The sequence below is a fragment of the Eschscholzia californica genome, unplaced genomic scaffold (genome assembly GCF_041429995.1).
Source record: "Eschscholzia californica isolate CP2 unplaced genomic scaffold, dmEscCali1.0.p SCAF_4, whole genome shotgun sequence".
Classification (NCBI taxonomy): Eukaryota; Viridiplantae; Streptophyta; class Magnoliopsida; order Ranunculales; family Papaveraceae; genus Eschscholzia; species Eschscholzia californica.
Genome location: NW_028238461.1, coordinates 20,547,001 through 20,619,089, shown reverse-complemented (window position 1 = coordinate 20,619,089; position 72,089 = coordinate 20,547,001). Strand labels below are relative to the sequence as shown.

Here is a 72,089-nt window from a genome sequence, read left to right as displayed (position 1 = left end):
TTGGCGGGCATGGATGAACTTTTGAGCACGAGAGATTTGCAAAACTTCTGTTTGATTACGCTTGAATACCATAGTAGGCAAAGACAAAAATGTACAACCCAACCTGATTGTGTCACTACGGATCGGTCCTATATCTGTCAGGCCCACCCGTATACATCCTCCATAAAATCAAACTATAGGGAACCGGTAGCAGTTCTGCTGACTGTCTGACACCTACAGAATTTTCGAGTTTATGTAACTGGATTTAGTTAATGTCCATTTAGATCTCAAGTATCTACACTTTTATTTGGTTAAGAGGTCTATTCCTCTATTCGACCGGTGATGCAGGCGCATAACACGTGGGCCACGTCCACACGTGCCCATGTCCCGGTTGGCCACAATAGTGGTCCTAGTTAGTATAGGATTAGGAAGTTACCTTAAATTGGTATTTCTTTTATTTAGGAGTTTCTATGTTTTAGTTTCTTTAATATTTAGGAATCCTAGTTTGAGTCTATCTAAGAAAGTCTATTATCCTATAAAAGGAGGTCTAGTCTATTTTGTTATTCACATTGAAGAGAAAAACCATTGAAGTTATTAAGAGTTTTAGTTTATTTTATCGTTTCTTATCGTTTTCTTTATCATTCTTAGTTTAGTTTATTGTTCTTCTTTAATTCCGCTGCGACTATATCAAGTGGTATCTAGAGCCATCAAAAATCTGGAATTTTTTTAACGTGAAGGTTAGTGTTTATATCAATGGATTCTTCGTCCTATAGTGATGAAAGTTTTTTTGAAGATCGATCGAATTACGAGGAAGATGATTTATCTTACCAAGATATTTATTTCAATGATCAACAAGAAAATAACTTCTCCGATCCCACTATGGGGCAGAAAATTTCGATGAGTCAAGTATGGATGATTTTGGATACGAATTAGACTATTCAAAACACAACTCCGTAGACAAAATAAATACAGAAGAAAATCATCATAATCCAAAAAAGCATTCGACATGTTCATATGTTTGGAAACCCGGAGACAAACCTAGTACGTCTTATTTATCATCCTTCTTCATCTTCTCATATTTCTAAGGAACAACCACCACCCACCGCCATTACTTCTATGTTTTCACAAAACACGGATATTTTTTTCACTCCATCCATGGCTTTATCTTCACCATACTCTAACTTTAGTGAAGCTCCACCATATACACCACCACCACCGTATTACCATTCTTATTTGCCACCAAGCCATTCACCACCGTATTCACCACCGCTGATGGAACGACAACAACAACAATGGGCTATGTTGCAACCTTACCAAAATCAAGCTACACCTCCTGTTTGGAACCAACAACAACCACCACAGCAAGCTCAACCTTACATGATGCCTCAACAACAACAACAACATTCGTATCAAACCTCTCCACCAACTAGTGTCGATGAGGTTCGAACTCTTTGGATCGGTAATCTGCAACCTTGGATGGAAGAGAGTTATATTCATGGTCATTTTGCTCATACTAGAGAGGTTGTTAATGTGAAAGTAATTCGTAATAAGCATACGGGTCAATCTGATTGTTATGGTTTTGTTGAGTTTAAAAGTCATGATGCAGCAGAAAGGATTTTACATACTTATAATGGGGCATTGATGCCTAATGTTGAGCAAAATTTTAGAATGAATTGGGCTTCTTTCGGTTCAGGAGAGAAGCGTCAAGATAGCAGTGCTGATTTCCTATATTTTTTAGGGGATTTGGCTTCTGATGTTACTGATCATACTTCACAAGAGACTTTTAAGAGTCATTATACTTCTGTCAAGGGTGCAAAAGTTATTACTGATAGGACACTTAGACGATCGATAGGATATGATATTGTCGTACAAGAGGAGGATTCCGACGAAGAAGAAGAAGAAGAGAAAGCCGAAGATACGTTCACTGAAGCAAATTCAGATGATATTAAAGAGGAACGCGATGAAAATCGCAGCCCTAATTCTAATCATTCTTCTACTTCGACATCCAACCCTACTACTTCAATCGAACCTATTGTTGATCAGAGGGAAGCTCAATCACAATGGGAAAAACCTATTTTTGATGAGCATAGAGTCGAACCTCATGTAATGGGAGAGAATATTGAAAGTGAACCTGAAGAAGAAAAAGAAGATTACGAAGAAGTTAAAGAAATCGATCACGAAGAAGTTGAATACGAAGAGGTTACTCACAACCGAGCAGCTCCTTCTCAAGCCGATTTGCTCTTGCAAAACTACACAGTTATTAAGGAGAAGTTTCAGTCCAAAACGAAGGCCAACAGCATGGATCCTCACAACCCTCATCTTTTTGCAAGCCGTGCTCAAGCTAACATCATCATTAATTTCGCTAAAGTTGTCGCTGATTCAAATAGAGCAATTGCGTTGGATCCTTCAATGGCTAAGGCATACTCACGTAAAGGGGCATCATGTTTTAAGCTAGAGGAGTACTACCAGAAGCCAGAGGACGTTGCAGTGACAATATTTGCTAAGGGAATACCAACCATCAATGTTGGTGTTGGATTAGGTGAACATATATTAGGTGTTAGCAGTGAGATCCTTGCTCCTCTTCAAACTCATCCACCTAATCAGTCTTCTCTTGTCTTGGTTAATGATAACATGGACCATTCCTTCCAATACCAAGCCTTAACATATTGGAATTTGATGAACTCATCTCATAACGGTGGAGGCAGCAAGAGAGAGGAGATAAAAGCTATCGATTCGAACGTTTGCGATGGAAATTTAAGAGGTTTTCAAGGGTTTTATCCAAACCAACCCACAATGCTTCATGGACTAATGCGTGTGGGAACTTCTTCTTCTACAATGGGAAGCAAGTGGAGCTCTGGCGATGGTTACGACGAATCATACTTTGGTAGTAGAATCTCCATGGCTATGAATTCGCCGAGTAGTGATAATGTCGGATTTCATAAGTTGACAAAATATGATAGAATTATGTTCTATAAACTTCATGAAGATGAACGTGGGAAGGAAGATTTTGGGCGTCATATCAACACTACACGTTTCCACCTCGGTAACTTAATTGAAGTTGGTTACATTTATACTTTGGCTGTTGACGACGAATTTTATGAAGATGTCGAGATGAAGGTTCTTCATTCACTCAAGATAATTTTGATTCAATCACTGGCATATGAGATTGAATATGAGGTTGGCGTTTTCTTACATATTAGTATCCATCACTTCCAAGACAACCTTCGTTCGAAGTGGGAGTTGCGAATCGCCTTGGTGAAATTCAATCTTATGCGGATACATCCAGCTTTTCTTAATCAATCGATTCAGGACAAACCTTCTAGGGAAAGGGGAGCTGATGCAGGCGCATAACACGTGGGCCACGTCCACACGTGCCCACGTCCCGGTTGGCCACAATAGTGGTCCTAGTTAGTATAGGATTAGGAAGTTACCTTAAATTGGTATTTCTTTTATTTAGGAGTTTCTATGTTTTAGTTTCTTTAATATTTAGGAATCCTAGTTTGAGTCTATCTAAGAAAGTCTATTATCCTATAAAAGGAGGTCTAGTCTATTTTGTTATTCACATTGAAGAGAAAAACCATTGAAGTTATTAAGAGTTTTAGTTTATTTTATCGTTTCTTATCGTTTTCTTTATCATTCTTAGTTTAGTTTATTGTGCTTCTTTAATTCCGCTGCGACTACATCAACCGGCCAGAGTTCGATTTTTTTTGATTTTCCAAAAAGAAAAATGAGCTGGAAATGCTATAGGCAGGTCTGGCAGAAGCAAATTAGGCATATTTCTCATTCAATTAGTAGAACATGAATATCAAACTTCAACAAAAAAATAACATGAATATCAAAACCTAAGAACGAATTAATTATTAGATGAGAAACATTTTTATTCTTCTAGCTCGGTATCAAAGAGAGGGATTATCAACCAAATGATCCATATTAGACTGCTCGAAAACTGACTTAAAAACCAGAAATTGTTACTTTATTTTTTTTTCTTGTCACTATTGACTACTCATGAAACTACATAGGATTACATTACTCTAGGAGAATAAACTCAATAAGAATCTCAAATTGAAGATGCATAAGATGAATCATCCCATGCATATGCAATTGGGCTTCTAACAATATGAGCTCCATCAGTCCACTCTAATGACCCAAATTTGGGGTTCCCATCCGTTTCAGCACCCACACTTGTAAACTTGATCTGATATGAAAGGCTTTGGTTTTGTGCACTAAACACTAGCTTCTTAGGAAACACCTCCACTTCAACGGCGGGCGAACTCGACACCTTTACCTCGTAAACTGCATCCGTCGAGCTTCCGACGTTTGTAACAACTCTTGTGTATTGGACAACATCGTCGTTGGACATAAAAACAACCGAGAAAGACGGGTAGTTAAATTCACCAGGCCCGTTTTCGAATCTCATAGTAGAACAATCAACACTTCGTCTCACTATAATTGCTACACGATCTTCTTCGTAGTCAATGGAACATAGAAATTTGATGTAATCATCAGTACCAAGATCATAGACCAACCCAGGATCAACAGCACGGTTAGGGTCAACGTGGCCCGAGCCATGTTCCAGTGGTGTAGAATCTTTGCCAGTGTAAAAATCTTTAATATTTCCACCATTGTGATCAATATTATAAGCGGTAGTCATGATAGCTGATTTTATAGCGGCCGGACTCCATTTTGGGTGGGCTTTACGTAACAAAGCAGCAAGCCCACTAACATGTGGAGTGGCCATTGATGTACCTGACTGGAAATTGAACTCAACTCGTCTTGGATCGTCTTCTAACTGTGACGGACCAACTACACCGGTCCAACTCGCTAGGATATTCACACCAGGGGCGATGACATCGGGTTTAATAATTTGAGGAGTGATTGTATTTGGCCCACGACCTGAGAATGGAGCGACCTGTGGGGCTGGTGGAAATGGGCCCACAACTGTTCCACGCGAAACAATAGTTGCCGTTGGTGAACTTTCAGATTTAACATAACTTTTTATCTTATCTCCCGCGGTTGGATCAACCATAGTTGTAGGCAAAACATGAGCGTCGGCAGAATTCGTTGGTCCAGTACTGTCAGTGCTGGCAAGTATCATCCCAACACCACCGGCTAACTTAACGGCGTTACCTTTCTCAACATTACTATTAACTCCGCGATCACAAATGACAATTTTACCCTTAATCGCTGTAACATTAAAAGTTCCTGGTACACAAAGCCGATGACCAACACCACGAACACCAGCAAATATTAGTGGAATCTTAGCCGTTGGATCAAGTGGAGATCCCGAGAAAAGAGAAATCCCACTATAAACGCTACCGTCACCTAAAATTGCATCGGACGGGAAACTACGGTCAATGGAAGAAGCACCAACCGTTAATAACCACGGCGAGATATTTCCGACCGTTGATTTCTTCGGACCTGAATTTCCACCTGCAACTGATACTAAAACCCCTTTTTCGACGGCTCCGAACGCTCCAATCCCAAATGGATCATCATCATAATCATTCTGACCGTCATAACTAACAGAAATTGAAATCACATCAACCCCATCAGCAACAGATTGATCTAATGCTGCTAAAATATCAGCATCATGACAACCCTTATTCCAACAAATCTTGTAAGATGAAATTCTTGCTTTTGTTGCCATTCCTCTTGCTTCCCCATTAGCAAATTCATAAAAACTAGCATTATGAACTGAAGAACCAGCAGCTGTTGATGCAGTATGAGTCCCGTGTCCTTCCGTATCCCTAGGAGATCTCGACTCTTTCTTTACATCAATGGGTCCATACTTAGCTTCATATCCAGCTAAGAAATATCTAGCCCCAATTAACTTCTTATTACATGAAGAAGCAGGAAAATCTTGTCCAACCTCACAGATTCCTTTCCATCTAGCCGGAATATCTGAAAGTCCGGCATCGGAAAAGCTACGACGTTCCGGCCAAATCCCAGTATCAAGAACTCCGATTACTACATCGTCAGCGTAGTTAGAGTTGGGCCAGAGACCGGATACGCTGTTCAAACCGAGGAAGTCAGGGGAACGTGTCGTACGGACGTGTCGGATACGTTCTGGTTGGACCGATCTGATTCCTGGGGTTTTCTTTAGTTGTTCAGATTGGGTCGGAGTTAGTCTGGCGGCGAAACCATGAAGAGTGTGGTCGTAGGTGTAGAGAATTCGAGTTTGATGAATGGAAGGAGGAAGAGATTCTAGGGTTGAGGTGTACCAATGATGGTGAGTACTAAATGCTTCTGGCTTGTGGATTTTTGACACGTGAACAATATAAGTTTCTTGATCTTCGTGTGAGAAAGTGAAGGTAGGAGTTGCTAGAAATAGTAGTAATGCGATGCATGGGATCACTGTAGATTTCTTCTTCATCTTCATTTACTTACTGGTTTGGGTTTACTTATTGGAGAAAGAAAGAAATGAAGATGAGTTATTACTAATTCAACTTCGTTTTTATAGTACTAGCAAGGAAGACACTGTGTGAGATCTAATTTGAAGATCATTTTGACTTTTGTGCATCTCGATGATGCAAAATTAATTGATTTATTTAATTTTTAAATGGATTAGGTGATTAAAATACTAATAACAAATTAATTGAAATTTAAGAATTCCGCAAGCGGCTTGGCACATCTCAATATCACATATTTTTTTTCTTCCGAATTATTTTTTCGGGAGTGCTACAATCTTTGACATTATGAAGACAAATTTTTTTTCAAAATTTGACTTTGATCTAGGTCGTTCTTTTACCCGTGTGACTTATCGTGTCAAGAATCTTGTCAAAGATTCTTTGTACACTTAACATTTTCCTTATTTCTTTTTTTTTTTCTATTTTTTTTTTTTTTTTTTCAGCAGGCAAAAGTCAAAACTCTCAAGTTTGGATAGGTACACATGGAAAACGTTAGAATTAAATCTTCTTTCCACTTGACATAGGATGACACATTGACACTTAATCAAAATCATTTCATGAAATCGATAATTCCATTCAATTTGTTTTAGGCGGCCAAAAAGTTCTAAATATTTAGTTTTTATCACGGAGGCTTACTTTTTGTTGTCTTAAACTCCAATTTACTTTTTAATACAAACGTAAATCTTTACATACGACAAGATCATTAGCTAGAAAAAATATTAGACCAAACATATAGCAATGCCAGAATTTGTATGTGGGTTTATTTAATATCGGTTTAGAGTTATATATTTCAAACTTTGGTTTGTTACTTTGTTATAGAAATTTCTTTTAACTCACATTTTCCATACAAAGGAATTGATTGAAGTTTATGATCAGGTGATATTTACTTCGAGAAGTATTTTGTAATAATAAATAAGAAATAAAGAATATTCTCTTATTGGCTCTCTTTAAGTGTTCATATAATAAATGCATCCGCCTCATAATAGAGTGTCTAATAAAGTGTCCATTTGGAAAAAGTTTTTTTTAACAAAAACTTTAAAAAGTCATATGTGACAATTTAAGTGTTAGAATTTGAGTGTCCCATTGGAGATGCTCTTAAAGCATTTTCAATGCAAGACTCAATTAAAACTCTACTGAAATGTCTATATGGCTCCATTTTCCCGTTCTCATGCATTTACTCAAAAATTAAAATAAAACCAAAATTGCCCTTTATCTTTTCTTCCGTTATTCCTGTTTCATTTTCTTATGTTCTCTCTCAGTACCTTCCCTCCTTCGTCTTCAACATTTTCAGTCTTCATTAACTCCATTAAAGACCTTCAAAAAGAACAATTATATTTTATTTTCTCGAGAGGGAAAAAAACACTTTTCTATATTCCTGCTCACCTATATCTTCATCACTTCTCTTTAAAAAAATGTAGATAATTAAAAAACTAAATTGAATCATGAAAAGAAATTTTTGTTCGTGAAGGAAGATTTGTTCGTCAGTACAGAAGTTTAACAAACATGTTTATGACGCAGCGGAAAAACTGATAAAAGCCTTAGAACTCCGTCTAAAGACTATAGAACCAAAACTAATAAGATTAACTACTAAAATACTTGAATTTTATTGATTGAACTGAATGAATAAAACAACTCCTAGATTCCCTTTATATAGACTTAGGCCATGTTTGGCGCGCGGGAATGGAATGAGATTCCTGGGAATCACATTCCCGTGATGTGATTCCTGGGAATCACATTCCCGTAATTTGATGTTTGGTTTGACCAGGAATGGGAATTTGATTCATGACATATTCCTAATTAGGTGTTTGGTTCGTATAGGAATAGGAAAGCAAATATTTGTAAAAGTACACTTTTACCCTTACTTAAACTACATAAAATACACACTAACTTTGTTATACATTAAAAACAACATTATTTATTCAAATTCGTAAATATGAAATAATAACACAATACACCAAAGGGTTAGAATTTAAAGATAATAAATAAATGACTTAATAAAATTTATCTATAATAAAATTTTGTTCGTAAACCTAAATAGAAATTTATCTAAGATTACATTTCGTTTATAAACATAAATCGTACTTGTTAATACCAAATCCAACAATTTTTTTTTTGGTAATTCAATATTTTGTTAAGGATATATTCGTCAATATATATTAATATATGTGATTCCGGTGGAATGGGAATCACAAACCCACCTCCCCCGGTGGGTTTGCTATTACCCCTTTTTGAGGGAATCACATTCCCGGGCCCACATCATTCCCACGAGCCAAACAATGATCTAGAATGTGATTCCCGGGAATCACATTCCATTCCTACACCATTCCCGCACGCCAAACATGGCCTTAGGGTTTCCGTAACCTAATCAAACTCAAATAACAATTTCTAATAAATAAAATACTAGTTTCCTAAACCTAATCAAATTCTAATTGATACCAACTGACGCAGCGGAAAAACTGATAAAAGCCTTAGAACTCCGTCTAAAGACTATAGAACCAAAACTAATAAGATTATCTACTAAAATACTTGAATTTTATTGATTGAACTGAATGAATAAACACAACTCCTAGATTCCCTTTATATAGACTTAGGGTTTCCGTAACCTAATCAAACTCAAATAACAATTTCTAATAAATAAAATACTAGTTTCCTAAACCTAATCAAATTCTAATAACAACTTCTAAATAAATAAAATACTATAATCTAAAAGCTAAAAGGTTTCCTAAAAATATAAAACTGCTAAAAATAATAATTCTCTACGAACAAAAATATTATACTATTAAAATAACTAGATTTTAAGATATCCAAGATACTTGGAATATCTCATGAAAATCTCCCTACATCAGTTTACCAATGATAAAAAAATACTTTTTTCTTAAAACAAAAATTAGTGGGAGTGTTCATATAGAGATAAAGAGAACAAATAGTACTATGATAAGAAAAAAATAAATTGGGACCTCCATTTGTGGAGGACCTTAGAAAAAGAGATACAAGATAGGATATAGATCCAGAAAAATAGATATTTATTGAAGAGGAGAAGATGAAGCGAAAAGAGAAATCACAAATTCTTTTGAAAATCTTTAATGGAGGTAATAAAGAATGAAATGATGAAGACAAAGACGAAAGATTGGAATTTGGACACATAGTATACTTAAACAGAGAAAAAAGAAAGAAAAAAATAGCAATTCTCGGAAATTTTATTTTGATTTTTAAATATATGGAAAATCCGAATTGGGGTCATCTTGTTATTGTAGTCATCAAATTTCAAAGAGCCAGTCGAATGACAACCCTAAATAAATATAACTATTTCATAGGTTAGTGGGAGTGATGGTATTGAATAATAGTATATTTATTTGGAAAAAACAAAATAAAAGATAAAATAATGACTTGACAAGTACCTCTTGATCTCATCTAGAGCAATTAACAAGTTTTTTTTTTTTTGTTGAAGGAGCAATTAACAAGTTGATATTATAAGTAATGGTTTGGTAAAGTAATCCAACATAAAGTTTTAAATATTGAAGACCTAATAAGTTCTAATTATTTGGATAAATCAAAAATACATAAACGTTTTAAAGAAGTCCATGTGATGTATAGGAGATGGGACCCCTTGAATAATAAGTTAATATTGATTATAAGTAATAGTTTTATACATCCAACTAATACTTTACTTTATAAAGACCTAATAATCTAATTATTTGAATATAATCCTACAAGATTATTCATCAATTAGACTATCTTAATATGTACTAAAAATTAGAAATATGACATGAAAAATCCACTCTGGCAAGATACAAACACCAACTAAAGATATCACCTTTCTTAGAACTTATTTTTGTTTTTCTCGAGCAAATATTGTTGTTTATTAATTAGCCGACGAAATTCAGCGTGAAGGTGATTATCGGTATTTTATATTCTAAAATCTGAAGGTTAAACGGTACATAATGTTACTTTTAAAGTTTGTATGAATCTAGATAATGAATATAATCAGACTTTAGTAGGTATAATATTCTTTTTCAATAAAACAATATTACAATAATATTGTCAAAACTTCTGGTTGGATTGACTATCAAAGTTAGATTTCAGTTTCATCTTCTAAGTCTAGGATTAGAGATACAAATCCGTAAAGGTTGCTGATAGTCGTATTTTTCTTTTAAAAGAGTCATTTTCTTTCTTTCTTTTTTTTTGGATTGAATCTTTTTCTTTTGGTCGCATGAACAGTCATTTAATCTGTCACATAAAACTGTTGATTTAAATACTCCAGGGATCCGGTCATATTTGACTATGGGCATCACATGTGTTTTAGTTTTCAAAAAAGTTTCTTTCACGTGTTTCATTAGTTATAATGGCAGGGTAGGTGGGTAAGTTGTAGGGTCCACTCCTCATCGGTTTTTGACACCGGGTGATAGTACTGTAGTAGAGTAGGTACAATGAGCCCTCCCTGGAAATCAAAATAGTTTTTGGAGTGTGAAGATTTTGTCAAAAATGTTGATCAGTTTTTGACAAAGTCTTCACACCTCCTAAACTATTTTGATTTCTCCAAAATGCGGGTCTTTCAAAAAGGGTTCTTTCTCAAGCGCCCCCTACTTTATGACTAGCTTTCCGCGTAGCTCCTTATTTTATCGAAAATATTCATATAATCCTCTTTGACTATTACCGTCTATGTGAATGTTAGCTTCTTTTTAGAGTTCCCAGAAATACCCTCTCTCTTCTTCATCTTTTCCAAATTATTTTTCTTTTTAAATCCTTGCTCGCAAGAACAAGTTTGAAAGTATCATCTTCGGGCATACGGCAAGACAGAACAATAGTCAGGCGGGCATCTTAGCTAAATGGGGCAGGCAAAACCAGTGTCGACGTTCTTGGCACTCTTTCCAAGGTTTCGCTAATTATTTCAATTCTGGTGGTCCCTTATTGTACTTTTCTTTCAAAAAAAAAACTGACCCGCTCTTTAATTCTTATTTCATTTACAATTTTCATTATATGGGTATCTATAATTGTTTTTGGGTTCTAATTCATAATTTGTATTAGTAGAATTTAGGGTTTTGTTAGAAATTTCTACACGAAGTAATTAATGATGGATAACAGAATAGATGAATGTATACATTTGCATCCTGGTTTTAGACTTTACCCTACTGATGAAAAAATAATATTTCACTATCTTTGCAAAAAAGTATTCAGTCCAAGTTTCACAACTTCAGCAATTGAAGAAGTAAATTTGAATAAGCATGAGCCTTGGCAGGGGCGAAGCTAGGATTTCTTTTTAGGTAGGGTTGGCTTAAATAAAGTTTTGCGTATGAAATTTTAAGGCACTACTACTTGTGAGAGATGATAGAATTTTTTGTGCAATATAATTGCTTATTTTATTATTTTACAATAAATTTTTTTACTCTCTATCGTTATACATACCCCCACTTTTAACAAAATAAAAATTATACATACTCAAAGTTTGAGAAGCGAAAAAGAAAACTGAAGTTAAGTTTGTGACAAAAACACAAAAATCAAAGAAGTTAATTGTCTTACCAAGTAGTTGAAATGAAATATGGTAGACATACCACGATAATTTCGCTAAGTATGAGAGAGGCTTATGATTGAGGTTGAAGTGAAAATAGAAAAAAAAAGATGCAAAAAAAGGTAAAGAGAAGAGAGGAAGGACAAAAATAGTGGGGGCCGAAAAGAAAGTCTAGACATAATTGAGTGCCAAAATGACAGTTGGTTAACTGTTGAGGGTAAAATAAGAATTTAGTTTTAAGTTGGGGACCAAACAAGGATTATTCTTTGTCAAAAACGTAAGTATAAAAGGCAAAAGAAATCATGTTGGAGGGTGGTTTTGAACTCCTAGCCTTAAATGTGTGAGGCATTAGCTCAACCAGCCGGGCTAACTCCTATAGGTATTAGTATCTTGGTGCGGAGCTTACCAGACTTAACCCAGGCTATAGTCTGGGTTAGTCACAAAACTCCGCCTCTGAGCCTTAGGATCTACCAAGTATATCTCTCTCTCTTTAAATTTACTTTATCTCTAACTTTGAGAAAGTCTTGAATTTGATTAATTGGAGGATGGGGTTTTGCAGGTAAGGCAAAGATGTGAGAAAACACCTAAAATTGATTTCACCATAATCTTCCTGAATTTCAAACAAAACACCTAAAAAGAAAATTTCGTAACCAATAAATCGATTTCGCAAGCAATAAATCGATTTCACCATAATCACAAATAAATTGATTTTACCATAATCACCTATAAACTGATTCATGATGTTAGTAAATAACAAAGCATAATTTGTTAAAACGAGAGAGATAGAATTACTGAAGAAGATCACTATAAACCTCGATGAAATATGGCTTCGACAGGAAGAGGATCGTGATAGAAAAAGAAGCTGGTGGTGTTTTGGATTTGAGTTTGGAATTTGGAAAAGAAGAACTAAGTGGTGGATGAATTTAGAAGAAAAATTTGACTTTCATTAATGGAGGTACATAAAAGAAAGAAGATGATGAAAAAAATTAAATGGCTGTAGTTTGGGAAGAAGAAAAAAACTGACTAACTTAAAATTCTGGAAAGAGAGTTGTTTGATTGATTTTAGAGAGAAAAACAATTTTGGAGGAGATGAAGAAGAGGAGGAAACAATTTGGTTGATGTTACGTAATTAAAACAAGGATATTTCTGTGAAATCTAAAAAGAGGTTCACAGTCAAATGAACGGTAACGGTCAAGTGGGACATCTGAGTATTTTCGATAAAGTAGAGGGCCATTTGGAAAATAACCCTTTCAAAAAATACTTTTTCCAATATCTCCAAATGTTATGGAGGAAACTCCCGTGAACAAATCACTTTAATGTGGAAGTTTGAAATCATTCTATTATCAGAGATTAAAATCGGATCCTTCTCTTTTCATGGAAACCTTTATGATATTAATTGGTTAGGTGAGGCGGAGCTTGGTCACTGAGACTTTATGGTGATAAGAAACTGGCTTGATGATAGCCATGTGACATATCTATTAGAGGATAATCATTAACCATGATTGTATCTTCTAACAATAACAGTTTATGTTTAGATGTGTAAGAGGCAGTTTTCAATTGGTGGTTTTGATTTGGAAATCTAATTGAGGCGGTTTGGAAATCCAAAGTGAGACGCGGTTTGGAAATCCAATTGAGGCGGTTTTGAAAATCCAGATTTAGTGGCGGTTTCAATTTGGATGGTTTCCAAATTTCTTCCAATCCCACCGGGTTATAATCTATTATATTAAAACAGCTCAGTCGGTTATCCAGGGGATAAGTCTGACCGTCTATTTTTATTGGGATTTTCATAAAGATCACATCTAATGGTTGTTATAAAATCCCTTGTCGTGTAAATCCCTTCAAAATAGAAGGGTAATAGTATAAAACGACCAAAAGTGGTTAGGATATCCCTACATAACTACCCACGTATTTCTCTCCCTCACCATTTAACTTCACACGTATTTCTCTCCCATTTAACTTCCTTCCCACTTATTTCTCTCCCTCACCATTTTCAGTCAGATTTACAACTGTTGGTTAATATCTCTCCCTATTTATTCTCCATTATCTTCTTTATTCTCTTTCCAAGAATGTTGTAATCTAAATTTATTTATTTTCTCAGGCGTTAGCCAAGAGGGATCTTCCCCGTCCGTAGGACGGGGAGGAAACCTAGTATATATAAATAGGGGGTTTGAGTGCTTTGTAAACACATCAACAACAAACACAACAACTATTCTTTAGAGAGAGCAAGTGCGAGAGAAATTTTGTTCATAGTTTTGAGCGGTGTTTAATTTCTCGGTCGTCAAAGATTTAGTATAGAATGTTAATTTCTATACGGTACCATCTTGGGACGAACTTGCGGGTTGTGTCAGTCGTCTTCATCAATCCTTCAATAAAGTTTTCTTGTTCGCCCGAGGACGTAGGCTTTAAAGTCGAACCTCGTTAATTTTGTTCGCATATTTAGATTTCGGCTTAGCTTTTCGATAATTTTCATAATCGGATTAATTTCTAGGATAGGTTGGATAGCTTCCGCAAACTTTTAGTACTAACAATTGGTACCAGAGCCTTGTTGAGATTGAACGAAGAGAATATGGGATCGAGAAGTGGTACGGTCAAACCAGGGAAATATGAGATAGAGAAGTTCAATGGGAAAAACGATTTTTCTTATTAGCGGATGCAGATGAAGAATCTGCTAATCTCGCAGAAATTACACAAGACGTTGACGGGAAAGAAACTTGGAGATATGTCAGATGAGAATTCGGAGGAGTTAGATCTCGAAGCACGGGCAACCATTATGTTGTGTCTTGAGAGGGACGTGGCGTTCCTAGTAGACGGAGAAACAACGGCGGCGAGTGTGTGGTTAAAGCTAGAAAGCAATTTCATGACGAAAACCTTAACGAATCGGGTCTACTTAAAATCCAAACTATTCACGTGTAGAATCGAAGAGGGTTCTTGTATTCAGGATTATGTGAATAGGTTTGACAGGATTATCTCAGATTTGAAGGATATATTGATGTTAAGGTTGAGGATGAGGACCAAGCCCTCATATTGTTACTTTCATTACCTAAATCCTATGAGAACCTTGTTCAAAATTTGATGCTTGTTGGTGATAGTCTAAGCATGGAACAGACGAGAAATTCGTTATTAGCGGATGACCTTCGTAAGGTTGCTACTAGCGGTATGATGTCGGGTGGAGTGGATAAGGATCAAGCACAAGGGTTGATTGCAACGAGGGGGAGGAGTAATGAAAGAGGAAAGGGAAAGGGCGGGAAATCTAAATCCAAATCTAGAGGCTCTTACAAGAAAACGTGCTTTAGTTGTGGTGAACTTGGCCACTTTAAAGCGGCTTGTCCAAAGAGAAAGTTGAAGCAAAAGAACGAAAGCTACAAGAAGAAACAAGAGATGCAAGAGGCGGGATATCTGTCAGAAGACCCTGACGAATGTTTCTCGGTGACAGAAGTGTCTGAGAAGATCTCCGATAAGTGGATGCTTGATTCAGGAGCGTCACACCATATGTGTCCAAATAGGAAGTGGTTTACTACCTATAGGAGTATAAATGGTGGTACAGTTATAATGGGTAATGAACATTGACAGACGTAAGATACATATCCGATTTGCGGAAAAATCTAATTTCCCTCGGTGTATTAGAGCGGAACGGCTGTAAGATAATTATAGAGAATGGCTCCATAAAAGTCGTTAAGAGTCCTTTGGTGGTAATGAGAGGTACTCGTTACGGTAATTTATACAAACTTTTGGGGACAACAATTACGGGAGATGTAGCAGTAGGAATCAGTGGAAGGGATCCAACGACTAGTACGAGACTTTGGCATATGCGCCTTGGGCATATGTCAGAAAAGGGTCTATCTTTGATGTGCGGCTTGTTGAAGGACATGAAGAAGCATTGCATGGAGTTTTGTGAGCATTATGTGTTCGGGAAGGCACACAGGGTGACGTTCTCTACAAGCAAGTACAGGAGCAAAGAGGTATTAGACTACGTACATACCGATGTCTGGGGACCGGCAAAGTTAGCTTTCAAGGGTGGTTCCAGGTATTTTGTTACATTCGTTGATGATCATTAGAGATTTGTCTAGCTTTATTTTCTGAAGCATAAGAATGAGGTATTCAACACGTTCCTGGTATGGAAAGCAATGGTTGAGAACAAAATTGGTCGAAAGATGAAGACGTTAAGATCGGATAATGGGACCGAGTACATGGATGGGGCATTCAAGGAGTTTTGTAATCAGGAAGGCATTATGAGGCACTGGACAGTAGTAAACACACCTCAGCAGAATGGAATTGTAGAGAGATTGAATCGTACACTACTTGAAAAGATTAGATGTATGCGCTCCAATTCGAGATTAGGCATAAAATGGTGGGCAGAATCTGTTGCTATAGCTTGTTATATTGTGAACAGGTCTCCACATTCTTCTTCAGATGGTGGCATACCTTACGAGGTGTGGTCAGGTGAACATGCAGATTACGGGAGACTTAAGATTTTCGGTTGTACAGCCTATTACCATGTTAAAGGTAACAAACTTGATAATAGAGCAAAGAAGGCAATTTTCTCAGGATATGCTACAGGAGTAAAGGGTTATCGGCTATGGTGTACGGAAAACAAGAAGTTTGTAATCAACAGAGATGTGGTGTTTGATGAGTCATCTATTGTAGCTATGGCGAAAGCTACGGTGCCTAGTTGTGGTGATGTTGGGTCTACTAAAGCTCAAGTAGTGGAAGTAGAAGCCGAAGACCAATGGGTTTCTAGGAATCATGATCAGGTGGAGCATCAGGAAAATACTCAGGATGAAAAATTGATGAACCCGATCATGAGAAGGTTCAAGGGGAAGGTACACAAGTTTTACAACAACAGCAGCAGGATGTTTGGGTACACACTAGGCCGAAACGGTTATATAAGCCGGTTCAGAGGTTAGGGTCAGACAAACCTCTTAGGCATTACGGGCAGGCAAATGTGGTTGAATATGTACTCTCGGTGGAAGACGACGAGCCGGTCACCTTCAAACAAGCTATTACCGCGAAGGAAAGAGATAGTTGGTTGGTTGAAATGCAAGAAGAAATGGAGTATCTTCACAAGAACAAGACATGGGAGGTTGTCCCATTGCCCGAAGGGAAGTCTGTTATTGGTTGTAAGTGGGTGTACAAGAAGAAAGAGGATTCATCCGAGATCAAAGGTACAAGGTATAAGGCAAGACTAGTGGTCAAGGGTTATGCACAGAAAGAAGGGGTCGACTACAATGAGATTTTCTCCCCGGTCGTGAAACATACTTCTATTCGGGTTCTATTGAGTATTGTTGCTCACAGTGATCTTGAGATGAAACAACTCGATGTTAAAACCGCCTTCTTGCACGGAGATTTGAAAGAAGAAATTTATATGGCTCAACGTGAGGGATACAAGGTTGAGGGTAAAGAAAATCAAGTATGTCGTTTGAGGAAGTCTCTTTACAGATTGAAACAATCCCCTCGCCAGTGGTACAAACGGTTTGACTTTTTCATGCTAAAGCATGGTTTTCGCAGAAGTGACTATGATTGTTGTGTATACATCAAGAAGCTTTGCGAAGGTGACTTTATTTATCTCCTTTTGTATGTGGATGACATGCTTATTGCTTCTCAAAGCTCGGATAAGTTGAAATCTCAACTCAATCAAGAGTTTGAGATGAAAGACATGGGCGCTGCAAAGAAGATACTGGGAATGGAGATTAAAAGAGAGCGGTCAAGTAAGAAACTTTACTTGAGTCAGAAAAGTTACATCGAACGAGTAATTTCTCGGTTCGGGATGCAGAATGCGAAGGCGGTGTCAACACCTTTGGCACCACACTTCAGACTCTCGGAAAGACAATCTCCCACTACTACGGTGGAGAAGAATCATATGGATAATGTACCGTATGCTAGTGCAGTTGGCAGTTTGATGTACGCTATGGTGTGTACTCGTCCGGATATTTAACAGGCGATCAGTGCGGTTAGTAGGTTTATGGCAAACCCGGGGAAGACACATTGAGAAGTTGTGAAGTGGGTCTTGAGGTAGCTGAAGGGTACCGTTGATACAGGTTTGTGCTTTGGTGGAGGCACATGTCAGGTAAGCGTTTATGTTGACTCGGATTATGCTGGCGATCTAGATAGAAGACGATCTACTACTGGTTATGTATTTAGGGTACATGGTGCTCCAGTTAGTTGGCGATCGAAGCTACAATCTACAGTTGCGTTATCCATTACGGAGGCCGAGTATATGGCTATGGCCGAGGGTGTATAGGAAGCATTGTGGTTGTGAGGTCTTCTGGATGATCTAGGGATTAAGCAGGAGTGTGATGTATGGTGTGATAGTCAGAGTGCAATCCACTTGACGAAGAATCAAGTTCATCATGCTCGAACTAAGCATATCGATGTCAGGTATCACTTTATACGAGATGTCATAGAGGAAGGTGATGTTTCTCTCATAAAGGTACACACAGATGGGAATCCCGCGGACATGTTGACTAAAGTGGTGACGTGTAGCAAGTTTCAGCATTGCTTGGAATTGTGATGAGTCATGAAAATGCCTCATTTGAATCTCTTAATTTGGGTTAGTTAGTCTATTTCGAGCAGTTACTCTGATTAATTGTGTATTTCTCTTTCCCAGGTGTCTTTTAGGGAGTTTGGTGTGAAAAATAGCTAAAAACAGGAGAAAGACACACTTGAGGGCATTTTGGTCATTTGGAGGTTAGGGTATTCTGGAAATTATAGTGTTCAAATGAAAACTAGAGTCCATGACGAGTCCGTAGGCGAAAACGAAAGTGAAATCGGAGTACGGGTTTGAGAAATAGAGGAGGTCAAAGTTCGAGTAAAAAATCAAGTCAACATTGGTCTTTTTGTATCACGTGGCACAAATCCAGGACGGAGATTTGAATACTTCGGTATGATATCGGGTACAGCAGGACAACATTCGGGACTGTTGATGGGTATGATCCGGTGTAACGAAGAGTACAATACTCATGTTGCCTCTCAATGGCGCAAGCTAGATGGGACGGCTGAAGATATATCAATTGAATCCGTCGTCCAGCTTGAAACCCATGTCATCTTATCTCTGTGGCCCGCGAAGTACTAAAACATTACTTATGGACAGCAAGATAACAACTCAATTGGGTGATATATTTTTGGAGATCTTTTCTTCTCTCATTTTCTCTGCCTCGTCTTTATCTTCAACAGTGAAGAGGAAAGAGATATATGATATTATGTAGAACAATATTTTCTAGAGAGAGATTATGGTATTTCTCATAGAAGGAAAGAGGATATTATGGATTTCTATCATGGCTTGCCCTTCTTGCCATAATGTTGAAGAAGAAAACATGGAAGGAGATAAGAGACAGAGAAGGAAAGAGAGAAATGGGGATGGAGAGAAGATATTTTCTTAGAGAGAGATTTATTATTGCTTCATTCGGCTATATAACAGGGACTCGACTGGGACAAAAAGGTATCTCATCTTTGGGGTCCTCTCGGTTAAGAAAGAAAAAGATTAGAGAGAGAGAGGGACTCGGCCATTAAAGTTATAGCCAAGCTAGAGAGAGAAGCCGAGAGCTAGAGAGAGAGTGAGAAATTTGTAGTGTTTTGTTTCTGTTTCTTTTCTTCTTCTTCTTATTCTTTTAATTCCTATCTTTGTGACAGAAAGAAGGTTAGAAAGAGAGAGTTAAGAGAGAGAGATACTGTAGAGAGAGAAAGATTGAATCAAATTTATAAATCCATTATCATCTTCTTCTTTATTTATCATCACTCGGTTATAAACATTAGAGAGTGTTCATAGCTTGTTTAGAGAGAGAAAGAAACAATATAGAAAGAGAAATAAAGAGAAAACAGAAAAGGAGAAGAAAAACCAGGGAAGGAAAAGTATTTTCTCACCTGGAAATCGTTTCCGGGAAGATGAGAAAATAATTTTCCCTAAGGGTCTGTTTGGCAGAATTTTGGGAAAACAGAAGGAAAATCTTTCCCTAAGGCCCTGTTTGGTTCTGAAATAGCGAAAAAGTTAAGTTTTCTTCTCCCTCTCTTTACTTTATTTTCCAATTTCTTTTATTTAATGTTTATGAGTAACTAATTTTCTATCTAGGGTTTTAGATGAAGTTTCAATAATTATTCTAATGATTAATTTATTACAGTTTTTTATTATTTTAACGATAATATCTTCCGGGTTTTTAGACCATCCATGGACTGAAAACCTGAGTTATACAAAGAACAATCGAATTAGACCAAATTAATTTGTCGTTAGAATTGTTAGGAAGACGGATTCAGAAAACCCTAGGCTCTCCCCCATTTGAGTTCCTTGTATCATTTGTAATTATTTTCTTTTCGTAAATTTATTTTTAATATTTTCATTTCAAAACCAAAACCAAAATCAAATCATTTTAAAATCCTATTACTTCCAAGTCTTAGAATAGATTCAACTAGTCTCTGAGGAACGAACCGGTCTTACCGGAAAAATTACAACTTGACACCCGTGCACTTGCGGGTGTAGACCTATTTAGGGTAACCTTTTAGGCCCATCAAATTGCTACAAATCGGCTCGTGTTAAGTTACCCGAAAGGGCGTAATGGCCACAAGGTAATCTTTATGTGAAGGGTTGGTAGAACTACGGTAGGCAGCCATGGTCATATGGTGCAGTCAGATGAAGCAGATATATCTTACAAGGAGTATCCTGGTGTTCGTCCAAAATTTGAAGTATATCAAATTATGTACGAGGTGGAGAATTGTAAGAGGCAGTTTTCAATTGGTGGTTTTGATTTGGAAATCCAATTGAGGCGGTTTGGAAATCCAAAGTGAGAGGCAGTTTGGAAATCCAATTGAGGCGGTTTTGGAAATCCAAATTGAGTGGCGGTTTCAATTTGGATGGTTTCGAAATTTCTTTCAATCCAACCGGCTTATAATATATATAAATAGGGGGTTTGAGTGCTTTGTAAACACATCAACAACAAACACAACAACTATTCTGGAGAGAGAGCTAGAGAGAGAGCAAGTGAGAGAGAAATTTTGTTCATAGATTTGAGCGGTGTTTAATTTCTCGGTCGTCGAAGATTTAGTATAGAAGGTTAATTTCTATACGGTACCATCTTGAGACGAACTGGCAGGTTGTGTGTGTTGTCTACATCTATCCATCAATAAAGTTTTCTTGTTCGTCCGAGGACGTAGGCTTTAAAGCCAAACCTCGTTAATTGTGTTCGCATATTTAGATTTTGGCTTAGCTTTTCGATAATATTCATAATCAGATCAATTTCTAGGATAGGTTCGATAGCTTCCGCAAACTTTTAATACTAACAAGATGGCATATAAATCAAGACTTGAATTGGATAAAAACATAGAGTAAATTCAATAGTTCCTTGAACTGGACGAAGAGTTCTTTTCACGGCTTGTATGTGTTGTCTTGTTGGTTGGCGCATAAATTGGCTCACATAGTTGACGACATGAGTAATAACTGATCGGGTTATTGTTAAGTATTGAAGAGAGCCAACAAGTCTCTGATATTTTGTTGCGTCAACCTGTTGCATAGATGGAGAATATAGATCATTTTTGGTGGCAAGTGGGGTCTTTACTGGTTCACATTCTTCATGTCAGTACTAGACACTTTTTTGGGCTGTTGAGACAAGAAAAGACCTTCATTAAATTTAGTTCAACATCTTAAAAAAGGTGGCCAATACGTGGACAACTAAACACAAACGAAAGGTTTTCGGTAAAAAAACAGAAAGTAAATATTGTCACTAGATAAAATGAAACTGATATCAGTCTTCGGCATCCTCCACCAGATCCATCTTCCGACTCGGAACCACCAGATCCATCTCGGACTCAGGAATTTCTTCGTTTGCCCTATTATTATTGTGTTCAGTGTCTTCATCTGACATTGGCTCAGTCCTTGTTGGTAAAGTTTCTTTACTCGTAGGGATTCATTATTTGGTAGACATTACTCGTCGACCTTATCTCTGCTCTTATTTTTCACTTTGACACAAATTGGACATTATATTTTTTTTTATTTTCCCCTGCACATTTAAATTTTCATAAACTCGTAAGTCCAATTTACAGAAAGACGGCTAAATGTTATCTTCAGACGGTGTCTATTAGCGAAAGAATAACATAAACATGAAGAACACATTAATGCATAGTTTCCCATAACACATAATGCTTAGTTTACTTGGCCTAATTGACAATAATAGTAGATCAAAATATCAAATGTGAACGAATTAATTTGGAACCCTACTTATTGAAGTAAACTAAAGCACTATCAAGATCATCACTACTATTGTTTCGTGGAAAATATTATTCAATGGCTTGAAAACCAAAAAATCTAAATTCGAATATACTCAAAACACCCTCAAAATATCGACCAGAGAACTACGGGAGAAACCCCCCGAGATAGTAGCAATGAACTACCTACTATTTTGGGGAGACCCACAAATAGTAACAGTTCGTGGGTACCCGAGCAGATCTGCTAATGAATTCTAGGGTTTCTGTTTTTTACACTAAAATTGATTTCTAGGTTTCTTTTTTGTTTCAAGGGATTCTAGGGTTTATGAATGGATTGAGTCGGTTTAAGGGGAAGATTCAAAGAACAACCTTACCTTTCTCTTTGGGAAGTTTGTTCAACAATTTCCATGGATTTTCTTGATTCCATAATCAACAACGTCTCTCCAAACTTTCTCTCTCTACAAATTTGTGTGTGATGAAGAAGAAGTAGAATAAACCTTAGGGTTTACGGAAGAAAATAAAAGGGACTTAAAATAAAACTTCTAATTCTTAAAGGACGGGAAACAAAAAATCATAAAGTGATGTCCCGTTAAAAACGGTTGTCCATATAAAATTTCTAGATTTTTTAGTTGTCCATATAAAAAAATTGATTGTCCATGTATTGACCACCAAAAAGTAACATAATTCACCAAGATCTTTCATTGAAAATTATGAATTTAATTTCTAAGTGAAATTATTAATCAGAAGGGTAGAAGAACCTGCTAAAATAAGATCGTCAACGTAAACTAGTAAAATAATAATATTAAACTTCAAATGAAAAACAAGCAATGAATGATCTGCATGACTACAAAAAAACCCTAGTTTTAGAAGATAAGAGCTAAACGATTGAACCATGTATGTGGTGCCTGTTTAAAGCCATGGAGAGCTTTGTTGAGACAACACATATAATTAGACATAGATTGACCCATAATCCAGGACGTTGTTCCATGTATATGGTTTCAATAAGATGTCCATGGAGGAATGCATTTTTTATATCCAACTAGCTAGCGAAGGGGCCAACCACGAACAAGAACGACATTAAGGACAACTCAGACAGTAGGTGTTTTGATGGTTGGACTATAGGTTTCAGCAGAATCAACTCCTTCTATTTGGCTATACCCCGTGTTTACAAGCGAAGCTTTGTGTCTTTCGATTGTACCATCTGCTTTGAATTTGATTTTGATCCAATACCCATTTGAACCCATAATATTTTGGTGAGGTGGTCGAGGACTTTAGTCTATGTTTTGATGACTAGTTTATAGGTTTCAGCAAAATCAACTCCTTCTAATTGACTCTTGGTCACAAGATGAGCTTTGTGCCTTTCGATTGTACATCTGCTTTCAATTTTGTTTTGAATACCCATTTTGAACCCACAACATTTCGCTGAGGTAGTCGAGGACTACAGTCCATGTGTTTGTTTGCGTGAAGTGCTGCAAGTTCTTCATGCATTACATTGACCATTGAGGTTGTTTAAGAGTTGCTTTGAGAGTTTTTAGTCCTGGTGGTTTGTAGGGTTATCTAAATTAGGTAAACTCATTAGAGAACATGCATAATCTTTCAAATATGTATGTGGTCTTCTTTCACGAGTATTTCGAGATAATTTATTCTGTTTGATATTATGTGGTTAGGGACATGAAGATGGGTCAGAGTTGGTGAGTGCAGAAGGAGAAGTGATGAAGAAGAAATTGTATCAGTTGGTTGGATGCTAGTATTTGAAGTTTTGAGTAGACTAGACTCTATAGAAGGGTCTTCATAAATATATGGATTGGTCGATATATAGTTGTGTTATCCACAACTAGAGTAAGAGATAATACATGAGGAAAGTGATTAGATTTATTAGATTCTTTGACAATAGAGGGTGGGGCGGATGCTGTAGGCAATATTTTTTGAATTTTTGTTGGTACCCAGTCATCATAAGTTGATAAATTGAGGTTAGCATCACTGGTTGGCGGAGATGATGAGACGTTTCATCAAACACGACATGCCTTGAAATAAAAAATCTTTTAGTTGAAGAGTTTAAGCAATGATATCCCCTATGAGAGAGACTGTAACCTAAGAATAGACAAGGATAAGACTTAGGCTCAAATTTATTTTTGTATAGTTACGAAGATAAGGAAAACAACGACAACCGAAAATTCGCAACATATTATAATTTGCGTTTGAACGATATAACTTGAAAAATGGACTTTCATTTTTGAATTTTGATGTGGGTGGTCGATTGATGACACATGTTGCAATGGAGAATGCGTCCACCCAATAATTTAGTGGCACTTGACAATGGTATAGTAGGGTGAGACCCATCTCACGGTGTTTCCGCTCTACTACTCCACTTTGTTCTGCAGAACATGAGATATTCTGCACAATTCCACATTTTTGAAGTCGGGAGGTAAAAGCTTTAGAATTAATTTCTCCCCCTCCACCGCATTGAAATTTTTTTATTTTACAATCAAATTGATTTTCAATTATTGTTTGAAAAACGATAAACGTAGTGAAAATCAGACTTATGTTTAAGTGGATATAACCATGTACACCGTGTAAAATCATCAATAGATAGTGCATAGTATTGCACATTTTGATTAGAAAAAATTGGAGATAGACCCATAAGTCACAATGTATCTTGATAACAGCTACAAAAAATAACTTTATTCAAAGATGGAGAAGAGAGACAAAAACTTTTACAACGTTTGCAACTACTACAAATTTGATATGTTTTCGTCCAATTTGAGACTAAAACTAAATTTTTATTAGATATATACTCGAATAGTGTGGAGTTTGTATGGCCCAAACGTTGATGCCATATAATATAGGCACACTCTCTTGTTTTGATGAAGATAATGTTGTTGTTCCCCCTTCATCGAGAGCATAATGATCTCCTCTCTTAGTTCTTGTTGCTAGAAGTTGAAGCACCCTTTGATCCCTTATCTTATATTCCTCGTCAACAAATTCAAACGAACACGAGTGATCAACTGATCACGAGTATGTTTACTAATAAATAATAAACTTTTTGTTAAGTGAGGAACAACTAAAACATCTTTTAAACTAATTATGATTGTCGTGAGATGAAACAATATTTCTATAGCCCACATGAGATATTAATAGATGTGCACCGTCAGCAATAATCACATGATCGTGGCCACCACTTTCTCAAGTTCTGAACTTAACTTGCATCAGATGTCATGTGACATGTAGCACCGTTGTTAGCATACCATGATGGGTCATGTTCACGTTGATCATTCAAATTAGTGTCAGCAAGAGCTTAATTTAGATTAGTTATTTCGTTGATCAAAAACGAAATCATTCTGATCAAATGTAGGATCGTCAAGGTACCAACACTTGTTGGCGAAGTGACTAAAGCAACCTCATATGTAGGATCGTCCGTAGGACGCGGTAGACACCTAGTATATATATAGGAGTATTTTTTTATTTCTCAAATATATATATATTGATTATTATTATTGTTACTTACCTTGATATGTCACTATGTTCTTTCCTTCTTGATGAGATTGTGTAGTTGTCTTGCTACTTGTGATCGAGTACGTCTCGGACTAGGTCTGAGACTTGAACCGAGTGTCCAGACGCGTCTAGGACGCGTTTGGAAGTCCAACACGTCGCAGCCTTGCGTCGAGACATGGATCACGCGTCTGGGTCCTACCCAGCATCACAGACTTCATGTCCCAGATGGGCACAACTCTGTCAGACGCGTCCAGGAAGTGTCCGAAGCACTAAGACGCGTCTGGCCTAGGACTAGGACGCGTCCAGGCCTATGGACCCGACACGTTTGGAACTTGCCATTGCGGTCAGTGCTAGGTCATGGTCCGAGACTTGTCATGGGGCAACCGGGCTAGTCAAAGGGCAAGTTGTCTGAGTTTGACTTGGGTCTTTCAAGTATGACTCGGACCGTAATCCGAGTGGGAGGTCTTGACTTTTCTTCTTCCGACTTCGACAAATTTTTCCAATTTTGACCCGGGGTCATCCGAGGGCCCAAACGGAGTTTTTCCTTAAATCAATTTTAGAAATAATTAAGGAAGAAATATAACGTGTCATTAGTTCATATTTTACGAAAATAGACTGAGAAGCCCGTTAGACATAGAGATGTCACAATTTCTCACAAATGACGAACCTAGAAACGTATCTAGGATACATACTTTATTTTATGAATGTCATATTTTGTATGTATGTATATGTGAATGCGTATAGTAATATTGCATTTAAATAAGTTATCGACTCTTGTTTCTAAGCACAAGTAAGAATGTGCCCAAATAATACTTAGAGTATAGGGTCATAGGATCAATTGATGAACCGAACGATGAGAGCATGGTTCAAGTGGGAGTAATCAATGGAGGTTCAAAGACGTAAATCCGAACGAACCATAGGCGAACAAGAGGTAACCTAAAAGATTAGATCTTTTAGGGGTTATACTAGGAACTAATTAATTCCTTACGCAAACTCACATAAACTTTACGTAATAAGTAATGAATGGTTATGATAGAGTTCACAATAACACATACTTGATAAATTACGTAAAAGTAAAGCCTGCCCAGAATAAGACACCTGCTGAGCCCTTGTTCATCGATGGTGGGTCTGCCTCCGCAAGGTGCCATCTTTTACCTCGGGACAATACAGGTAGATCTATGAAGAGGTCTACATGTCTAACCTGTTATTCTCAACGAGTCAGCAAAAGGATTTTGGATTTTGAGGCAAAGGATGAATTGAATACATCAACATGTTATTCATCAACCAAGAGTCATAAGAGTATGACCAGTAAAGAGTTACTCACCCAGGACGACGGGGTTAAAGGTAGTGCCCTAGTACGCTTAACCTCGAAGAAATGGGGTATTATAATCGCATTATTCAACTTGGGACGGTTTTCATTAAATAATGTGGTAGAATTGTGTTTTGATATGATAATAAGTTTTAGGATTTTGCTTTTTCTTTTAGTGTAGATTATATATGACTATTAGAAAATAGTTTTCCAACCTTTGTTCAATCCATTTGAAGGAATGAAACGAAACTTATTTCTTTGATTGGATTAGAATCCGAAAAACGTTCTCGAATTTGAAACAAAGAAAACGTCCGAGAATATCTCATTCCTAATGTTCGTTGTTGCCTCAGTTTGTGAAGACAACTAAAAAGAACATTGAGGAACGTTTGAATCTAAGAAAAAAATTCTTCAGATTCATTAACCAAAGAAATATGAGAAGAGTTCTTATGATTCATAGGGACAAAGGGTCAGAGTTTTAAAAGCAATGGCTAGGCCATTACAGGAAACTATCCTAAATACCTGGAAGACAAAGAAACGGGATTGAGAATTCCGGTTCTTGTATCTTTGCCAACAAAGTTAGTTTGACAAGTATAGTAGACTCCCTTCATCAGGTGTTTGAAACCGGATGTGCAGCTCAGTAGGAGCTCAAGGGTACATACTTGACTAAAAGGAGAAAAGCTCCAAGAGGGAGCAGAAGTAAGTGGTTACTAAGGATGCTGAATTGGATTAAAGTCGGAGAACTGAAATGCTTAACAATGATACTATAGGCTACAATCAAAGGATTCAAACCGGTCAACTCTGGTTTTGTCATTGCGTCAAATTGACATAAGACACATGAGGAAGATCCAATAGTGTGGACTTCTAAAGTCTAATGATTTAGAATCATACGACACATGTGAATTTTGTTCAAAAGGACTATTTGACAAAGTCACATTTTCGAAAGGAATATATAACTAAGGAACTAATAGTCTTTATACATACGGATATATCTAAAACTATTAATACACTAACTAGAGTTAACCAGAATTCACTTGAGCGAAAATATAAATCATTCGATTGGATCGAGATGGTGAATATTTAAGTCAAGAATTTGATGACCATTAAAGAAGTTGAGAAATAGTTTCTCATCTTACTCCAACAAACACACCATATGGGTGATGAGTCCAGTGGGAGTAATCAAACATGTTAGACATGAGTCAATTAATGACGGGTATAGGCCAATCTTCCAAACACTTTCGGAGATATATTCTCAAACACGATCGTTTATCCTACCTAACCACAGTTCATCTAAAGATGAAAGACCCCGTAGGAGTATGAATTTGGAATGGTTCCAAAGCGGTATTTTTTAAATGTTTGAACTTGCGAAACTAACGTAAAGGGTTTAGGGTAGTTTGCACATAAGACAATGTATTTCTTTATGAGATAAAGAAACATAGAGGATTCTTCTACAATCATCAGAGAACAAAGAGTTTGTTGCTCGTGATGTGTCTTGCTTGAAATAAGAGTTATTCCAATAAGACAAGTGGGTGAAATTTAAGAGATCGAAGCAATTTGATAAGAGCAACAAACTGACAATGGTATGACAAACCAACGGTGGTATACGAATGTCAGAAATTGCGGTTCCTATCTATTATAGTCGATTGATATGGAAATAAAGGTAGAGATAGTAGATCTCGGAGAACCTTCCGCATAAATCGAATTAGATTCGCAGGAGAACCCTCAAGGAGTTGAGAGCGTCTCTAAGTTGTTCAAACCCTTCGTAGGCCTTGAAGGCTCATAGATCTGCCTCGAAGGACTAAATCCTACTGAAGAAGAGATGAGCTACCTACACAAAAACTATGATGGAATCACTTCGCAATATGGCTTGGAGTCATAAGATCAGAATGGAATTCCACGTCTGAAATCAAGTTTGGAACTTGATCTATTTTCTTAAGGGAATAGTTCATGTTAATACTAATAAGTTTTTTAAAGAGTTTGAAAAATGGACAATGATGGAAACATTAGTGTTTCCTAGAGGTAGACTAGAAAAGAAGGTCAAAGAAATCTGGTTTAGGCCATGAAAAGACCATCTCTCAGGTTACGATGCTTAAAACCATAATGATCAATCACTAAGCAAAAGAATGTGCACATGACACATTCTAAAGGAGAGTTGACCCTCCTGAAAGCTAAGTGACAATTGCAAGCTTTAGAAATCCATCGAAGGATTGAAGCTTGCAAGTAGGAGTAGGAATCTTTGATTCTGCAAAGTAACAAAAGTTGGTTTCATTAAGAATGATTAGAAATCTTGAATTCAGATAGTTCAAGTAGGTTAATGGGAGTGACCCAGTTTTATTTGGTTCGGTATGTAGACGACATACTAGAGATTGAGAACAACATTCTGATGTTGAAAACAGTTTAGAACTGGCTCAATAAAAAAGACCACACACAAAGGTGAAAAGCTTTGGGGCATCAAAGATCTATGGAGATAGATCGAGAAGATGATAAGACTCGTTCAAGAAAAAGTCTTGAAAAGTCTAATATGAAAGACCTAATTAGAGTATTTCTACCCAAGTCTCATGGCACACAGCTTAGCAAGATTCAGCATCTGAAGATTATGATGAGCAAGCACGCATGAGAAAGATGGTTATGCTCAAAGCATAAGATCGATCATGTTGGACATGATTAGCATTTGCCTCGTCCCCAATCAAATCCAGAAAAGCTGATCTGGATCGCATAAAATTCTTGAGAAAAACTTATTTCCGGTAAGAAAATAAAAGGTTAAAGACAAATGTTGCAAACTTTCAGAATAAGATGACAATCTTGACATGGAAGAACATTAAGTTGGAAGGGTTCTAGGCGAAGACTGTTGCAAACTTTACAAATAAAAGAAAAGAGTCAAAGCTTGAGAAGCTTTAATTTAGAATTGAAATGCTAAAGATTATCATCAGGATGATAACCATTAAGATCCACATAGATTAGATCTACTAACTAAACTGTCACCTTAGACTAAGTACGAAAGTCATACTAGGATCATAGGCATTAAGCTTTCCAGAAAAGCTTAGACTGGTAAAATTGAGGGTGTAAGGAGTTACACGGGAAGGCTCAATTTTACAAACTCTTATTATCAGAAATAAGTTACTTATTTTGTCGTTAAATCGTGGTTTACAATTTAACCGACAGTCCAAAAAATAGTGAAGCATTCCAAGTAAGATTATCAGATACGTGATGTGGTAAATGAAACCCTACTAAGTGAATTTGAAATAGATTCATTATTAAGTCCCTAGTCCAAGTCATTGCATGGACAACAATGACTTATGTAGACTAGCATGTGAGATTGACTGATAGCGCAGTTTCATGGGCTATTCGAATTGGGAATTTGAGTCAATTACATGGGTGTATGATTGGGAATATAAACTGGATAACCCAACATGAGAGTTCTTCATTGAGTAATGAAATACATCATGAACTCTCATAGGCAAGATTGGAGAGATTCCTTAAACATGAGTGCTCCACTCATCTTATGTAAGGAGTGCCAAATGAGGTTATAAAAGCGGATTATCGGGAATGACACGATAGATATGAAGCTAATGGGAGTACAAGACTGGATTGTGTCCTCCTAACTAGGTTAGGATTAGTATCTTCGGACCACTTGAGGAGAAGCAACTGAAAATGTGCGGCCGAACTAAAATAGATTAGTAGTTAATCATTTGGTTTGACAGTTGTTCTCCAGATCAAGAAAGTCTGAAAGGTATGACGTATCAGATGAGATACAAAGTGACATGGGAATCGAGCATTGCACTTCTTCTAAGTACAAGTAGGAGACTGGAGGATATTGTCCATCAGTCTAAAGGAAATGTCCTTTCGAAAGAGTGTCCTTCGACCAAGGTGGCAATACGTACAATTTTTCAGTTAGGATAATGATGACTTTATCCGGAAGATCATCTAGTCCGGTCCAATTAGGGGTCGTAATGACTTAGCTAGAAGCAGCTTTCGATCGTCGGATCACTTCGCTAATCCGCGACTAACATAGACCGGATCCTACAACGGGTTACACCAAAGAGTGGTAGCTTGATCGGAGAGAGTTGACTCATGGGAGCTTGCCTATAGATGGATATGATTTAGTCTGATAGTGCCAAAAAGATAAAAAGAATCGGGCTCGAAAGAAAAGCCCGAAAAGGTGGAAAACCCACTTATGGGGTGTCCAGAACAAACCCAGTAATGGGTTGATCTGAACCGACCATAGTGTGGGAGTGGGCTGGCCAGGCCAATCCCATTAATGGGCTTAAGTGGCCGGCCACACACCATATTAAGGGGAAACCCTAATTTCAGAAAAAGGGTAGTGAAACCCTTAAAAGGGTATTGAAACCTAATTTGAGTGAGACTCCTATTAGGGTTTCTCTATATAAGGGTCATTAGAGTTCAGAAAAAGGGTTGGATTTTTCTCAAGAGAAAACATCGTCTCTCTCACAATATACATCTAAGTGAAGAGAGTGGGTTTTGGAGAAAAACTCCCAATCTATCTATAGAGTCAAAAGAAGAATGGTTCTTCTTCTCAACCTTCAATGGAGTTCTAGCGGACAACAAAGAAGGGAGATCAAGTCACTTACTCGGGTGTCTCAAGTAGAGGAGCTATATATGAAGCTCTCATCTTTGGGATAAGGAAGTTGGAATCTAATTCGAGGAAAGTGAATCCAGGTATTCTCTTTATGTTTCTAGTTCATTATTAGTTCTTGCATGCGATCCTGGATAACTAGTGTTAATCATATGATGATTGAGATTTCGCTTACAACATTAGTTAGATGATATGTAGTCTTAGAGACGTACAAACCCCTACACAGCCGATACTATCAAACTTCAAATTTTCGCTTTTCGAGTTTTTGCCTTCATTCCAAACCCAGATGGAATCTTCATTATTAAGCAATAAGTAACCCCACCTTCCAGCTTCGATCCATTCAATTTATCCTCTGTTTCTCTCCATCTCTCTAACTTGGTTCCCTCTCATGTAGTCATATGGTTATGGTGGAGGAAAGCACCAAAAAGATTCGAGTAATTTCTGACTCAGGAAAGTTAGGTTTATTACATTCATCCCACCAAGCTTCTGATCTGACTTTTACCCATAGTCTTTGATGATTTGATAATGGGTTTGTTGATTCATTTGTAGATTTGGGGTTTGATGCAATTCGGGTAGCAATATTGTTGACCTAAGTTTTATTGACTTATAACCTAGATTGTTGACCTAAAAGTCTTTCAGATTCATAAGATCAGAGTAATATTGTTGAAGATCAGAGTAATATTGTTGAAGATCACATAGTGATCAAACATAAATTGTTTTTTCTTCTTGTGACGCGATTCAAGACATGAAGATTTTTGTTGAGAAATTTTATGTAATATATCTTCTAGCCTCTCTTATGATTCATCTTCACTTTCCCTTTTGTTTGTTCATACTCTTTCTCTCCGCCTCCCTCTCCTGCTTGTTCTATATAAGAAGAGAAAGAAAAAATGGTGATGTTCTTCTAGTACTAATTAAATAAAAAGTGAAGAGGGATTATTATTGATTGTTTTTTAGAAGTTTGGTGGTGAAAATGTGCCTCTGTTTGTAGTGAGAGAGAAAGGAATAGAGAAGAGGGAGACGTACAAAACCCTACACATTTCATTCTCGATCTTCAGGATCTTTTGTCGACCTTTAGGGTCTTTTATTTGAGTCTGTGTCTGGTCAATTTCTTTCCCTTCATGAGGCACTTTACACTCAAAAGTTCAATGAACTTATCGTATGTAACTCTCATGTAGTTCTCAAAGAAATAAAAATTATCATCCATGTAACTTGTGATTGAATCACTTATGAATGAAATATGGTTTCGCATGGTTTCAAAAAAACTATTTCTAAACTTATCTGTCCGTTTGAGATGAGAAATGGGCTTTCTTAAGGCACCCAGAAAAGATCCCCTAAGTATATATATTTTTAAAGGCAGCCCAGAATTTCCTACAACCAAACCAAACAGTTTTATTTGAATTTCTGATGTGAAAGCAATTATTTTCTTTCCCATAAGAAAAAGACTGATTTTCTTACTCAGACATTCCAACTTATCAAACGGACCCTTAGAAACAAATAATGTAGAGCAGCAAATATGGTAAATATTTAGATAAAAGAAAGAAAAGATAATTTAATTTTGTAAAAAGTAGAGAAAGAAATAGAGACTTATGGAAAGTAGAGAGGATCCGCCTGACTAGAAGATGCAAAAAAAAAGTAAGTGAATTTAATTGGTTATTTTATTATGGTATCGACTTTCAAACTTTACTCGCTATTATTACAAAATTAAAGGTGCCCAATTAAAAAACAAAGAATTGTGGGTGCCTGCACTGGCTCTAAGTCAGCGGAAAATTCCGAAAAGAATATATCTTTGTCTAAAACTTTTAAAACTCAGAAAAAGCTTTAGATCTTCGTCTAAAGACTATAGAACCGAAACTAAGAAGATTTAATACTAAAATACTGAACTTAATTGATAAACTTGAATGAATAAAACAGCTACTAGTCCCCCCTTTATATAGCCATAGGGTTCAGGGTTTCCTAATCTAATCAAATTCAAATAACAATTTCAAATAAATAAAATAGTTTTTTAATCTGAATCAAATTCTAATAACAACTTCTAAATAAATAAAATACTATAATCTAAAACATAAAGGTTTCCTAAAGATGTAAAACTGTCAAAATTAACAATTTTCTACTAAAAAAAATAGAAAACTACTAAAATAACTTGATATGATGATATCTAAGATTTTCAGAAAATCTTCTGAAAATCCCCCTCCATCAATCTCCTCCACTTCAAAGAAACTTCCCTCGAGTTTACTAATTGATTGGAAGGTTATCTTGAATGGTACGCCCTTGAGATAACGTTTTCGTGAATTATGCATGGGAATTACCAAACTTTCAGATTGGACTGAAGACTTTATTAGATCACAACAAAATTTCTGACTATAATTGTGATGCGATTCAAACTCTCTTTTCACCCCATAAGTAAACTTGTACAGATCCTGAGTATAGTGATTGAAAATTACGAACTCCGATGAAGATTTTCCAATAAAACTACTTATCAATCCATGTGAAACAATTTGAGATTCGCAAAATTCTGAGAACGGATCTTCGTACGAAGGAAATTCAATTGAACTAAAGTCTAACTTGCGAAGATTCTCACCTTCTTTTGAATCAACTTCCTTTCCCAATTTCCTGGACAACGTTCTTTGTCTCAATTTCCTGAACAACTTCCGTTAACTCAATTTTCTTAACAATTCTCTTTGACTCAATTTCTTGAACAACTTCTTTTATCTTAATTTCCTGAATCAATTCTTCAAAAACCATTTCCTCATTGCGTAAATTAATATTAAGAGACTTATCCTTGAACACAATAACGTCAGATTTTGCTTCATGAATAATATTGTTTGAGTCGTCTATGGTGAAAATTCGTGGTGGTTCAACATTCTCTAAGGGAACTTCTTTTACGTTTCTTGTATTAACGTGGGGTTGTTCTTCCCTCTGAAATCTAGAGTTTCTATAGTCCCGCTCCCAAACTTCAGCTTTTAAGGCCAAGTTGTATGCATCTTGAATAGTCCATAAATTAACAAACCTCACCTTTTCTCTCAAACTACGTACATCTCAAGCTAAAATTTAATCCGTTCAGAAATCGATCTATTAAAACATTATCAGGTTCTGTACCGTTTTCCATACTGTTTGTATGAGCCAATTTTGAGAACTCCTCGTATTATTCACCCACTGAATGGAACCCTTATCTACAGTTCTGGTATATCCTGAACAACTGTTGTTGATAATTAGGAGGTAAGAACCACCCCCTCAAGTTGTCTTTCATGGACGACCAACTCTTGGAGCCTTTCCTTGTCTCATCCTTAGGAGTTGTAATTGATCCACGCATCTGCGGCACTCCCATTAAGTCTATAAACAATGATTTTAACTATCTGCTCATTAGGAATAGTAACCCACATATTGACATGTTTTTCAACCTTATCTAGCCAATGAGGCAAAAGAGGTTCTTTGCCTAGTCTTTTTTTTTTATTTCCCTTGTCCGGATCGGAAATTGGAAAGAAGTCGTTTGGTATTGAAAGATCAAGTTGTAGACAGAATCGGCTTGGTAAACCACATTTTTGTAGTGAAATGATCCATGAACAGAGGATCGACAGAAGCGAAGCTAGAATCACACCATCAGAAGTAGGTCCAAGCATTCCTCTTTGGGGTAGGTGGGCGGTAAAGGTAAAACACTAAGATTTACTCGTTCGAAAAAAAAGATCAAAGTTATGGCCATGCCTCTGAGATAGCAAAATTGCCTGGACATTCATTCATTTAGTGCAGTTACGATGTCATTGCCTAGATTTTCCTACTCATTTATGGTTTGATCACATAAGTCAATAGCTCGTGAACGAAGCGAGCAATCTTGTACTAAAAGATCTATTGTGTCATCAACTACTTTGGGGTCGGCAGAAGCCTTCTCATCATTGACCGATCGGGCACAATCCTCCTATCCGAAGCGGAACATTCCAGGTTTGAAGAACTCTTCTATAGTTAATATCCATCGAAAATTGGTATCTCTTCGTTGATCTTGTACTCATTATACTCTTTACGTGGGTACACTTGAAATGAAAAACTGTTACGATGATTATACTTCTCCATATTGACTGATTGATAATAAAATAAGGAATAATAATAATATTTGTATGATTCTTTTCTTTCTTTCTTTTTTATTTTTTTTTTAAAACCAACTTTAGATGCATCTTTGGCAAATCCATCGATGTGTTCTAAAGTGATCTTCGCGTAGATTATATCGAACCAGACAAATCCTCGCTCTTGATGCCAACTGACGCAGCGGAAAATTCCGAAAAGAATGAGATCTCCGTGTAAAACAGTTAAAACTCAGAAAAACCTTACATCTTCGTCTAAAGACTATAGAGACAAAATTAAGAAAATTTAATACTAAAATACTGAACTTTATTGATAAACTTGAATGAATAAAACAACTACTAGCAGGGCCGACCCTAGTATATCGGGGGCCCCAAGCGAAACCAAAAATTGGGGACCCCGTACAACGGATGTTAGAAAAAAATTAAGTAAAATTTAAACAATGCAAATGGTAGGAATCGAACCCTTGACCTTTCATTTAAGATCTAAACCCTTTACCACCAAGCTACGACTTAAATTGTGTTTGAAATTGATTTAAAATATAATTAGTTTTTCGAAAGTTACATAAGAAATATGAAACATGAGGCCCTTGATTATTTGGGGCCCAAAGCAACCGCTTTGGTGGCTTTGATCACGGGCTGCCCGTAACTACTAGTCCCCCCTTTATATAGCCCCAGGGTTCAGGGTTTCCTAATCAAATTCAAATAAGAATTTCAAATAAATAAAATACTAGTTTCTTAATCCGAATCAAATTCTAATAATAACTTCTAAATAAATAAAGTACTATAATCTAAAACCTAAAGGTTTCCTAAAGATATAAAATTGTCAAAATTAACAATTCTCAACTAGAAAAAATAGAAAACTACTAAAATAACTTGATATGTTGATATCTAAGATTTTCATAAAGTCTTCTGAAAATCTCTCTGCATAATCTCTCTGCATCAGGTTCCTGCACGGGCCTGGACACAGAATGGACGTTTGATCCATTTTTTCTTCTCTTTTTGGCCAAGATGTCTCAAAGGCCAAGTGGCCAACCAAAGTTTAAAATTAAACAATAATTGTGACCATTAGACAATATTCTCTTTCGCTTTTCCCTCGTATATATCCTCATATAGCGTGATAGATAGAAGTCACTTTCAGATTCTTAAGCTGATCAATAAAATTACACAGAGAGACAGAGAGATGGGTGGAAAAAAGGTTATGTTTATAGAACCAATAGTTAGCAAAACGTATTGTACTCAAGGTCAGACAGTTCTCACAGTTAGGAGGAGGCCTCAAGTAGTGAATGGAGGAGGGTTTGTAGTTACAAACTGTACCCAAAAAGTTCTATTCAGAGTAGATGGGTGTGGAGCTCTTGGTACCAAAAAGGAATTGATTGTAAGAGATGGTGATGGAGATAGTTTGCTCCTAATTCGTCAACAGGTATATTTTTTGGTTTATGAAGTTAATTGTGAAACTAAATTTTGGAAAGAAGGAGATTTGATCCATTGACCTCTCTTTACTTTCTAGAAATTCAAGTTCTTGAATGAATATTTTCAACCTATGATCGAAAATCTAACAAGTGTGAAGGAAAACTTCGAATACCAAATCCTATGAACTTTGGACAAAAGATTAAAAGTTTTAGTTGATAACTTTACCAAACTATTTGTAACACTTGATAAAATATTTCATGATGCCATTACGATGTTTACTCAATGGCCTGACCAATTAGGATCGCCCACGTCATTTTCCCGCTGCCACTACATGAGGACCCAGATTCACCAAAATATATTATTTTACAAAATGATTTGAACTACTATTCTTGTTAAATTCACGATTATATAATAATCGGAGATATGAATTTAAAGTAAAAGACACGATAATTTAACGTGGTTCGGTCGAATACTCAAGACCTACATCCACGGAGAAATAATTCTTTATTAATAATCACCACATACAATTGTATGTGGGTTGATCGGTTACATTGGTCAGACATAACTCGATGATTTTGAATCCTAGAACCCTCTCCTATTTATAGATGACTTAGGGTTTAGGATTTCCTAGTTTCTGATTACTAAACTAGGAAATAATACAAAATCTATCTAATATTACCATTAGATAGTTACAAGAGATATTCTGAATATATTATACTAATATTACATATCTTCACATATCTTCTAATATCTTCACGTATCTTCAAATATATTCCGAATTCTTCTTGATCGTCGGATCTCGTCTTCTCGATCCGTCACGTACATACACGTGTTACACACGTATATTATTTCTGCAACTTATCTTGACCGCCGGATCTCATATTTTCGATCCTCCTTATGTAACGTATCCTATTACCCCCCCGCAAGTTGGAGCACGTAAATTTTGAAGTGTCCGACTTGGAGAGAGAAAAAGGAAATACTTCTTGATTCGTCGTATTTGTCTTCTTGCAACTCTTGGATTGTGGATGCGTTGGAAGATGATTGAACGATGATTAAGTCACAACCAAAAGGTTGGTAGTTGCGGTAAAAAAATTGAGCGAAAATCAATGACAACGAAACTACATGTGTTTTTTCTCATGTATGTAAAGTTGGTCATTGTATGAAGAAAATGTCAACAACTAAGAGGTTGTGATGATCAATATCTTGTCGTATAAAAACGTCAAGTATGAACTTTAGGAGTGACAACAAAATAATGTTGTTTTGTTTAAAATCGACAAGAAATCATTGTCGTAATTGCCAAAAAATATTGGAGAAGAAACAACCAAAAAGATGGTCGACATTAAATTCATTGCCAAAAATATGCAAGATCGATATAATTCCGAAAAAATAGAGATATTCTATTCATTGAAGAGATATTCTATTCGGTGGAGAAATATTCCAAAATGTTATTTGGTAGGAAAGACAAGTCATCATATATTAAGTATGAGTTGGAAAATGTCACGGGAGAATCCGGAAATAAAGATCAAAATAGATATATTCTATTTGTGGTGGGAAAATCCAAAATATAATTGGAAGAAATAAAATAATCATAAAAAATATGATATGATTATGAAAATTTCGCGGGTTGATTTGCGGAATTAAAATCCAAAATAGGAATTCTTTCTCCGTTGAAGAGAAAGTCCAATATTTTGGTAGAGAAATAAAATCGTCATAAACAAAGTATGACTTTGGAAATGTCACGGGTTTATCCGGAAAGAAAAGTCAAAATAGATTAAATTAGTCTATTTTAGTGTCACAAATAGAAGAGAAAGTGACAGAAAAGGTTGTGTCACAACTAGAATAAGTTGGATATAGGTGACATTAGAAGTCTGTCACAAAATAAATTTCCGACAGATAAACTATGTCGAATAAATTTCACACAAAACTGTAGCAAAAAACAGTGTATAGTTGCGACAGATTTGTGAAATAAGTATTTTGTCGCAAAAAAAACTGTAACATTAGTGACAGTAGCAAATAGTGTCACTTTCCTTTAGATGGAAAACAGTGACATTTGCAAACTGTCACTGATCTGATGCCGTCACAAAATAATGTGGGGAAAAGAAACTGTCGCAAATATTGAATTTGGGGGAAATTTATGAACTTCTAAATTAGGGTTTACCCAAATTGGGAAATTTCTCAAAATTGGGATTCCCAAATCAGAAGGTAATTGAAAAATTAAACAAGATAAATCATATGGGATCTGTATGAGACTCCAAATTGATAATTTATATGATCCATAGAAATCAAACACGGCCAAGAATCGCCGGTGATGAATCGGTTGTTAAAGAGAGAAAGATAACGGGGAAGCAAAAAAAATCAATGCTTCCTTGGTGTTGTTGCAGCAAGACGACTATGTTGGCGGTCTATGGCAAAATTAAAGCACCGATTTGGTGATACCCAAGCACCCATTAACAAGACTAATAGAGGCAGTAACTTGATTGCTTTCTTCCCCAACGAGCAAACCCTAAAAGGGTTATAGGGGATAGAATCTCCCGTGAGAAGAAAGGTAAATAGTCTTTATAAGGTAGGGTTGGTCCCTTTAATTTAAGCGAGTTGAAGAATCGGGTCGGGTGAACCTGGTTCCTAAGTCAACTAATAAAACCCAAATCTGACTAGAAAAGTCTATGGGGAAGCGGGTAGGGTCGGGTTGCTATAAGCAACCGGGTATATTTGCCCCAATTATGTTTTGTCAAGTCTCATAAGAGGAAATCGAGAAAATTAGAAAAAAAAAAAATCAAATTTTAATGGAAAGTTACCTTTGTTGAAGAAGAAATCATTGCTGCTACTTTGATGAATTTGAACAAACTTCAGTAGATCAAGTAAATAATATCTTCTTTCCTATTCTCGTACAAAAATATCTTCTTCTTTCACTTAATTTTTTTTTTTGGCTTGACGATAAAACATAATCACAAGAATAATCTTGAAAAAGTTAAACAAATCGACAAAGCAATTGAATAGTAATGTAATCACAACTAAAAAAATAGTTGGAATGTTGACACAACAATATAGAAATTGTTGGGGAAAGCGGAAGCTAAAACACGAACAAATAACCTGCTCATGATACCATGTTAAATTCACGATTATATAATAATCGGAGATATGAATTTAAAGTAAAAGACACGATAATTTAACGTGGTTCGGTCGAATACTCAAGACCTACATCCACGGAGAAATAATTCTTTATTAATAATCACCACATACAATTGTATGTGGGTTGATCGGTTACATTGGTCAGACATAACTCGATGATTTTGAATCCTAGAACCCTCTCCTATTTATAGATGACTTAGGGTTTAGGATTTCCTAGTTTCTGATTACTAAACTAGGAAATAATACAAAATCTATCTAATATTACCATTAGATAGTTACAAGAGATATTCTGAATATATTATACTAATATTACATATCTTCACATATCTTCTAATATCTTCACGTATCTTCAAATATATTCCGAATTCTTCTTGATCGTCGGATCTCGTCTTCTCGATCCGTCACGTACATACACGTGTTACACACGTATATTATTTCTGCAACTTATCTTGACCGCCGGATCTCATATTTTCGATCCTCCTTATGTAACGTATCCTATTAATTCTGAATTTGTGATTGACTTTTTTTTTCTGTTTGTGAGCCTTGCAGGGAGGTATTATCCAAGCATTAAGCATGAATAAGACATGGAGAGGGTATGAGAGAAATTATGAAAAAGGAGAGAAATTAGTGTTTAGCTTAAAAGAGCCAAGAAATACAACATCCTCATTATGCTTTGTCAATAAGAATGTCATGACTACTGTAAAAGTGGAGCCAAGGAAGTGCAATAACAACGATTGGGATTTTGAAATCCAAGGCTCTTTCCCAAATAAAGATTGTAGTCTCTTAGACTCTAACGGAAACATTGTAGCGCAGGTAACTAACTTACTATTTTTAGGTTTAAATATTATATTCTTGGTTATGAGAATTTCATTTTACTCGTATGGGGCATTCTCGTATCGTCATTCACTTCATACCGAAGTGGATCTAGGACTTGGATACAGATGGGTGTCAAAATGATAAAAGAACAAAAAATCAAACACAAATTATTCACCTAAATAATATTATGTGAAACTCATTTAATTGTCACCAATTCTTAACTTAGAAGAGTCCAAAGATCTAACAAGGTTACACTGACATTTTTACTTATTTTCATGTTATTCCACTTATTTAATTTTATTTTTCAGGATTATTCTTTCTTTGTAGTGTTACTTTATCATTCTTAAGAAAACATATTTTGTCCACGAAGAAAGTATTGTTGCTGATGGGAATTGAATTCAAGATATTTATTATATAATTTTACAAATAACCGATAGGTTTTCTTTTTGTGAATACTCTTACTAATGTTTTTCTCGAATTGGTGACGAGTTGGGGTAAACCCACCTTTGTCTTCATATGTGTCTTATTTCTGAGTTTAAACGTGTTTTTATTTGGTGATTGGATAGCCATTGTGCTTGTTAGGTATCCTATCATAATTTTATTTTTTGTTGAAAGTTTCATATCATAAGTTTATAGACTTCTTATTGACGACGAACACAGATGAATATACATTATATTGTTACTTATAAAATTACTTTTTTGTAAGTCATGGAACTATTTTCATGTTTCTTACGGAGCTTCTTTTTTTTTGTTGAAAAATGTTTCGTGAAGAGTTGGTTAGAGCAAGTAAAATACTAGTAAAAATGTTGTTAAATTTCGTTTTTATTAAAATTAGAGTTATTTTCTTTTTGGTCTCCTAGTTTGTGACCAGTTTCTTGTTTGACCAACGCGGTAACATTCCAAAATTCTTTCCTGCAAATTATCAACTTCAATTGTATCGTAATCTTCATACATCAAATTTCAAATAATGAAACAAGTTGCAGAGAAGAGTGGAGGAGGAGAGAAAAATAAAATTCTTTCCTGCAAATTATCAACTTCAATTATATTAGTAATCTTCATACATCAAATTCCAAATTAATAGAGCAAGTTGCATAGAAGAGTCTTTCATCAAAAAAAAAAGTTGCATAGAAGAGGAGAGGGGGAGAGAGAAATAAAACCGTATTTAACGGAAAAACATGTGTGCGGGTGACGGAAAGTGATTTATGTAGTTTAAGGATATTGTAACCGATTTCTCCCCACTAACTTCTCTTCCTCCCACGATCTCCTCCCATAATTGTTGAGTATCTAGTAAATGCCAACAATAGCCTTGCAGTTAATTTGTTAGAAGGGTATAAAAGTCTAATGGTAGTTTCCAGAAGTTAGAACTTAATTGCCAACAACTCTTGGTTGGAGTGGTAAGAGATTTAGTCTTCCACTCTAGAGGTCAAGGGTTCGAGGCACGCTCACAATTTCAAAAATAAAAAGTTAAAACTGAATTATCGACACTAATACGCTTTTGTTTTGATTCAAATTAGAAAAAGAGGATTTTATATCGGTCGTCGGATGTGATCTACTCTGCAATGCGGAGGTTTCAGGTTCGATCTCATGGAAGTCCATCTACTCCGCAATGCGGAGGTCCCAGGTTCGATCTCATGGAAGTGAAAATCCAGGAATATTGAATTTGGGTATAAATAAAGTAGTTTTTGTAGGCTTTAGGCCATTCAAGTCGTCGGGTTTGGCCATTAATTCGTCGGGCTTTAGGTCAGTAGTAATTCAGCAGCTATTGTGCTTATAACATCGTATCGATGTATCAATGCCTTTGTAATGACCACTATAGTCAACATTAAAAAAAAGTGGCCCCTTATAAATATGGGTTAATTCCCAAAAAAAAACTCAACATTTTTAGAACAAACTTGGAGGTCAAAGTGGAATTCATTTTAAAAACATTAAAACACATTATTTCTCCTCAATTTCATCACCTCTCTCCTCAACATCATCTCTCTCGACGTCTCATAATCTTCTCCGACGAAGGGACGCCGCTCAGTCAAATTTTCCGGAGACCATGAAACTTAAAAAAAAAAATTGCTTTTCCTTCTTTCTCTCTCTTCTTCTTCCTTATTCTTCTTCTCTCTTCTTTCTTCTATCTCTACTCTCCCTCTTTCTCTATTCTCTGGAGAGATGAGTTGTCTTTAATTTTTTTTTAAATGAATTTCATTTAGGCCCTCAAATTAGTTCTAAAAAAGTAGGAATTATTTGGGAATTAATCCATATTTAAAAAGGGGTCAATTTTAAATTTACAAAATCATTTTTATAAGAAGGATAATTATGACAACAAAAAATTTAACCATTAAAGTTGACTGGACGGAGTTAACAAAAGATGCTAATTTTAAATTTAAGAAAAACAGAGGGCCAAAAAAAAAAATCTTAAATTTCAAACACAAAATGAAGAGTCACACTTGACTGACAAAATACTAGCTTAATCGTATGTGTTCGAGAAAAGGAGTAGAATATTGGTTTCTTTAATTCATATCTGGCTTTGGTATTTTGATTGTGTCATGGGTGCAGATTGGAGTGTTGAAGGAAGAGAGAGAAAGTAAGAACGATGTATACTATGTGGTGGTGAAATCAGGATTTGATCAAGCTTTTGTAGTTGGGATAGTTGCTGTGCTTGATAATATAAATGGGGAATCAAGTGCATGTTAACTCTATTGTCCAGAGTTTTTAGTATTGTCGAGCGTTTTTAGTATGTATTAGGGTAACTTCAGTAATATAGTCATGGAGACACAAATTGTGAAGATTTTAGTAATGAATTCCATAGAAATTTTATATTGTTAATTCGTGTAGTGAAATTTTTGTTATTATTCTTTGCTTTACAACCAGACCACACTAATTTTTTTGGGTCTGATTATTGTTGCAATCTTTTCTTTTCTGTGTTTTTTGATACATGTTTTTTTAATACATGTTTTCAAATTGACTTCGATATACGATAGTCATTGCAATGGTGTTAATACATCAAAGATGTAATAAACACGGTAACTACCAAAGCAAACATGAACCGGCCCTAAGCCCAACTAATTATGGCCTGAAGTTCATCTACATTATTTATGCCCTAATAATCTCAAGTTTAATAATCTAGAAATTTCACCCTCTCTGGGGATCGAACCGGGACCTCAAGAGACTTTTGGAGTATATGTCAACACTTTAACCACTTGAACAACCAACACAATTAAGTTATGATACACTCAAACCACCACAGTTAAGTTGGTTCTTCTTTATAGAGTAGGCCAATTATATACAATGGCGTGATCGAAAATAAAGAGGCAGTGTGCCAAATTTTATTTGGGGCATTTATACAATAATGTAGTGATACCACCATATCCTTTTTTTACGCAAAACTTAGATATAAAATCCCTAATTATTTTTTCTGAAATATTTCTCGGACTCAAATTATATTTGGTCTCTTTACTTGGAAAACACCATACTTTTACGACTCAATCAAAGTTAGCTTCACAAAATTCCTAATGCTTTGAATATATAAACCTTTTCGCATCTTCAGAGAATCTAAATGGTTATGCTAAGATCAATTACTTGTTGCTCACTTGCTCCCAAATACTTGGAAACAGTTGTACGTCTACTTTTTATTATTTAAAGCTGGAGGGTTGGCCTTTTTTTGGACTAAGGAATATGAGATCACTACTATTCATGTTAATGACAATATGATTCACACGAAATGCACACATAATGAACACGGTAATAGTTTTGTCCTGACGGGCTTCTATGGGAGCCCCTATAGGAAAAACCGTATGTCTCCTTGGATATCCCTTAATAATCAGAAGATTGATCCTTCAATCCCATGGGTTGTCATAGGGGACCTTAACACCATTTTACACCCTTCGGAAAAAGAGGGTGGTTGTCGGGATATAACTAGCCATGCCACTAAAATTAATCAAATGATTACTAACCTTGGTCTCAGAGATGCGGGCTTTAAGGGCACCACCTTCACGTGGACCAATAGACAATTTCATGGCAATCTCATTAAAGCGAGGTTAGACAGAGCACTCACGAACCACTCCTGGCTGATTGATTTTCCTTCTTCCCTTGTTACTCATCTGTCCGGAGTGGGTTCGGATCATATCCCTATCCTCCTTACCACCTCTTCTAATACTAATCTGGGAAAGCGCCCCTTTAAATTCATTAGAACTTGGATGTCCCACCCGGAGTGCGGAGAATTTATCAAAGATCATTGGTCTCCCATCCCCCAATCTATCCAACCCAAGCTTAACAACTTAGCTATCAATCTGGCTAGGTGGAATAAGCGGGTTTTTGGTCATCTTGATACCAGAATTCGCCACCTTACTGAGGCCATTCAGCAGGCGACTAGCGGTCAGGATCTTCACGATTTACATCTGCAACTGGAGGAAGCCTACAATCAGCTTGAAAGTCTTTGGAAAGAGAAGTCTAGAAACGATAATATAAAGCTTGGCGATCAGAACACCAAGTTTTTCCATGCCAAAGCGATTAATCAAAATCGGAAGAACCGCATCACCGCAATAAAAGACACAAATGGTTCTTGGGTTCAGGAGGACATGGAAATTGCTAACATCTTTTCTACTAATCTCCGTCGGATTTCTACCACTACTAATCCGGATATTTCCGAAGAGTTACTTGATCTTTTCTCTAGGCAAATTCAAGACTCTTCCAATCTTGCTCTTATTAGTGTTCCTTCGGAACAAGAGATTTATGCCTCTGTGAAGTCTCTTAAAGCAGATTCGGCTCCTGGCCCGGATGGTTTCCCTCCTCTGTTCTATCAGGCTAACTGGGACACAGTGAAACTGGATATCATCAATCTCGTCTCGGATTTCTTTTCTCAGAATATTCTCCCGGAGCAGGTCAACCACACGCATATCTGCCTCATCCCCAAAACCAAAACCCCTCAGGCCACATCGGACTATCGCCCCATCAGCCTGATGATCAATACCACCTACAAAATCATTACCAAAATCATGGCTAATCAGCTCAAGCTGGTGCTTCCTGATATCATTTCCCCCTTTCAAGCGGCTTATGTCCCTGGCCGTCAGATTACGGATAACATAATCATCAGTCAAGAGATCGTCCATTCTTTCAAAATCAATAAAGGTTCAAAGAGCTACTTTGCGCTCAAGCTTGATATGTCGAAAGCTTTTGATCGGGTAGAGTGGAGATTTTTAGAAAACATTATGCACCGAATGGGTTTTCACTCTCAGTGGATTAGTCTTGTTCACACCTGCATCTCGACTTCGACTATGGCTGTTCTGATCAACGGTCGCCCTGGCCCTACCTTTAATGTTAGCAGAGGGATTAGGCAAGGTGACCCTCTTTCTCCTTTTCTGTTTGCTCTGGCGATGGAAGGCCTCAGTCGTCTTTTGGAGTCCAATAGGGCTCCCGTGCCTTTTCAAGGCTTCCCCATCCCAAAAACCAACATCAGTATCAAACATCTTCTTTTTGCTGATGACTGTATCATTTTTGGTCAAAACTCCCTCGTTAATATTAATTCTCTGCAGCATATTCTGGATTCTTTTTGCTCGGCGTCGGGGCAGATGATCAATTTCACAAAGTCTACGATTTTCTTTTCAAAGAATACCCATCCAAAATTCAAACGTATGATCATTCGTAACTTTAAGGTTCATCAGTCCTCCAATATGGACAAATACCTCGGCACCCACCTGTTTATAGGGGCCAATAAACGGAAGCTGTTCTCTTCCCTCGCCACTCAGATTCAGAATAAGCTGTCTAAATGGCAGGCTTCTCTCCTCTCTCCAGCGGGCCGCGCTATTGTCATCCAAACAATAGCAGCGGCTGTTCCCCGATACCAAATGCAATGCTTTGCCCTCCCTAAGGGTATAAGCGATCGCATTGAAGTTCTTCAGAGAACTTTCTGGTGGGGAAAATCTAAGTCTATTCATACCATCAACTGGTCCGCCATCTGTCTCCCCAAGAAATTGGGGGGTCTTGGATTTCGTTTCCCGATCCTCGACAACCACGCGTTTCTTAGCAAGCTAATTTGGCGTCTTTTCAGAGATCCGGGCTCCCCTTGGGCTGATATTCTTAAAGCGAAATACTTCACCAAGGATAATAAACCCAAAAAGGCAAAGAATCATCACTCGTGGCTTTGGAAATCCCTCTCCAAGCATGTGGACAAAGTTACCAAGTTAATGTTCTGGGATGTGAATAAAGGTAATAATATTAACATATTGTATGATTATTGGATACCTAATCATCCTCCCCCTATATGTAATACTACTAATAGTACCCTCACTAAGGTTTCTCAACTTATTACTGATAATCATTGGAATATGAATATACTAACTCAATGCTTCAACCAGGATATATGTAATTCCATTTTGAGTATAAATCTGCAGGAACATCTAGATGATACAGCACGATGAACGCTTACCAAATCAGGTAAATTTACCATTAAATCGATGTACTATTACCTACGCACTGAACATAATGAATATGAGTCTAAGAAATGGAACTTTATTTGGAATCTTCCTATCCAACCAAAAATCAAACTATTCCTCTGGAAATGTTGTACAAACAGCTTGCCGATTCGAGGTAAAATTGGGCAGTTTATTGGCCAAACCTTAGAATGTGTTTTCTGTCGAGCCCATGAATCTCTAGTTCATGCCCTTTTACATTGTGACTTGGCAACAGTGGTATGGTTTCACTTTAGTATCATTTCGGGAAACATTACTAATCTTACTGACTGGATTATAACGTGGAATGATATTGATGAGCAGATTAGTAGCCTTTTCGCTAATATTCTTTGGCAGATCTGGAAAGCACGATGTGACAGATGCTTTTCCAATGTGAACATCCTTCCCATGATGGTGATAGATCAAGTAAAAGGCACACCGAACCTCCTCCAGCATCAGCCACCATCTCAACCTTCAGTTAGAAATACCCAATGGTCTCCTCCAATAGCTCCATTTATTAAGATCAATGTTGATGCCTCCTTTCTGGAGGGAACAGTAATGGCATGGATTGGTTGCATCATGTTCGATGATCAAGCTAACTTTCTAGCAGCTTCAGCATATAATTATAGAGGCCAAAATGCGGAAGAATGTGAATGTTGGGCGATCTTTAAAGCCCTCTAATGGTCAACATCACGGAAATTCGCTTATCTTCATATTGAAAGTGACAACAGCAACATTGTGCAAACGCTTAACGGGTCACAAGTTGATATTAGTTGGCAAGCAGGCAAGCTCTTCGACAAAATCCGTCTGCTTGAAGGAAAATTCACCAAAGTCATCTATACTCACATCAGTAGGGAAGGTAACGAGAAGGCTGACATCTTAGCTAAATGGAGTCGCAGGAATATGGGTACCTGGATATGGCGAGACCTTTCAGATCTTCCAGAATCCTTACGAGCGTCTTTGAGTTAGGTTCTGTGTTTTGGTTTTTTTCTCTCAACAAAAAAAAAAAAAAAAAAATGAGGGTATAACGTCTGCGTGGTGAGCACGGACAGTTCTATAATCTACATCCTTAGAGATAAGTTTGAGACGTCTAATTTTAGCTATTGAAAATAAATTTGGGAGGTATAATCTCAACCTTTAGAAATAAATTTGAAAAATGCAATTTCATCTGGTTGAGATAAGTTCGGGAGGTGTAATCATAGCCATAGAGATGATATATTCTAAAAAGATACTCTCCTCCCTTGTTATATAGACTAGCTATAACCCGTACTTATGGCACGAATACTTAAACTCAGCACTTTACGCACTGAACCAGAAATATGATGGTGACAAAATAAAAAAGAAAAGACATAGTGAAAAAATGCGATAATAAAAATGGAAGATTATAAATTCACCTTGTTTGACAAAAATGAGAAGTAGTCAAGAGGTTTTTAATGGGGGGACTTTGAACAGGATTATCTTGGGGAGTAGAGGATATATTAATTAAATTTTATATAAATTTTTTGTAAATATGTACTTATTACTGATTGTGTAACTAAAGAAGAAGAGAAAAAAGAGATGAGTACAATATTTGGTATGAGAAAAAGGACAGTGACAAATTTTTTAAAAGCACTTTCTGTGACCTTGTAACTGAACATTAAACATGAACAATTGAGAAAGCATTTCCCAAAATCAATCCTTTAGAAAATTAATACAAAAACGACAATAGCTAACTTCAAATTGTTTCCTAATTTGCATACATTGGAGTTGGGAGGTAGAAAATATAACAAAAGATAAAAATATGAAATTTCAATCAACATTAACACCATGATCTATCTATACAGAAAGGAATGATGCTTAAGCTAGAAACAAAAAGTTCAGATAAAAGCTATACATGAAAAAAAATTGTATTGAACTTTCGGTTAAAAGTATAATGCTTTAGTCGGGAACCAAATTTTCAAATTAAAATTTCGATTTTATAGAAAATAATTGATCTATAATTTTACTAATAAAGGAATGCAAATTATGCAATCCTCCCATAACGAATGAAAAGGAGAGATATGAGAGAGAAGAGAACAATAGTGATACCCAACTTATCTTCTACTTCCAAAGAGATAAATAGAAATACAAACCCGATTTTTTTGCCAAAAAGATAAACAATAAGAGAGAGACAGTAAGAAAACAAACAAAAGTGAAAAAAATGGAGTTAGAAAGATTCTTTTATTTGTTTACCTTATGCCTTTGTAGTTACTAGGTTTCCGCCCGACAGATCCTTCTTGGCTAACGGCTTAACATTCTCAAATTATTCCTACAGATAAAAAACTTCGATAATTTTAGAGAAGAGAGAATTGCAGAGAATAGAGAGAGAAATATAACTGCCGACAGGGGCGGATTTGTATGGAGATTAACCCAGGCTATAGCCTGGGTTAGCTCTTAATAACTTTACACCTAGATATCGACACTCAAGGAAGAGAGCCCGGATGGTAAGGTCTTTGTCTCCCGCACCTTAGAGCAAGCGTTTGAATCTTTAGAAATCATTGCTTTTTTTTTTCTTTTTTGAACTGGCCATTTGAAAAGGTAATTTCTTTTTGGCCCCCAATTTTTAAGGAAGTCATGATTTTAGTCTCAATTCATAACTAACTGTCATTTTGATACTCAATTTTGTCCACTCTTCTTTTTTGACCCCCATTTACTTTTTGTGCTTCTTTGTTTTTTTTTTTTTTTGTTGAACTAATTGTGCTTCTTTGTTGTACTTCAATTGTTTTTTTATCCTTATATATTTTTTATCTTTCGCTTCATCTTGCTCACTCATATACTTCATCTGTCTCTCTTCCCCGATCTTTCTCAACTTCCCTTTTTTCATGTTTCTCTCCCCTCTTAGTCTTTTTTCACTTTTCTCTTAGTCATTGTGGCGAAAGGGAGATTCCGTTTGTCAGAACATTCCCTCTTTATGGACAACTAGCTTAGAACGTTTACCACATATTGTTTCATTTATTGATTTGGTTAGACAAAAGAGTTTATGTCCTACTTTTTTGATTTACCTCAAATGTATTAAAAAAGAATTTCGCTTCTGAAATCCTAGACATGCTTATTAGTAAAAACAAAAAAATTATCATATAATGATTAAACGTATGAAGCAATTCTAATTAAATAAAAAAATGTATTTATCTTTTATAAGAACTAATACCCTTCTATACAAATTAATACGCAGATTTTATTTAAGTCAACCCTGCCTAGAACAAAATCTTGACTCCGCTCCTGATTGCAGAGAATAAAGAGAGAGAAATAATCCTATGGATATTGTAACTTATTTAGTGAAAAGATTCCAAACAGACTAATTTAATGGGAAGATTTGTTGGAGAAATGGTGAGAGAGAAAAGTAGAATTGACGGCCGGACTTATCCAGAATGACTTATTTATTTTAGGGATATCCTGACCGTATTTAAATAATAATAATTAATGACAATATTACCCTTCCCGTTTGAGTATATTTACATAAAGAGAGATTTATCGCAATCGTCGGATGTGATCTCTATCAAGCTTCCAACAGAAATGAACGGCCAGACTTACTCAAAATAACCGACTAACTTGTTTTTATATATTAGATTGAAGAACAAAAAACAACCACACCAATTTAACATAAAACATATTCACCTTCTCCAGAAGCGTGCAAGGGAAACCAACAATGGTTTGATTTGTAAGAAAAGATAATTGTATTGATTGAATTGATATCCCTAGCTATTATATAAGATCTTTACAAAAAGTTCTACAAGAGAGAAGTTTTAACAATTGAACAATCTGAGACTATATAACTATTCTAACGTTCCCCCTCAAACGAATGACTTTTGCTAGTGAAAAATTCACGAGTTTGCTAAAAACGATTGTAGATTTTGACTTGTTATTGATATGGAGACATCATTGTGAGGTTGCTATGTTGTTGTTTGTTGTTGTTGTTATAGTTGTAGTTGTTGTTGTTGTCTTTTCTCCATTTAAAGAAAAGTTGGCACCATTGCAGATGTTGTTGTTGTTGTTGTTGTTGTTGTTGTCTTTTCTCCATCTGAAGAAAAGTTGGCACCATTTCCAGGTGTTGTTGTTGTTGTCTCTATTGAAAGAGAAGTTGTATGTCTATTTAAAGAGAAGTTTGACAATTATAACACATTGTCAAGGTTTTGTTTGGAGTTCTTCCTCCATTGGTTTTTAATAGCTCTCACACATGATTATTACTCCAACATCATCAATGCAATAAAATGCAAACCCTTAATCTTATTGACTTTTATCATTTTTCAAACACTAGCAATCACCATTATTGATTTTTCCCACTTCAATTCTTCTTTATACTCTTTTCTCTTATCTCCTCTACATTTGATCTTATAGAAAACTAACGGAATAATAGTTTGAGAGTTCTCAACTTGGATATAAGAAGTATGAGCAAATCAACTAAGAGAATGAACTTTTTGCCATTAACGAACCCACAAACATGTTTACAAAAAAAACATAAAAAAAAAACATCTTTGAGAATAAGCATGATTTCTTTGACACGTTCTATCGAGCACTTGGTGTGCATCATTTAGCAAATCAAATCTTGGAAAACTACAAGTCTAGTTTCAAGATAAACATAGGGCATATAATTACTCTAGTAAAAAAAACCATGAATTCTTTCCCCCTCTCTAATAGCTTTCCAATTTCTCTTAGTTTGGACATCTCAAATAGAGCTTCATTTGAATGACCTTTGATGCACATCATAGGATTCATATTGTGGAGAACTTGAGGCATTTGAAATGCTTGAGATCATTTAAGAGCTTATCTTTTGATTTCTTCAACAAATTACTCTTGTTTTGATCTTTCTTCTTCTTGTTAATCTACATCATTATCAAATACTATTGACAAAAGTATTGAATAATGACTAGATTTGAATAATAGAAGATAACTATTCTTATTGAAAAAAAAAACTACACTTGAAACATAAGTTAAAAACCCGCGAAAGTCCGGCGGACGGTAGCCATTAATGGGACTACCGCCGCCTGCAAAGCGGAAGACCATGATTGACTAACTATTCTTAAGAAAGAAACCTAAGCTCTTATACCATGTAAGAAAAGAGAATTGTATTAATTGAATTGATATCCCTAGCTATTACATAAGATCTTTATAAAGAATTTTACAGGAGAGAAGTTTTAACAATTGCACAATGTGGGACTATATAACTATTCTAGCATGATTCACCTCTTCCAGACAAAGTCAGACTTGTAAATGAACAAATCGCGAAAATCGCCTAAAGAAGAAGAATAATGTCTCACTTCTTTACGGAATTGGTATGTTGCACTTATAGGAAAATTATGAGAAAATGAATAGACACTAATATTGGGTTAAGTGGGAGCGGTGGAACTGTGATAAAGTGATAGTAATTAGAGAATACATAAAGTTGTTTTTTTAGTCATTTGTAAAATTAAAACGGATGGATAAATCATATTCATCCACCCGATTACCAACTTTAATTGACTACGGAAATTAATGATTGTTTAACATTAATCATAATTGCAAATATCTGAAGGTTGATACTAGTGTTGATCTGAGACGGATGACTAGATTTATCTCTTTGTTTGTCTCTCTTAGCACTCCTCAACTTACATAATAAATTATTGATTCAACTCCACCGTTGTGTGTTACATTATTCATACCTAGTCGTCGGAATTTTTGAAAATTAATATTTCTCTCTTTCTTGGTTACTTCTATCATAAATTCTCAGTATTGGTATTTAATTAGCTAGTCATGAATGGTTGTTTCCTTGTCACAGTGAGTGAGAGACAAAGAAAGTGGAAGCAAGGAAGAAAATGAAGCACGATTTCGCGACAGGTGAAGCGGGAAAGTCATTGAATCAATGAAGTGGCACATATACTAAACGAGCTCGGACGGTTTATGGTGTCACTATTTGGACTACGACCCAAGTGAAACAAGGTTCCTGGTCCGTTATTTTCTTTCAGAAAAATCCACTATTTTCTTTTGAAAGAAAAAGGCAACATGTACAAACATGAAATAATGTGTTATGTTATGGAGTGTTTAAGATACCTTTTGGAGGCCGAATCCTGTCCAAAAATCAATTTTGAAGTGGTTTGAGATGTTTTCCAATTTGTTTTGAAAGTTCCTGTGTGGTTTCGGAACAAAAAAGACACTTCTTGTACTTGGTCTTGGGACATGGCAACACAGTGGGGAAAGTGCAGGATTAGTCCACATGCGAGCGTACGCGACTCGCGAGGAAGGTGGCGACGGTAAAGAGGTGGGGGTGCTTGGGGATTTGAAATTCTCTTTAGAGATCTAGTGTTCTAGACTTGGAGGTAAGAAATGAAGAAGTGGGTGATAAAACGTACAAAAATATATTATGTACCACCCGCCTGGTAGGCAGCTATAAACATAGGGTGGTCTTACCAGAAGCGGTGCAAGAGACACTAATAACACTTGGGAGATTTTATAGACAATGCCCAAAGTTAATAAAAGCAATCTGACTAAATACAATCCCACAAATGGTTAAAGACAATGTGGTCTGGAACGCAATGGCCATCTTCCATCTTCCTAGCAAACTTCCCATAGCACTTACCGGACGTCAAATATGAAACTTCCTTTCGTCGAACCATATCTACCATACCATTTCTAGAAATTGGTGTGCCTTTTAACACTTCCCTTGATTTAATAGGTGATGGGCTTCATTCCATATGGACTTCACCTATAAAGCAGCAGGGCCCACTAGCTACATCCACTAGTGAAAGAACACGATCATGTTAATAGTATTTTTTGTTACAAATTGAACTAGAATTAAATTATAACTATTGATCGTATTCTTTATGAAGACTTTATGAACAATAATTATAAAGTTTAATCATAAGATAACTTCTCAAGTATGAAAGTCTTACGTCTCTCTCCTCTCTCTCTCTCTCTCTCTCTCTCTCTCTCTCTCTCTCTCTCTCTCTCTCTCTCTCTCTCTCTCTCTCTCTCTCTATATATATATGACTCATTCCCAAGCATTGACAGCATAAGAATGGGAAAGAAAAACTTACTTCGATGGTGTACATGTCTTTCAGAGGACATTATATTATTTAAAATTCCGTTCTAATGTACTCAAAGTACGAATCCTTGATATTGTAATGTAACTTTCAAACTATTGGGTCGATTGCAACTTGCAAGGCCGTCTTAAATTATTTGTTTAACCTACTCCTACTGCTGCCTATTTTCGTATGAAAAGTCTAGATTTCAGACTTAAGCAAAAAAAATATATATATTTATCATTTAGTACATCAACTGAACTCATCTAATGTATTATTATTATTATACTTGGGCTTTGGGAAAATTTGACAATCTTTGAATAACATTATTAGCAATTATATTTATGAGGAGACACGACTTGATAAATATCGTTTCTATCAGAGAGAGATTGCCGCTGAAAAACTGAAGAGACAAGAACAATGATCTGATGGTTAAAAAGAAATCGGTCATCGCAACAATTTTTATATTTTTACTGTATTTGATGGTAAAAAAAATAGTTAGAACGTAAAATACTGTGGTTTCATGGTTATAACAATCAATTGCGGATCCATGTAAACAACTTTTTTTGAAATGATCTCTGACTAAACTTACATTACACCATAAACTAACATTATTGGAAGTGCCGAAAAAGAAATAACCTAATCTGGTGATGACAATCTATGACTCTAGTATAACTAAAGAATTTTCAAACATATATAAATAACTATTATGTTTGTCGTTAATTTAGACTCTTGATTTGGAGTTTCAAATTTATTCAAAATCATATCTATATGAGCTCATTTCTAGTAAATGTAGATGTAGTAACATACAATGATATAGCCTTTGTCGACTTATCGTTCATGTGAAACAAAAAAGAAACAAAGTTATAGACGATACTAGAAACTAAACTAAGTTAAATGGATAAAATTGAACAATAATAAACCTCCTTTTACCATAAAGAAATTGTTGAAGTTCAAATATTTAATGAACTCATTTTTGAGTAAATAAAGTTACTTGAATCATGCTTCAAACAAGATTTACAAAAATACAAAAGTTTCAACGGCTACATTTAAAAATGAATCACAATGAGGTATAAAAGTAATAAAAAGAAAATTTTGGAGAAGAGAGAACTCGAACCTGTGTGGCTCAGGTCTAGAACTTAACACAGGACTACTTCACTAGAGCAACTTATATGATAGTGTATTACAGGTAGTATTATACAGACGATCATCCTATGAACCCGAGGTTCTCGAGCCCCTACTTACTTAAATATGGTCTACATAGGTTTGAGGGAGGCTATAGCCTACGTACCCTCGCCCCTATGTAGTATGTAGATCCCTCACTGATAACAATCTAATGGTGAGAGAGTGATCAAACAAACAATTATTAGTACTTCCACTAAAGCTATCGTTTTATAAGCACGAATTTCAATCTAAATGTGTTTGATTTGTGTTTGATGTTAAATCTAGATTCACCGGAGTATATTTTTTGTCTTACAACTAAAGATGTATGTACTCAATAGTGTACTTGAGGTCTTATTCTGGTGGTAGTGTATCCACTTTGAAAATTCAGAAGTCATTGGATCAGTTCAGTAGAGGTGGAAATCTATCAATGACTGATTTTGTTTTGTTATAGTAAAAATAATTGTCTTTAGTGTAGTTTCTGCTGTGTAGGAATCTTTTTCACGTTTTCGAAGCAATTATAACATATTTATCTTTATGATGTATACTTGTCAATTGATGTACGATTTTCTAGTATTATCACGATTGTTTGAATTTGAGGAACAAGACACCAATTACTACTATAAATCTATAATCACTATAAAAACTTTAAAAATCGAAAATTAAACCAACCACATTAAAAAAAATGTCACCATTTTATATAGAAGGGGAGACTAGATTCTAGACATATGGCTAGATGAGGTTCAACTGCTCTTTTGGGATTTACCTAAAAAGACTATCTGAAATGACTGTGTTAGATTTTTATTAACTCCCTAAATCTCTATAGGCCTCTATCCTAATAATTAACCACCTAATCCACTCTTTGGAAAATACTTTATGTTTTCCGCAAAAACTACTAGAAACTTTGGACACCTAAGTCATATGCAAGAATCAAGATATTGATGTCTTGTGTGTTTTTGCTTCTTTTTTGCATTTTGCATGCGCTTAGGGTTAGAAGAAACCTCACAGACAGGTAGTTGAAATAATAATGCAACCATATATATGAAGTGAAATTTGGTCCTCAACCTACTTAAGTCCATTATTGAAGTAGGCCCCATAGCCATGTCTCTCTCACATGGACTAGACACCCATTAATCATTCACATATTGTGTCATTTTTCTACGATAAAAACCTCGACAAAAAAAAAGCTCAGTTTGGTCTACTACTACGTAATGGTGCGCAAAACGCCGTATAAGTAGACAAAGAAGAGTGATATGTCGCCCTAAGAACAGGAAACTTAAATAGTGAAAGTCCTATTTGCTACCACTTTATAAAAGTTTAATTGAATGTAGGTTTAGAAAGTATAGCTCAACAAATTAATAAAAAAAATATCAAAGAATAGATTGTATGAAATCATCGTTTCTTTATATACTTATATACTTCAAATTTTGTACGTACTATAAATGATTTAGGCCCATGTCAGTTTCATCGATTACATTTTATTAGTTGCACTAATAAATCATCTACTAACTCGCATGTAAATAGAATGGTAATATACCAAGTGAAGAAAATGTTTTTTAGTTGTGACATATTCCAAGTTTTATTCAGAGACCGACGAGATATTATTAGTTTATAATCTAAATACATATATGGTCCGTCATTTTATTAAAATGTCAATGGTACTTTAAAATCAATGACATTGTTTGTGCCATCAATACTTTGAATGAGAGTCTGAAATGTAAGTGATCTTAGCCCTCTTTGAGTAATAAAAAGGGAAAAGAAGCATGCATATAATGGGGCACCCACAATTGATGGCATTGATTGAAGAGATTGGTACTTTTTTTTTTTTTTTTTGGTTGAACTAAAGAGATTGGTACTTGTTTTTATAATGTTTGAAAATGATGTTGCAAGTGTTGTTGTTGTTAAGCTTTTGTTGAATTTCTGGTTTCCAAAGAAAGTCCTCTTTCTCTAAATAAGATTGTTTGAAAGATCCTTTCAAACTCTAGGGCATACTAGCTTGCATTTTCTTTCTTACTTTATACCTTATATATGTTTCCACATCAACTTCCACTTTGAAAAGCTTTTAATTTTCTTGTGAGAACATGGAATATAAACTCAGATTCTCTTATTCTGATTTCCATTTTATAGAATAGAATAGAATGTTTGTCTTACAATTGCTGACAGTACTATGAACATTTTTTTTCTAAGTTGGTTATTTTTGACTAATTCCTCCCAACTTTTTTCTAAAATCAAATACAATTATTTGTCCGATAGCCCTTCTAACCTAAAAACTGTTAAATTAAATATGGGGAGGTTTCATTTTGCTACCCATGACTTAGAGCATCTCCAACCGTCAAGAAAAACTCTAAAATTGTATGTGTCTAAGTGTGAAAACTTGTTCTCTTGATGGTCTCTTTCCTTCCGCCTAAGGTACATATGTCGGATTAGTTATATTCGCACTTGGGGTTTTTTCTCAGAGATGGTGTATAGGCTCAAAAAAACTCGGAGGTTATAGGTTCAATACTCTGGTTTGTTTTTTGGAAGACGACTACGATCTACGTACGTCGTGATATTTGGCATTTGTTACATCATATATGTGATAAGCTCGATAACCGCTCCACCTTCTCTAGGAAGAGAACACAGAACCTCTAGGACTTTCTGGAGTTTATGTCAACACCTTGGAACCACTTGGGCTCCCAACTGTTGACGGTTCAATACTCTGGTTGAAATTAGAAATCCAAATCAGAAGGATTATTGTTAAGGCATATACGATAATCCACTTAAAATTAAAATGATATTCATTCTTCATCAAATCATAAATTTATTTATTGACACTTTGAAACCCAAAGAGATCTCCATAATCTAGATTAAAATAAAACTCTAAACAAACCTAAGAAGATTAAGCAAAAATTCAACTCTTAATCTTCCATTTTTCGTTCTTCGAATTTCCATTTGGGAGAGAGCTTCTTGATGAGTAGTATAATTTAACCAGCAAGAGTAGGAAAACAACTTTCGGATCGAGAAAGCGATGAATGAAGAACAACATCATCTTGTTTTGATCTAAGAGGACTACTTGGAGTTGATCTAAGAACTCTTGGAGAATCCAAACTTTTTCGAAAAAGTTGTTTAATTGCAATAATAAGATCAATATTTGGACTTATTGGTGGACTAGTTGTATTGAATTTCTTATAGAAATTTATATGTCTAATTAGGGCTTCTTCAATTGTTATTAATCTTTCTGATCTTATTATTTCTTCTTCAATTGCTTCACTACAAAGTCCACATACCCATTTTCCTTCAAATCTTTCCCGAATTTGATTGATATAAGCTTCTGTACATTCTTCTTTAATTCCACAACAATCACATTTCACTAATTCAACTTCAAGATTAGTACTAGTTGAATTAATCATCTTCACTGTTGTTAATTGAGAATCAAAACTTGATATCTCCATCTGAATTGCAGAAAACCCTAATAATCCCAAATGAATTAAAAGCTCTTTTTCTGCAAAAATTGATTGATTTCAAAACGGAAATTAGAAAAAAAACTTGATTTCTTTATTTGTTATGATTGATTTGGAGGAAAAAAGGAAAGGGTTGACTAGAAAAATACCTTTAAATCAGTTTATTGCAGTGAATTTGTGTTCGATCAGTTCTTGGATTTTGTTTCAGTGATTCTTGAAATTCAAGAAATCAGAAGCAAGATCAATGTGTTTTTTTCTTGTTAACTATCTTTCTTTTTCCCATTCTCCTTCAACTTTCATCTCGTCTTCTAATACTAATCCACAAATCAAAGACATTTCAAGAATTTCAATTTACTTTCTCTCTCTAAAAAAACAAATCAAGTTCTTCAATACATTACGCTGAAGATTTCTTTCTCCTCTGTTTTTCTCTTTCTCTCTCTCTAAAACTGGAGATGGAGAGATTTGGACTTCCTTTTATGTAACGTATGGACGAGGGATTCAATCATTAGGGCGTTTAGGGGCCCACTTTAAATAAATAAAAAATTAGGATTCCACGTCATCAATCTATGCTGGCACTCAACATAATCAACTTTGCCAGCTAATATCAATCGTCATCATTTATTGTGCGCCACTCAACACTCTCTTGGTGGATCCCACCTAAGACTTCCACATTCATCCATTTACTGATTGCCAAGTGTCTTTTTTAGTATTTACTAGATGACTGTTAAAAAACAAAGTCCACCAAATTTTAGAATCTGTTTGATACGTGAGAAAGTCTGAGTAAGAAAATCAAATTTTTCTGATGGGAGAGAAACAATGGTATAATATTTCGGCTTTCAGGTGGTGCCTTCATAATTTTTGCCATCATCTCATCTTATCTACCCGTAGGCCCAAATCCATAGAGAGAAAGAGAGAGCAGACAGGTAGAGAGAGAGATTGCAAGTTGAAGAAAGATTACATCCTTAGAATAAAGACTCGAGAAGATCAAGTAAGGAGTCGTTCGACGGTTTAACATGAGCAACCTGAGAATACCTATTATCTTTATAACTCTTTTTGTTCAAAAACCACCCTGGGATCTTAAATCGGCGAGATTTGCTAAATATCACCCTGAGGTTCTCGATCTCAATAAGATATATCGCCAACTTTATAACACCCAACCAATTAAAAAAATGAAGGGAAATGATCAAATAGCAAAAGTCAGTAAGCATATCAGATTCTTAAAAACTTCCTAGATTTCGCTCTCTCTGTAACACTCAAATTGCTCGATTTCTTCTTATGATCCAGAAACCTAATTCCTTTTTTAAGATGAATCCCAACCGTCAAATCTTGATTAATCATTCAAGATCTTGAACACAAAATCAATTATATAAATTTAGGTTGAACTGCATCTGGTTCAATTAAGTCAGAGTCCAATTTTAATGAATTTACTCCAAAGTAATGATGTTAAGCTAACAATGAAGAATCCAATAAGATCATCACAGAGAGATGTGAGGCTGCCAAAGTTTCATCCATGAGAACGATTCGATCATGTTAAGGACGATTCAAAAAGTTATTATATTTAGTTTCGTCATTCTCTCTTGCTCAAACACGAATCAGCTTCGCATCGATAGAATGGGATCAAAGATTTATAGAGAAGCTAATTATAGGGGGAGTTTATGGTTACCCAAGAGATAACTGGGGAAGAGAGAGATAAGCACGGGAGGAGAGAGTGTGTGATTTTTGTGAGGGTGAGAAATCAGATTTCTCATCTTTTTTGTGGGAAAATTTTCTAACGTTTTTGCCAACCTTTTTTCCAACGGGAAATCAACTTTCTCACTCTTCTGGCTTTATCAAACAACGGAAAATCGATTTTCTTACAAAAATCAATTATCCCCGCTGACTTTCTCACGTATCAAACAGATCCTTAATGAAAACCTTTGACAAAAAATTTAGGTATTTCTTTTGGTTTGCCCGAGTCCCTTCGCTATTTTTGTTCATACAGTAAATTTTGATCGTCCTCTATCTTTGTATTTTTTGGTTCTTCCAAGTGTACCACTATTACTACTATCTCATCTTCTTCCTACCACCACAATTTATTTCTCTTCTTCTTTCCACCACTACTGTTTTCATTTATCTTTTTCCCCCAAAACGCTGCCCTAGCAATTACAATCCTATGGCATAACTATCAGTAAACTTTCTCCATTACATCAAATTGAAAAAATTAGACAGCATCTTTACTAATTATCCGGAATCATCCTCTAATTAATTTGTCTTGCTAATTGCAGATTCTACATCTTCCTTAAAATATTGGCAACTATTACTCTGAATGCATGTCATAATTTGTCAATAGGTTGGTAAGATGGATTAATCAATGGGGGCATGATTGTTAATTTGTTATAATTCCTAGAATATTGAACAAAAGGTCAGTTGGTTTTTTTTGTCTTCAATAAGGGAGATGGGGATGAATATACTTGCCTCAGCAATTTGGCTTACAAGTTGCAAATTTGGCTACCAATGTAGAGAGAGAAAGAACGGTTGGCGGACTCCGTCACCAATTTAGAAAGACAAAATAGAGGGAGAAACAGCGTGTGAAATTGTACGTATGAACTGACTCCCTCAAATTTTAGCCTTTCTCTCTCTCCTGTCACATGCCACGGTTCCTTGTTTGCCAAGCTAGATCATAAGGGCCATGTGTACTGATTTTATTTTATTGTTTTTGCTGCAAGTATATTTTTTTTTTGATGAGAAGCTGCAAGTATATTTGTACTAATGGAATGCTATGTGCAAAAAAAAAAAAAAAAAAATTGACTTAATTTGGAAGTTAATAAATCACCCAAGTTAAAGAACGGTTTAAATAAATTTTGTTCTTTTAGTGAAGGTGACTAGTCACAAATGCAAGAATGTCCAAAATTGTATGTTGTATACCTCAAAACTTATCGTCCATAAATGTAGATATAGATATTGTATTTTTTAGTTAACTTTAATACATGATTTTTTTGCTTTACTAATTATCCTTTTTTTTGTAAACCGCCAGTTGCCCCTTTCCGGTTTCTTGTTCTTCTTCGTAATCTTGTTCTATTGTCTTTTCCAACATCGTCTCTCCCTCTCTTTCTTCTCGAGTCTTCAAGAGCCACCACTAAATAGTGTTCCATCCCGAAGTCGGCAAGTCCATAACTTCTCAATCCTCGTACATGCACTAACCTTCTTCAAACAAAAGAAAATTTTCCCTCTTTCACAAACTAATTTTCAACAAGTTGTAAGAAATTGAAGCAGGTCTTAAGGTTGAAAATTATTTTTGTTGAAATTTAACTATCTAGTTCGGTTTTCAAATCGAACCAAGCCATTCAAGTGTAGTTCGGTATGGTAACCGAGCCAAACAATGAGCGGGTTGGCTCAGATTGAGTTTTTCAAAAACCGAATTCTTCAGATTGGTTTGTGGATAGGGCCTAAAAGTCGGATACCAAATAAATGTTCAGTGCTTGCTACTTGTCTCACTGCACCCATGTTCGAATCCCCTTACCTTGCTTCTCCATTTTCTATTTTTCCACAAAATTCTATTAAAGCTTTCCTTTCACATTTTTATTATTGAATAAGCATTCAATTAGTTTTTATTATGTTGAAAATGAACTAGTTGTGAATGAATTATTATAGTACTTGAGATGGGTTCAATAGTATATATATATATATATATATATATATATATATATTATATATCAATCTTTTTCTTTATATTAAGCAAATCAAGTTTCAAACAATTCATCAAAATAAATTGATACTAATGATGGATTCCATCATTTCCAAAATTCTATTTTCTTTCTACAATTTTTTCGAGAAAGTATTATAACATATAAATGTTAATTATACTGAATATATAAACATTACACTGAATATATGTCAAGAAAGTATTATAATATACGAAGTTTATCATTTTGTTAATTTCTAAGTAAGTTAGAGCGAGAAATTAAGGAAGCAAATTTAAATCTTAGAAAACTTTCTAACTCCAAAATATAAATGAAGGTTAGTTCATTTTCTTCAGATATATCTCAATTAAATCACTGTCGCTTTTTTTTTTGTAAATTTTACAATGTGAGAAGAAAACTAGATTTTTTTCTTTTGTGGGACTCACATTTTTTCCGCCGCTTTCGGCCTCCTCAAAACTAGGGTAGGCCATGTTCCCTTCTTGTTTTCTAAATTTGTTAAATCTTAACTGCAGGAAAATCTGTGTTGAAGATGAGTCAGAAGATGAAGATGAGTAAGAAGATGAAAATGAGAAAAAAGATGGACACATAGAGAAAATGGACGAGTGAGAAAAATAATCATTAGAGAAAGAATTTGAAATGAAGTAGAGGTAGATAGTCAAATTTTATAAATGTGTCAGTCATAGAAGAATAAATTGTGAAAGGCACAACGTAATCTAGTTACAAAATTAATCGTAACGTAAAAGAGGAGCTAAGTGAAAACCCTGGGTAAAATAGGGGCAATTGGAAGAATTAGTTACATTATTGACCATTTGAGATTAACTTGTCATTAATAATATTTTGTTGTATTATGAATGACAATAAGTAAACCAGAGGTAGAAGTAATGGACTTTTAGATGGTTTGACGGTCTTAAGAATCTTTATACGGCTTTTAAAATCAAGATGTATTAATTTGTTATTATAATTTTCATTTAATTCATGGTGTCTTCCATATTGTATTTTTTTTTTGAGTCAAAGTAACATCTATTGATTGAAGTTAAAGATATTACAGTGAGAAAGAGTGCAAGAAGAAAGACAATTAAAGATACAAGTTTTTGTCTTTCTAGAGTTTACAGCTAAGTTATGAGCTAAGCTGTTAAACTGCCTATTAACAAACAAAAATGAAACCTGATCTAGAGAAGAAGCAATGCTCTTGACTTTTTTCAAAACATGCTTAGCAGTCCAGTGTATTGAGTTCTGGCGTCCATTCAAAAAGTTGGAGACATTCATCGAATCTCCTTCCAAAATGACTCGATTTATGTTGTGCTGCTTAGCCCATTCTATTCCAAAATAACATGCTTTGCTCTCCCCTTCATCTACCGTTCTGCTAAGGAGCTTGGTGGATCCTTTGGCAAGCTGTCTACCTGTGGAGTCTGAAATACAAATAGCAATATAAGTAAGTAGAGAGGCTTTGTCCCAGGTTGCATCATAATTGATTTTGAAATATCCTTGGGGTGGAGGTGACCATTTGGTGATGACAGCTTTCATCTCGTCTTCTAATACTAATCCACAAATCAAAGACATTTCAAGAATTTCAATTTACTTTCTCTCTCTAAAAAAACAAATCAAGTTCTTCAATACATTACGCTGAAGATTTCTTCTTTCTCCTCTGTTTTCACTTTCTCTCTCTCTAAAACTGGAGATAGAGAGATTTGGACTTCCTTTTATGTAACGTATGGACGAGGGATTCAATCATTAGGGCGTTTAGGGGCCCACTTTAAATAAATAGAGTAAAAAATTAGGATTCCACGTCATCAATCTATGCTGGCACTCAACATAATCAACTTTGCCAGCTAATATCAATCGTCATCATTTATTGTGCGCCACTCAACACTCTCTTGGTGGATCCCACCTAAGACTTCCACATTTATCCATTTACTGATTGCCAAGTGTCTTTTCTAGTATTTACTGGATGACTGTTTGATACATGGAAATGTCTGAGTAAGAAAATCAACTTCTTTTCTGATAAGAAAGAAAACAATTGTTTTCACGTGTGAATTGAACTTTTAAAGTTTTTAATAGGAACGTAAGAAAATAATGGTGCCTTTAGAAAATGATAAAACGTTTGGGTTTTCAGGTAGTGCCTTCATAATTTTTGCCATCATCTCATCTTAAATACCCATAACCCAAATTCCTAGAGAGAAAGAGAGAGCAGATCGGTAGAGAAAGAGATTGCAAGTTGAAGAAAGCTAATATCTTTAGAAGAAAGACTCAAGAAGATCGAGGAAGGAATCGTTTGACGGTTTAACATGGAGCAATCTGAGAATACCTATCATCTTTATAACTCTCTTTGTTCAGAAACCACTCTAGGATCTTGAATTGGCGAGATTTGCTAAAAATCAGCATGAGGTTCTCAATCTCAATTACATATATCGCCAACTTTATAACACCCAGCCAATTAAGAAAATTAAGGGAGACCAAATAGCAAAAGTCAGTAAGCACATCAGATTCTTACGAACTTCCTAGATTTCTGTCTCTCTCTTTGTAACACTCAAATTGCTCGATTTCTTCTTATGGTCAAGAAACCCTAATTTCTTTTTTAAGATGAACCCCAACTTGTCAAATCTTGGTTATTCATTGAAGATCTTGAACACAAAATCAATTATATAAATTTAGGTTGAATTGCATCTGGTTCAATTAAGTCAGAATCCAATTTTAATCAGTTTAGTCCTAAACTCGTGATGTTAAGCTAACACTGAAGAATCCAAGATCATTACAGAGAGATGTGAGCCTGCTACAGTTTCATCCATGACAACAATTGGATCATGTTCAGGACGATTCAAGAAGTTATTGGATTTAGTTTCGTCGTTCTCTCTTGCTCAAACATGAATCACCACCGTGTCCATGGAATGGGATCAACGATTTAAAGATAAGCTAATTAGAGGGGGAGCGTGATTTTTGTGACGGTGAGAAATCAGATTTGTCATCTTTTTGGTGGGGAATTTTCTAACGTTTTTGCCAACCTTTTTCTCCAACGGGAAATCAACTTTCACACTCTTGAGGCGTGATTTTTGTGACGGTGAGAAATCAGCTGACTTTCTCACGTATCAAACAGACCCTTAGTGGAAACCTTTGGAAAAAAATTTAGGTATTTCTTTTGGTTCGCCCGAGCCCCTTCGCTATTTTTGTTCATACATTAAATTTTGATCGTCAGTAAATTTTGATCGTCTTCGATCTTTGTATTTTTGGTTCTTCCAAGTGTACCACTACCATTACTATCTCATCTTCTTCCTACCACCACAATTTATTTATCTTCTTCTTTCCAACACTACTGTTTTCATTTATTTTTCTTCCTCTCTCTTTCCTCATCCTTTTGTCTCTCCTTCTTTCCTTTTTTTTCTTCATCCTCTTCATATGTTCCAGCGAAAGAGAAATCTCTCAGCGGAAATATCGCATTGATTTAGGTTTATTTTAAAGGAAACCCACTCAAACTATATGTCCCAGCAAAGGAGATCTTCCCCTTCGCCAAAACAGATATATAGAGAAAAAAAAAGAGGGAGGGAAGAGGAGGGAGAAAGAGAGATACAGAAGAAAGGATAAAAACGATGGTGGTGATCGAAGATAGTGGTGTTGATGGTTGGAAGTGGTGGGCGGAGATGAGAGAAAACGGGAAAGAAGTTTTGTTGCTTCGAAAAGCTCTACAAAACTCACAATTTTCCTTTAAATTTTGTACTGTACTCTAATTTTTTTCTTAGTTTTCCCAAAACGTTGCCCTGGCAATTACAATCCTATAGCATAACTATCGTTAAACTTTCCATTACATCAAATTGAAAAAAGTAGACAGCATCTTTACAAATTCTCTGGAATCATCCTCTAATTAATTTGTCTTGCTAATTGTAGATTCTACATCTTCCTAAAATATTGGCAACTATTACTCTCAATGCATGTCATAATTTGTCAATAGTTTGGTAAGATGGATTAATCAATGGGGGCATGATTGTTAATTTGTTATAATTCCTAGAATAGTGAACAAAAAGGTCAGTTGGTTTTCTTTTGTCTTCAATAAGGGATATACGGATGAATATACTTGGCTCAGCAATTTGGCTTACAAGTTGCAAATTTGAGAGGAAAATTATATGTTGTCACAGTTTCAAAAGTGTTGTAATAGTTTTAAAAGTGTTCCCAACAGTTTAAAAATTGGGTTTTTTTTACATTATTATTTCCGAGTGGGTTTTTTTTCGTATTTGGGCCCAAATCTTGAGCTTTTCTTACATAGTTTTCTTGCAAATTTGGCTACCAATCTAGAGAGAGAAAGAACATTGGGCGGACTCCGTCACCAATTTAGAAAGACAAAATAGAGGGAGAAACAACGTGTCATATTGTACGTATGAACTGACTCCCTCAAATTTTAGCCTTTCTCTCTCCTGTCACATGCCACGGTTCCTTGTTTGCCAAGCTAGATCGTAAGGGCCATGTGTACTGATTTTATTTTATTGTTTTTGCTGTAAGTATATTTTGTAATAATAGAATGCTATGTGCAAAAAAAAAAATTTGACTTAATTTGTAAGTTTTTTTTTGTTGAACTAATTTGTAAGTTAATAAATCACCCAAGTAAAAGAACGGTTTAAGTAAATTTTGTTCTTTTAGCGAAGGTGACTAGTCACAAATGCAAGAATGTCGAAAATTGTATGTTGTCTATCTCAAAACTTTTTTTTTTGAACTACGTATGTCGTTACATTTGGCACTTGATACATCATAGATGTGATAAGCTCGATAACCACCACTCAAACACTACGTATGTCGTCCATAAATGAAGATATAGATATTGTATTTTTTTAGTTAACTTTAATACTTGATTTTTTTTGCTTTACTAATTACCCTTTTTTTGTAAACCCCCCAGTTGCCCCTTTTCCTTTTCTTGTTCTTCTTCATAATCTGGTCCTATTGTCTTTTCCAACATCGTCCCTCCCTCTCTTTCTTCTCGAGTCTCCAAGAGCCACGACTAAATAGTGTTTCATCCCGAAGTCGCCAAGTCCATAACTTCTCAATCTTCGTATGTGCACTAACGTTCTTCAAAAAAAAAAAAAAATCTTCCCTCTTTCACAAACTAATTTTCAACAAGTTTTAAGTAACTGAAGCAGGTTTTAAAGTTCAAAATTATTTTTGTTGAAATTTAACCATCTAGTTCGGTTTTCAAACCGAATCAAGCCATTCAAGTGTAGTTCGGTATGGTAACCGAACCAAACAATGAGAGGGTTGGCTCAGATTGAGTTTTTCAAAAACCGAATTCTTCAGATTGATTTGTGGATAGGGCCTAAAAGTCGGATACCAAACAATGGTTCAGTGCTTGAAAATGAACTAGTTTTTTTTATATGTTGAAAATGAACTAGTTGTGAATGAATTATTATAGCACTGGGATGGGTTCAACTAGTGTATATATATATATTGGATGTTTGACATTTCAATCTTTTTCCTTATATTAAGCAAATCAAGCTTCAAACAATTCATCAAAATAAATTGATACTAATGATGGATTCCATCATTTCCAAAATTCTATTTTCTTACTACAATTTTTTTCAAGAAAGTATTATAACATATAAACATTAATTATACTGAATATATAAACATTACACTGAATATATGTCAAGAAAGTATTATAATATACTAAGTTTATCATTTTGTTAATTTCTAAGTAAGTTAGAGCAAGAAATTAGGGAAACAAATTTAAATCTTAGAAAACTTTCTAACTCCAAAATATAAATGAAGGTTAGTTCATTTTCCTCAGATATGTCTCAATTAAATCACAGTCGCTTTTTTTCGTAAATTTTACAGTGTGAGAAAAAAACCAGATCTTTTTCTTTTATGGGACTCAAATTTGAACAAACCTTACCTGCAGGAAAATCTGTGTTGAAGATGAGTCAGAAGATGAAGATGAGTCAGAAGATGAAGATGAGAGAAAAGATGGAGACATAGAGGAAATGGACGAGTGAGAAAAATAATCATTAGAGAAAGAAATTGAAATGAAGTAGAGATGGATACTCAAATTTTATAAATGAGTCAGTCAGTCATAGAAGAGTAAAATGTGAAAGGCACAACGTAATCTAGTTAAAAAGTTAACGGTAACGTAAAAGATGAGTTAAGTGAAAACGCTGGGTGAAATTAGAGACCATTTGAGATTAACTTGTCATCAATAATATTTTGTTGTATTATCAATGACAATAAATAAAGAGTTAATTCCTATATGGCCCCCTACTTTGTGACCAGCTTCTTTTATTGCCCCCTTTTTTTCGTAAATTCAAATATGGCCCCCTTTTTTTAACACCGTCAGTCAACTCTTAAGGTTAATCTTTTTGTTTCCATATTTACCCTTCTTATAAGAATGATTTCAAAATTCAAAATTGACCCCCTTTTAAATTTGAGTCAATTTCCAAAAACTTATAGCTACTTTAGAAAAAACTAGGGGGCCAAAATAGAATACATATAAAAAAATTTAAAAAACACCTCATCTCTCCCTCTCTCTCCTCCATCTCATCGCCTCTCTCCTCCACATCATGTATCTCGCCACCTCATCATCTTCTCCGATGAAGGTCGCCGGCCGGCCAAATTTTCCGGCGACCTTCAAATTTTTTTTATCTTTCTCTAATTAATCTCTCTCTCATCTCTCTCTCTCTCTCTCTCTCTCTCTCTCTCTCTCCCATCTCTCTCTCTCATTTCTCTCTCTCACCTCTCTATAATTCCGGCGAAGGGGAGGAGCCCCTTCGCCAGAATAACCAGACCTTTAAGGTCTGGTTAATGACCAGACTCGGTCTGCTTTGAAACCAGACCGGGATCTGGTTTCAACCAGCCAGACCGAGATCTGGTTGAAGCCAGATCTCGGTCTGGTTTGAAACCAGACCGAGTCTGGTCATTAACCAGACCTTGAAGGTCTGGTTTCACCTTGAAACCAGACCTTCAAGGTCTGGTTATTCCGGCGAAGGGGCTCCTCCCCTTCGCCGGAATTATAGTGAAATGAGAGAGAGAAATTAGAGAGAAAGAGAGAGAGAGAAATTAGAGAGAAAGAGAGAGAGAGAGAAATTAGAGAGAAAGAGAGAGAGAGAAATTAGAGAGAAAGAGAGAGAGAGAAGTTAGAGAGAGAGAGAGAGATGGGAGTGAGAGAAAGAGAGAGATGGGAGAGAGATTGGTTAGAGAAAGATAAAAAAAAAAAAATTTGAAGGTCGCCGGAAAATTTGGCCGGCCGGCGACCTTCATCGGAGAAGATGATGAGGTGGCGGAATACATGATGTGGAGGAGAGAGAGGGAGAGATGAGGTGTTTTTAAAATTTTTTTATATGTATTTTATTTTGGCCCCCTAGTTTTTTCTAAAGTAGCTAAAGTTTTTGAAAATTGACCCAAATTTAAAAGGGGGTCAATTTTGAATTTTGAAATCATTCTTATAAGAAGGGTAAATATGGAAACAAAAAGATTAACCTTAAAAGTTTACTGACGGTGTTAAGAAAAGGAGGCCATATTTGAATTTACGAAAAAAAGGGGGCCATAAAGGAAGCTGTTCACAAAGTAGGGGGCCATATAGGAATTAACTCATAAATAAATTAGAGGTAGAATTAATGGACTTTTAGATGGTTTGACGGCCTTATAATCTCAATTCAAATAACTAAAGATTCCAATTTCTCTGAAATTCGAACCTGGGATTCTCCTGGATTTTCTGGAGTTTATGTCAACACCTTGGAACCACTTGGGCTACCAACTGTTGACGTCTAGATGTATTAATTTGTTGTTATAATGCTCATTTAATTCACTGTGTCTTCCATATTGTATTCATGTTATATCAATATAATATATATAATGACTTTTAGAGTCGACAAAATAATAAAAACAAAACATTACTACGACACATATCAAACCTTATTATCATCATACAACTACGACACTTCAAAAACGTTATTTACTTACCGATCATTCTGGTTCTCTAGGTAATATAACAAATAATAAATGGTACATACTGTAGTCGATTAATAAATAATATTGTTGGTATTTATAGAACACTAGTGGCTCTTTATAGAGCACTAGGGTATATCCCGTGCCCTAGGGCACAGACACTTGTATCAATCAAATGTTACGAAATTTTTTGTTATATTTTTTTGAGAGAGAGGGATTTTTATTAGTTATAATTTTTTTGTTTCTTTTCTCTTAAATTAGTTATTATTTTATTGATAAAGAGATTTTAATTTCTTTTTTTAACCCTTGAAATTTATTTTGTTTTTTTTTTCTTAAATTAGTTATTTTGTTTCTAAGAAGGAAATGATTATTGTTTTTTAAATAGGTAACTTTATTTCTACGAAGGACTATAGTTTGAATTTTGAGAAGGGCTTCTAGACAATATGTTTTATTAAATAAAGGATGTTTGTTCCAGTCATCGTTTTCCCTTCCGTTTTATTATATAGATTATTTCTAAGAAGAAAAGGATTATTGTCTTTCAAATAAGTAACTTTATTTCTACGAAGGACTATATTTTAAATTTTGAGAAGGGCTTCTAGACAATATGCTTTATTAAAAAAGGATGTTTGTCCTAGTCATAGTTTTCCCTTCTGTTTTATTATATAGATTCTGTCTTTAGTTCTTTTGATTTTTATTTCTAGATAAAATTTGGTATTTATAGATCACTTTAGGGACAAAAACAGAAAAAGTTAAAGGATCAAATTGAGAATATCTTTTGTTATTCTTTTTCAAACTCCACCACCAAACACTATAAGCATTCACCACACCAACCAACACCACAAACATTATCAATGGATGAATTAACTTATCAATGAAAGAGGTTTATAGTGAAGAAACTTCATTAATAGAGGAGTCTTACATCCATGAGTTCAACTACTAAGAATTCTTTGATACAAATAACTACATTAATAAGACATTTTTGCAAATCTAACTAGATTTATGTTGCGTCCCACGGATGGGGTAAATTCTTCTTGGCTAACGGCCTTGTGGTAGATTAGGTTTAATTTGAAGGGGATATAAATAATTGCAAAAATCATGGGTTGTATGAGAAAAGGAGAGTAGTTATTTTAGCGATATCGTAACCGATTGTTGACACTAATATCCTTTTGTTTTGAGTTAAATTACATGAATAGGATTTTATATCAGCGTTTGGATGTAATCTTATCAAACTCCAAAAAATGGATGGTTAGACTTATCTCTTTGATATCCAACTGAGTTGTTTTATTATTATAGATGCAAAGTTTTTCCTGTAATTATTATTAAAAAACTCATATTTTTAGGTCCATCATTTTGCTTTATTTTTTATCATCGACTCAAGATTCGGCCAATAGATGTTCTTGACGACGAAGTTTTCAGCCAAGTTTCGATCTTAAATTTTTGGTCAATGATGTCGTTTTCACAAAAAGATTCGGTGATAGCCACATTGTTTTCTTTTGCAATTTTTTTGTACAAGAAGATCTTAAATTGTGGAAGAAAATATGAAGCACTTACGTCTCATA

At 35.4% G+C, this 72,089-nt stretch overlaps 1 protein-coding gene, 1 long non-coding RNA gene and 1 pseudogene across 4 annotated transcripts; 1 reads left to right on the top strand and 2 right to left on the bottom strand.

The window, feature by feature from the left end:
* Positions 1-3,839: 3,839 nt before the first annotated feature.
* On the bottom strand, positions 3,840-6,508 carry LOC147543556 (subtilisin-like protease SBT1.4 pseudogene; annotated as a pseudogene). The gene is made up of 2 exons (XR_015223733.1): positions 3,952-6,508; positions 3,840-3,914 (listed from the first exon to the last, which is right to left on the bottom strand). The product of XR_015223733.1 is annotated as a subtilisin-like protease SBT1.4 pseudogene (transcript).
* A 30,147-nt stretch (positions 6,509-36,655) lies between these two features.
* Positions 36,656-43,722, top strand: LOC147543555 (protein LURP-one-related 6-like). Of its 2 annotated transcripts, XM_086638429.1 has the most exons (3): positions 36,672-36,959; positions 40,628-40,891; positions 43,439-43,722. In XM_086638429.1, the coding sequence occupies exons 1-3, from the start codon at positions 36,720-36,722 to the stop codon at positions 43,574-43,576; spliced, it is 642 nt and encodes a 213-aa protein (XP_086494555.1). In that variant the 5' UTR covers positions 36,672-36,719; the 3' UTR covers positions 43,577-43,722. The 2 variants fall into 2 exon arrangements, with proteins under 2 accessions (XP_086494556.1, XP_086494555.1); XM_086638430.1 differs by lacking the exon at positions 43,439-43,722 and having other exon boundaries at positions 36,656-36,959; positions 40,628-41,151.
* A 14,536-nt stretch (positions 43,723-58,258) lies between these two features.
* Positions 58,259-59,417, bottom strand: LOC147543554 (uncharacterized). The gene is made up of 2 exons (XR_015223090.1): positions 59,089-59,417; positions 58,259-58,980 (listed from the first exon to the last, which is right to left on the bottom strand). It is a non-coding gene; the product is annotated as an uncharacterized LOC147543554 (long non-coding RNA).
* Positions 59,418-72,089: the final 12,672 nt, after the last annotated feature.

Excerpts from the sequence above, each read along its gene's own strand:
- LOC147543555 (XM_086638430.1), top strand. The coding sequence starts at position 36,720 with ATGGGTGGAAAAAAGGTTATGTTTATAGAACCAATAGTTAGCAAAACG. Across the intron at positions 36,960-40,627 it reads TGCTCCTAATTCGTCAACAG|GGAGGTATTATCCAAGCATT; the intron begins GTATATTTTTTG and ends TGAGCCTTGCAG.